Below are 60,948 nucleotides of genomic sequence, written 5' to 3' on the forward strand. Positions count from 1 at the left end.
CCCATGCCCCAGAAGTCTCTGATGTCCCCAGAATTGGAAAGCGGGTGGTTTGGGAAGGAGAGACCCTGCTGGTGGTCTGGGCACAGGTGGGACTTCCAAACCGCAAGCAGCCCCTGCTGCTGTCCCTGGGACGTCTCTGGCTCCCGCCACTACTACAGGGCACCTGTCTCAGGTGGGCTGCTGTCCTTGGCCACACAAGAACTCTGTACAGGGTCTTCACTCCTCGCTGTGGCCCCGTCCACTAGCAGGAGGGTCTGAGTGTGCAGAGTGGTCTGTGGAGAGGCCCCAGGGCAGGGACTGCGAGGGGCTCGTTGAAAGGCACCACTGTCCAGTCCCCAACAGTGAACACCGAGCAGGCAGACCAGCATGCCGTGCCCCCCTTGGCCCCATCCTCAGCCTGGCATGCTGGGCCCTGCCTGGCTGCCCCCACAGCTCAGCCAGCAGTGGAGCTCAGCCCTGGCCTTGCCAGGCACAGACATCCCCTGAAACAGACACCTGCCAGAAGGACTCTCGCCCCTGCATCTCTGGTTCTCTCTGCCCTTCCAGGTTCCCCTAAGCACCTCCTCTTCCGGGAAGTCTTCCCTAACTACCCCTGGCCCAGGTGGAAACACTTCCCTTCCTCTGAGTCCCCCGCACTTTCTCTGCCTCTCTCCTGGCCTAATCGTCTGCTAGACCTTCGTTCACCTGCTGGACCTTAGGTGACACCCTGGACTGTAGAAGCTCTTAAGAGCACAGTCTACACCTGACTTCCCTCCCTTAACACAGCCCTGACACAGCACGAGCTGACAGCTTGGGTCTAGGGAACTAAAGAAGAACTAGAAAATTCTGGTTTCACTGAACCCACCATGTGCTGGGCACCGGGGACCATCACACACACCACCCACTTCCCCCTCCAGGACGAGGGACAGCTCTCCCCACTGTACAGAAGAGGAAATCGCTGCCCAGCAAGCACAGAGTTGAAGGCCCAACCTAACCTCGCTGCTCCAGAGCCCTGGGTGGGCAGGTGCCCCGCCGTCCGGAACCCACGGCACCCAGCCAGGACCACGGAGAGACAGGCACCTGCTTCAGGATGCCACATCCACACTCCTGAGCTGAGGGGACTGCGGCATCTCGACTGTCCCTGCAGAAGCCGTTCCTCCACCCCCTCCCCTCTGCCCAGCCTGACCCCTCATGGCTCAGGGTGCACAGGCCACCTCGGTCAGAGGCCTTCCCAGCACTGAACTGTGCAAATATTTGTTTCTTTAAGAGAAAAGAAGACCCTCTGGTACCTCCAAGGGGAGCATAAATGAGGCCCCGGGAAACCCCACCAGGATATGGGGCTGGCTGATGCCCAGAAGCAGCTCAAAGCAAACCAGGTAATTACCAAAAAATCAGGCAAAAACCAAAAACAGACCAACCGGAGCAGGACCTGACTTCATGGTGAACAAATGCTCTCTGTGTTTTTAAGTGAATGCTGCATTTTAAGCCAATCCCTTCCCACTGCCCCCACCACTGCCATGCTCCCCCTGTGCCCAGCTCACCTGGACAGAGGCTCTTCCTGGACCAGCCCTGAGAGCTTGAGGGTCCCGGCCCTGCCACGGCACTGGGGCTGGGTGGAGGCACTGAGGGCGAGGAGGGAACCCAAGTTCATGCCCCAGTTCCGGAAGAGGATGAAACAGGGCCCCCGGGAGGGGTGCACAGGGGAGAACAAGTCTGAGAGATCTGGGGGGCGGAGGGACATGGGGCAGATACTAGAGAAACGATGGAACTGCAGATGTGGGACACAGGGATGGGGTGAAGCCCCAGGGCAGGGGCAGGTGGCCCAGGGAGAGTGCAGGGAGGAGGATAGGGCTGAGGGCCACAAAGGGACAGACCAAGGACACATCCACAGGGCGGGGGAGTGGCCGGGGTGGGGGCCAAGTGGGCACAGACGCCAAGAGAAGGGCACCGGGACTCTGCCCTTGAAGGCTGGGAGATCTCGCCCGGCAGAGGCCTCGGCGGTTAGGGAGGAGAGGGCTGAGCAGCCTTGGGAGAGGAGACCGCCCCAGCCTCGATTTCCCCAGGGGTGCACTGGGGTAGGTCCCTGGGAGTGGGCTGGGGTCTCCCACAAGGCCTCCCTGGGGGCAGGGGGCTCATTTGCGAGTCTGCTCACATACCTCTATGTTCACACCCCATATACTGACACCCGAAGCCACGATGCCTGTGCCTGGTGCGCTGCCGCTAGAAGCTCTCAAATGTGGCGGAGCCCCCTCCTCACCCAACTTACAGCAAAGGGACCAGGAGAGAGAGCGGGCCAGCCAGCCACGGGCAGGGGGCATCCCCGCCCCGCCTCAGCTCTGGGTGAGACCCTTGGGAGACAGAAGCAGGACAGCCCCCAAGAACTGGGCAGAAAGACGAGGGCAGAGGGCCCCGGGTAGCTGAGCCTGAGACTGGGGAGCTGCCTGGAGCAGGGAGCCAGGTACACACAGGGGGAAGGGCTGTCCCCAGATCAAGATCTGCCCACAGGCCCTCAGCGGGCACATCCCATGTGCCAGCCCGCCCAATGCCCAGCCCCTTCCTTTTTCCCCACCTCCAGCTCATTCCTTGCCCCCCAGAAGCCAGAGCCTGTCCCACCAACCCCACCATCCCATCTCAGCCACCACCCAACTGCTCCAGCTGGCCGGGCTGTGGGTGCTGAGCTGCTCTGAAGAGTGAGGGCTCCCGGCTCCTGGATGAGCCCTCAAGGCCAGCCAGTCTCGACAGCAGGGGCAGAGTCCATGCCGAGTGGGAGGGGACCCCTCTGCCCCTTTGTAGTGCCCCTCTGGCTCCACCAGGCTCAACCCAGGGGCAGATGCAACCCAGTGTGGCCCCAGGGTGGGTCTGGCCTTCCTTGTGGCTGCCCGTCCTCCTGCCCAGACCCAGGGCTCTGCTGCAAGGCGAGTCAGGGAGACGCCTGGCTCTCCTTCCTTCCCTGTCGGCCTTGCACAGGCTGGCCTGCCCTGGACCTGGCCTTCCTGGTCTGTAACACGGGGTGACACGGATACCTGCCCAAGCCTGGACATAGAGGGCCTCCGATAAATCCCCGTGGCAACGGCAGCAAATAGTCACTGCCCTAGAGAGGGCCAGGCATGGCTCCTGGTGCCCCCGCCCTGTGCCGCTGGCTCCACGCACTTTACAGACCTTTTTCTATTTCCCAGTCTCCATGTTGAGTCCACACAACTGGTGGGAGCAGAGCCTGGCCGTGGACCCGAGGGGAGGCTGCACTGTGCCCACATCATCCTACCCCTGTCCGTGCCATCCCCATCGGAGCCAAATCCATTGGCATTCCTTATGTGCCAAGCACCACTAAGCCGCATACCCCCGATCAAATCATCTAACTGAGCCCCAGTGAGGTAGGGGTGAATACGGATCTCCAGTTTCAGAGGAGCACAGAGAGGTTCAGTAGCACACCTGGGGTCACACAGCAGGTGGAATTTGCACTCAGATAGCCCAGCTGGTCTGGGCACTGAGGCCAGTCACTGCCCGACACTCTGTGTCTCTGTGACACTAGGTGAGCCCCACCCAGGAATGGGAGGCAGTAACTGGCAGGCCCTGGGCTGTGTGGTCCGTGCAGGTGGGTTCCTAGGCAGAGCTGCCTCTCGCTGCGCTGCTGCTCTGTGACGGACCCATCAGACCCAGGAGGTAGCCCCGATGGCCGCCTCAATCCGCAATTGCCGTTCAGCTGACAGAGCATGGATTTACGAGCAGCTCTACACCTTCCCACGGTGGCCGAGCCACCACGCCCACTCCAACCCGGGAGCAGTCCTCAGACCTCCGAGGGTCTTGGCCCACATGTCCTCTGTTCCCCTGAATGCAGGTGCAAGGGGAGGCCCCTGCCTGCATTCCTCACCTCTGCCTCTCAGCCACCAAAACTTCTTGCCCCAAAGCCTCTGCTCTCCCCATTCAGGGACCCATCCACCTCCACTGTTCAGGAAGCCCCAGGCCTCCAAGTTCCCATTTCCATAATGGGGAAACTGAGGCCCACGGGGCTGAGGACACAGGTCAGAGCTGGCCCCTGCAAGGCCAGGCTGTGGCTCTCTCCAGACCTTTCCAACCTCCACCCTTTAAGGTGCAAAGGTCAAAGGTCAGTGTCATTTCACCAGTGCGAGGCCGAGGGGCTTTCCTAGGTCACAGGGCGGTTTTTGATGCTGAGTCTGGGAGTACGGCCCCCCTCTGAAGCCCGGCTCACGGTGGGGAGCGGGGAGGAGGCACGGGATGGAGGCAACTGGGGTTCAGGACAGTGAGCCGCGGTCTGGCCAGCCCCACCCTCTGCCCCCAGGGCAGGAATCAGGAATGGAGACAGTTAGCCCGGACCCCTGGCCTCCCCAGCACTCCCACCTCAGCCTCTGCACCTGCCTTTCCCGCTCCCAGAGTCCCCTCTTCAGAACCAGCCACATAATTATGGGTGGGGCCCACAGCGTAACAGAAACCCTGGGCACCTTATCCAAGAGGCGTTATGAACTTCAAGGTGGCGATGACTGGGCATAACACAGTGTGGGTCCTTCTGAGTGTGGCCCCATTACTGCCCAGGTCTCAGCCCTGCCCCTTCCTTCCATCCTGTCTCCTCCACCCACATCCCACCCTCAGCAGCCCCCTTGCCCTCCCGCACACCCCCTTCCCTGGGCTCCGCAGATGCAGCCTACACCGGGAAGCCCATCTGTCCTGGGGGGACCCTCTGGGGGTCTGGGCCAGTCTACCAAGGCTCTGGCCTGGAAGTCACCAAGCACAGCTGGCCACAGGCCACCAGAGGCCACCTTCCCATGCATGTCCTGGCCGGGTACCAGTCTGAGACAATAGTGGCCCAATAGAAGCTTCTGGAAGAAAATACTGGTGCTCTACTCCAAAGCAGCCCTGGGCTCTGAGCTGAAGCTTCAATCCCCAAATTCACAGGTTCCCAGGTCCTCCCACCTCAGATCCTCAGACCCAGGACCCCCAGATCTCCAAACCCACAGCCCTGAACCCCCGACCCGGGAGCCCAGCCTCCCCCTCCCGGCAGCAGCTCGGAGGCCTCCTCTGCCCGCAAGAGCAGCCCCCGGTCTAGCACCTGAGCCCAGGTGTCCAGCAGAGTGGGCTTGGGTCCCCAGGCCACCCAACCTTTGCTGGGCAGATTTGCTCTTCATGCCTGTCTGTGGGAACCAAGGCCAAGCTCCTCCCCTCCCCACGGGCTTGCCAGGAAGAGCTGGAGGTGGGGACTAGTGGGGGAGCCCCCATGCCAGGGCTCCAAGAAGACAGACATAAGCGCAGGGCGTTGGGTCCCATGACTCCTGAGTGCACGTGTGTGCGTGCATGCGCCCATGTGCACATGTGTGTGTGTACATGTGTGACCCCAGGTGCCTGTGTGCCCATGTGCGCATGTGTGAATGTGTGTGTATATGTGTGTCCCTAGGTGCATGTGTGCCCGTGTGTGCATGTGTGTGTGCGGGTGTGCCCCTACGTGCATGTGTGCCCGTGTGTGCATGTGTGTATGTGTGTACATGTGTGTCCCTAGGTGCATGTGTGCCCGTGTGTGCATCTGTATGTGTGTGCCCCTAGGTGCATGTGCACCCATGTGTGCATGTGTGGGTACATGTGTGTCCCTAGGTGCATGTGCACCCATGTGCGTGCACGTGTGTCCCTGCGTGCGTGCCCATGTGTGCGTGTATGTGTGTGCTCATGTATGTGTGCACCTGCACATGTGTGCACACACCAAGTGATAAATCTGGCCACCTAGAGGAGGTGTTTTACTCTCCTCTGCGCCTTATTAACAAATTGCATGGCCTGACACACACAGCCGGGGACTGAATCTCCCAGGCAGATCAGCGTAACAGAAAGTAAACAAACAGCGGCCTGCACCAGCCACCTGCTCAGCCTGACCCGTGTCCTGCACCAGCCTCCAGGTCCCGCCTCGGACTAACTGAGCCTGGGCGTCCTCCTGCACCAGCGGCTCGGAGCCCTGGCCATGCTGCCAGCCCCGTGGCACTGTGAGGCTGTAGGGGGTCTGCTACCTGCCTCCTCACCCCCTGTACTGTCCCAGGGACCCTGGCTCCCCTCACACAGCAGCCAGCCCTGAGGAACTGCCCTCCCAGGCGCTCAGCCAGCCTGCTGGGTAAAGCTAATGGGAGCCTTCCGGGCTGCTGAGGAGGAAACAATCAACACAGGTGCAGGGGGGCCTCACTGGGGTCCCTCCTGAGACAGAGTGCATGGCCCCCTTGCTCTCCAGGCCCCCGACAGGCCAGCCAGGCCCCATCCCTGCCCATCCCAGGGAGCTTCTCCCGCAGCCCAGGTGGCAAGTGGCAGAGCTGGGGTTGGAACCCGGGCAATTTCCAGCGCCGATGCTTTGCAGGCTGTCTCAGAAGCAGACGTCCTCCTGGCTCACCCACCCTCCAGGCCAGAACGGACTGATCCCTCCTGCCTTGGCAGAGAGGTGTCACCTGCCCATGCCTCAGGAAGCCTGGGTTCCCTACGGGCAGGACCTGGGTCTCCCTCATCAGTCCCCTCTCAGCTCAGCCCGGCCCAGAGCCCAGCCCACGATGCTCGGGAAGTGCCCCCTGGACAGCTGTGTGCTGTGAAACCTCCTTCCTGCAGGTGAATTCCAAGGCTCCCGAAGCAGGAGCAACAGGAGGCAGACACCTGGCTGCCCTCAGCCTGGGCCAGAGCACCCCGCCCAGTGGGTGTGTGCGGCTGCTGGCAGGTGGGGGCCGCCCAGGCTGTAGATCACACCCAGCCTGCCCTGGCTCTTGGCGAGGCTCATCCTGCCTCATAAAGATGCCAGCGAGCCCTGCGCCAGCACAGGCAGGCCCACAAATCAGCCTGGGCGCAGGATTTAGAGCGTCACCCCTCTGCCAGGCAGATTAGCTTTGCGGGACAGCCGCTGAGGCTGTGAGAAATACGACCCGCCGCCCCTGGGGCTGGAGAAACGGCAGAGATTTATTCCAAATCAGCCAGCTCAGACGCAGCAGACGCCTGCTCCTGCTACAGGAGGGGAAATCAAGGCACAGAAAGGGGGCACCTGCCCAGGACCCGAAGTGCAGTGGCCGGCCAGGCCCCACCCCTGCACCCCTCAAGCCCCTGGTCCCTTCCTGCCCAGCTATGCAAGGTCCCTTCAGGGTTCCAGTGTCACCAACGGCCCTGCCTGGGAGTTTCCTCTGTGAGGCACATGGGCTTCCCCTTGAGGACAGCAGAGCCGTTTCCCGAACCTGGACCAAGTGTTTCCCCAACGGGCTGAGATAGCCAGAAGCCCACCGAGGAGACAGGCTGCCTTCCTCTGGGTCAGCAGTGGGAGCAAATGTTGACCCTGCCGCCCCCCAGGAATCGCAAGGAAGTGGCAGCAGTCTCAGCCCTCCCCACCCCCAGGCCATCCCCGCCAGGTCCATGGGATGCTTCAGAAAGCTGGCTGAAGCCCCGTATGGCAGGCAGGGCAGACTGGCCTGCACTGGCAGGGGGCCTGACACCCTGGGGGCAGCACGTCCATCTGACATCACACTCCCGTGACGGTGACGACAGTGTGAAGGCAGCTGTGCAGTGATGTCACCCTATGGGTTCTCAGGAATGTCGTTACCCCAGGGCCAGGCCGTGTCACAGTGGCAACTAGCCCAGCATCGCCCGCCCTGGCAGCCAGCAGTCGCCTCCCGCATGCCATTCATCCACTCCGGCCACCGAGTTCACCAGGGAGGCCCCAGCCTGGCACGGAGCTGCGACCCTGGACAGCACCCTCCTGGGGCGTCTCCAGGGGCCTCATCTCACCTCAGACCTCCGCAGGGGAGGGTCCTGGGCTGCTCAGGGGCCTGGGCGGGGGTGGGACCCCTCTTCCCAGGTACAGTTCCTCCCAGCAGGAGCTCCCGTCTGCTCACGGGGCCAGATACACTTCCTTCCACCTGGGTGATTGGAGACCTCGACCCCCCACCACGCCGGGGCCTCAGCCATTACATCCCCTCACTTCTGTGGCTTCAGAGGGGTGGAGACTCCCAGGCCCGTGGGCTCGGGGGCTGTCAAGCAGAGAGCTAAGGACTGTGCGAGGCAACTGGTGTGAAGTGTTATCCAAGGGCCAGGGCAATGGCTCATGCCTGTATTCTCAGCACTTTGGGAGGCCAAGGCAGGAGGATTGCTTGAGCCCAAGCGTTCCAGACCAGCCTGGGAAACAAAATGAGATCCCCTCTTTGCAAAAAAATACAAAACTAGCCAAGCACAGTGGCACACCTGTGGTCCCAGCTACACGGGAGGCTGAGGCTGGAGGATCACTTGAACCTGGGAGCTTGAGACTGCAGTGAGCTGTGATCACACCACTGCATTCCAGCCTGGAAGACAGTGAGGCCCTTTCTAATAATTTCTAATTTCTATATATATATAATCACACATCCTGGCAGGGACGTGGCAGCCACGCGTGTGGGGGGCGGGGGAAGGGGACGCACATGCCCACAGGCCTAGGAACCAGGCAGCACCAGCTCACGTCTGGGGGCCACGGGGGCCTGGGGGCAATGGTTGAGGAGTCAAAACCGATGCCAACCAGCTGAAAGGCTCCCAGTGGCCAGAGCTGGAAAAGCTTTAGTCACGAAACTAATAGTATTGAATATAACCCAAAGTACAAAACAAACATCTCTAAGTCCATGCTGCTCTGAGTATTTGAATAAATTAATAAATGAGAGAGAAGAGACAAATCTCCCAAGCAGAATTCCAAGTGCTTTTTGTCTCTGCCCCCAGAGGTGGAGCCCGGAAGGGGTAGCAGACAGGAACTCGGGCGACCTGAGTTGGGGCCGCCGCCACCACCTCACTGCATGCTCGTGGCGGGGGCACTGGAGCCTGCGGTTGGGTGTGGGAGCTCTGTGTGAGCCTCAGGGTTTTTCTGCAAGCCCAAAAGAGGGCTTAGTTTTAAAAGATGATGCTGAAACAAACAGCACCCCTGAAGGCCAAGGTCTGGTGCAGCTGGGCACAGGCAGACGGGGGAGGGCAGGGGGGACCCACATTTGGGACATGACACCTCCTGACGAGGCGGCCAGGAAGGTGTTTAGGGGGGACCTTCTGGCTGCCCCAGGCCCAGGCGTGGAGTGAGCACCTTTGGGGCCCCGCTCTGCTCCCAGCCCTCCTGGAAGCCTCTGCCCTGAAATCACAAACGTCCGGGCTCATGCGTCCCCTGTGCCGGCCACAAGGACTCTGCAGAGGGAGACACTGTGCCCCTCAGCCTTGGCCTGTCCGAAGGGGGACAGACCTGGACCTGGGCCTCCAGGTCCCAGTGACAACATGGGGACACAGAGACGTTCAAGGCTGCCACCAAATCCAGAGCTCTGAAGGGGGTTCCACCACAGCCACCCGGAGCCCCAGGAGCCTCCCTGGGCTTCTAGCTGCCTATCACCTGTACCCCCAACACCCACCCCACTCCACCCCACCCTCCGCACCCCCCAACCCACCCCTCCACCCCACCCCACCCCATCCTCCACACCCCCCAACCCACCCCTCCACCCCACCCCATCCCATCCCTCTACCCCACCCCACCGCATCCTCCACACCCACCCCACCCCATCCATCCCTTCACCTGTACCCCCAACACCCACCCTCACCCCATCCCTCTACCCCACCCCACCCCATCCCTCTACCCCACCCCATCCCTCTACCCCACCCCATCCCTCTACCCCACCCCCACCCATCCCCTACAACCACCCCCACCCCTACCCTCACTCCACCCTATCCCTCTACCCCACCCCATTCCTCTACTCATACCACCCACACCCACCCCACACCTCTACCCCCACTCCCACCTCTACCCCATCCCTAAACCCCAAACCCAAACCCACCCACCCCACACCTCTACCCCCACTCCCACCCCAACCGCATCCCTTATCCCACCCCCACTCTAACCATCTACCCCCACCTCCCACACCCACCCCACACCTCTACCCCCACTCCCACCTCTACCCATCCCTCAACCCCAAACCCACCCATCCTACACCTCTACCCCCACCTCACCCCACCCCCACCCCACACTGCCTGCCTGTCCCACAGGAAGCCGGAGCGTCTTGGCTGGCCCAGGGAATTCCTTCCCAGCCTCTTCCAGCCTCCTGGGTTTCCTGTGTGGAAACGGGCCTGGATCCCGCCTTGGTAAACACAATGTCAGGAGGGAGAAGTCACCCTGGGCTTCCTGTTTGCTGGGAGCACATCCCAGGCCCCCAGGCACCGTGGGGCGGGGCTCGTTCCCAGGAGAGGAGCAGACAGGGGGCCTCCACCCCAGGAATCACCCTCCCGCCAGGGCTGCAGACAGGCCCCGGGGCGTGGGGCGCAGTCACAGGGCAGGGGCCTCCTCGGATTCCCAGGGAACCAGGGCATGGGGGCCCGAGACTGGTCCCCTTCTGGAGAGCCCGGAGCACTGTCCATTCCACGGCAGCCGGGGGTGGCCCTGGGGAGGGGAAGCAGATGAGGACAGGTGCTGAGCCATGTTCACACACACAACCACACACGTGAACAGGAACCTCGGCAGAGGGGGAGACTGAGGCTCAAGACACAGGGGGACTGGCAGAGCCTCCCCTCCCAGCCCGGGACCCCAGGAGAACGTGGGCATCATCGGGCAATGACCCCGCTGCTGGTTATTTAGGGCCCCCATCTCGGGCACTCCAGGCGGTCCCCATTCCCCCCATTCAGCTGCTGGGGCTCAGGGCCCAGTGAGAACCCTGTGGAGGCTGCTGATGTGACCTCACTCCCAGTTCCCAGGGAAAAGTGGGCCAGGAAAGGACCAGGCTCAGGCCACGTCCTGCTGGCCTCACGAGGAACACACAGGCCCAAGGGCAGCGAAGCCACCAGCAGGCCAGGAGGGGCGAGTTGCTCCACTTGGGCTCCAGGACGCTGCCCCATCAGCCAGGCTGCTTGGATCCCTGCTGCCACCATCCCCAGTATTGCTGCTGCTCTGCCAATGGCCCCACCCCAGCCACCGCCACCAGCCTCCCTGCCACCAACACTCCTCCACCAGCAGTCCCCTAACCCCAAACCCGCCTCAGTCCTGGCCATCCGCCGTCAGCAGCTGCGTGGCTCCCCGTAGGCCGCCACTTCTCCCCACCTTGGCTGACACTGACCCTCCCCTGTGAGCCCCTCCCATCCTGCCCCTGCACGCTCCAAATCCGTCCCCTACTTCTCAAGGAACACCTGCTGGAGGCTCAAGCAGCCCTTGCCCTCTCGGGGCCTCAGTTTCCCCAAATGTCCCAGAAGCAGGAGGCGGAGGCTCCCTTGCCCTCTCAGGGCCTCAGTTTCCCCAAATGTCCCAGAAGCAGGAGGCGGAGGCTCCCTTGCCCTCTCGGGGCCTCAGTTTCCCCAAATGTCCCAGAAGCAGGAGGCGGAGGCTCCCTTGCCCTCTCAGGGCCTCAGTTTCCCCAAATGTCCCAGAAGCAGGAGGCGGAGGCTCCCTTGCCCTCTCGGGGCCTCAGTTTCCCCAAATGTCCCAGAAGCAGGAGGCGGAGGCTCCCTTGCCCTCTCGGGGCCTCAGTTTCCCCAAATGTCCCAGAAGCAGGAGGCGGAGGCTCCCTTGCCCTCTCAGGGCCTCAGTTTCCCCAAATATCCCGGAAGCGGGAGGTGGAGAGGCTCCCACAGGCTGCATTGGTGCCGCTGCCTTAGCTTCGGCTTCAGTCAAAGAGCTGGGTCCTGGGCAGCTGCCGCTTTCCCATCCATAAAATGGGTGACTCCTACTTGGGCCGCTCCCCAGGCAGCTTTCCAGCCCCTAATGACAGGGCTGAGGGCTTTGATGTCCCAGATGAAAGGCTGCCCCAGCTCCTGGGCTGGCCCCAGGACAGTGGATTCCACGTCCAGTAAAACAGGCACCACCCTCTGAGAGCCAGGCCTGAACTGTGGGAAATGGGCCCGGCCTGGCCTGCCCAAAGGCCACCATCCCCGAGGCCCCAGCCATGCCAGGCCCGGCAGGCAGCGAGGACCGGGGTCCAGACGGGGAGGACTGGGGTCCACGGCAGCTCCCCAGCAAGAAGCAGGCTCTGGACCCCTCCAATGACAGAGAGACAGGGAGGGGACAGGGGTGTGCTCTATGAAAGAAAAGGACCCACCCAGACATGCCTCAGCACCCACCCATCCCCTGCAGGTGAGCAGGTGCAGGGCAAGAAGGGAGCAAGAGCCCAGCACCCCACAGTGGTCCGGGCTCTGGGGCAGCTCCCCAGCCTCCCTCCTGAGACCAGCAACACCCCGGTCCCTGAGGATGAGCTACCCTGACCCACCCAACCCCACTCAGACCCCAGCACTGTCCTGGATCCCATGGACAGAGTGCCCGGCCAGCGCCTCTGCGCAGGTCAGGGGTCACAGCCAGCTGCACTGGGTTTCCAGGACACGGGCCGGGTGGGCTTCTCAGGCTTTCCTGAGAGCAGGGTTCTAAGAGGATCACCCCTCCCCACGCCAAGCTCCATCACACCCTGCCCCAACCCGACCCCTTTGCCAAGTTCTCCAAACCCAGCAGAGCCGGCACGCGTGGCCCTTGGCTTGTCGGGAACCCCCCTGCTCTCCACATTAGTCTGAGTTTCTGCTGGGACGCAGCACTGGCCTCGAACAAAAGCAGGGCTGGGGCTGGAGGATCAGGGGCCCCAGCGGCCTCCCGGGCTGGCCTGCGACCCCAATCCCAGAGGCTGGAGTCCCAAGGGCCACCTGCGATGGACACCAGGGGCCTGGGTGCAGGTGACCCTGTGGCCTGACCTGGGGGACCCTGTGGCCACACGAAGGACTGGGTCTGTGTGGGACCACAGTGCAGGGCTGGCCGGAGACTCTCTGCAGAGACAGCTCAGAGCTGTCCTGGACCTGCTTCCACCACGGCCAGAGCCTCTTTAATGGGATGCCGTCATTCACGTATTCACTCATTCCTTCTTCAGCCAGCGCCTCCCCAGCCCCGCTGGGCCTAGCCTTGTGCCCAGGATCCGGGAAGGTGATGACTCAGACCCCGCCAGGCATCAAGGCAGGGAGATAGGCAGAGACCACACAAGGTGTGACATGCCATAGCGGAGAGGCCTAGGGCGGCCACCAAGGAGGGGCCCCAGGATCCCCCACCTGGAGCCAGGGAAGGGCACCTAGCCGGGGACAGGGGGAGTCCCCAGGGGAGGGAGGGGCTGCATAGCCAGCCGCTGGGCAGGGGATCACAGCACGGGGGATGGTGTGGCCTCATGGCCAGGACCTCGGGTTGAACGTGGAGTGGAGCAGCTGGAAGCCAGTGCAAAGCCGCAGAAAGGGGCAGGTGCCCAGACACAACCTTCGCAGGCCAGGCAGGCGGGGGGTACTGGCATGGGGACAGAGTAACAGGCTTAAGGAAGCTAACTGGTTCAGCTGGGGACCTAGCACATGAGAAGCAGACAGGACTCCGAAGAGGCCAGGAGGCAACCAGAGAGCAATAGCTAAGGTGGCCCCAGAGGGCACATGTACAGGTCAGGTGAGGCCGTGAGCTCAGAGCATTCAAAGGGCTGGGGATCCCCCAAAGGGTCTGGGGCCTCTGACCACGGGAAAGCCCAGCAAACTGGGGTCAAGACAGACCCAGGCCTGAGTCCTCCAGGGAAGAGCCTCCATCCAGGCTGCCCCAGGAGGGGGCTCCTGCGGCTCGGGGGTCCTGAGCCCATGAGCAAACGCAGGCAGAGGGCAGAGGATGCAGGAAGACTCTAGGAAGGAAATGCTGCCACCGCTTCTGCCTCCACTTCCCCATATAGCATAACCCAGAGAGAAGGGAGCCAGGGGTCGCTTACACAGGGCTGTTTCCCGCCAGCCCAGCCCCCAAGCCTGGCTCCCTGCCCCAGCCTCAGGACCCTAAGTTCTCGGCAGTCAACAAGAAAGCAGGTCAGAGAGGAAGCGTGGGCTTGAATCCCAGTTCTGTCATGTTCCACCTTCTCTGAAGGGCCCTCATGGCACCGTGGGCCCCACAGGAGCTGCAAGGCAGGCCCTGGCACAGCACCCGAAGCCCTGGGTCCCCGTGGATGTGTCCTTCCCATGCTTACTGCCCCTCACCCCGGGGACCCTCAGAGGGCGGCACACCAGGGCGTGGGGAGTCTGCCGACACCCAGTGAACTCGGCAGCCGTGGGAACCATCGATGCATCTTTAATTCACAAATAAAAGCTGTAGCAAGATGTCATCTACACATTTGTACAAAGGTTCAGACGTCCTATACTACGCACGATCCTCAAAGTATGAGCCTGTCGTGCGGGGACGTCGCAAATGCTGGCAGGCTCACCCCTCGTCCGCATTTGGCAAGAAGCGCCTCCCAAGGCCCCCCCACCCTGCCCAGGGTGCCCCCCAGAGGGAGCAGGCCTCCCACAGCTGGAGAGAGCCTGGCCCCCAGGACACCTTCCCTAGAAAACCATAAAAACATAGATCATTTGTCTTCAAATTCCCACGGCAAATTCCGCATTTATGGGCAAAATGATATAAAAATATGAACCTAACAGAACCTTTACAAAACCCTACCTCCTATCTTTGTTGTTGGTCGTGGTGGTCTGTTTTTTTTTTTTTTTTTGCTTGTGGTTTTGGTAAAAATTCCTGCCGTGGAAGAGGCAACCTGTACGTGGGGCTCAGCCCTTGTTAGCTGCCCTCGGGACAGAGCAGGTGCTCGGGAAGGGAGGGGACTCGAGGTCAGCCATCCCCGCCCGGGAGATCCCGGGATGGATCTGCGTTGAGAACCCCACACAGATCCCCCACAGCCCGGGCTCTGCCGAGAGGAAACCATTGTAAAAGAAAAGTCATCCTGAATCCTGAAAGACCCCTGGGGCGCGCAGGTAAGACCCGTTCCACAAAAACTGCTCGGCTGCAAAGAAGGCAAGATGGACACACACACAACCGGTGCCAGCCCTGGCCCGGACAGGCGCAGCAGGGCCGGGCTGAACACAACTTCTGCTGGTGTCTCAAGTCTGTAGCACCAAATGCAAAAGGGAGACAAGTCCAAATCAAGGTCAAAGGCACTTGCGTTGCTGTTGGGTGGTGACGGTCTTCTGGTCACTCTGGCACCCTCACTGTCCACCGCGTGGCCGGCCCTCCCTCCCCCACACTCCGTCTCCTCTCTGAGACTCCCGTCCTGCACAGAAACCCCTACGCATCCTCCCCCCGAAGCCCCCACCACATCCTCGCTCCGTCCCACGTCCCGTCCTCCAGCCCCCTGCACGCCCCCTCCTCTTGTCCGGCGCCCAGCCTCAGACGTCCACCTCCTGCGGCCCCGGGACGGCAGCACTGGCTGCAACGCTGATGTCGAAGCAGGTGACCATCATGACGTGTGCCTTGCACAGGTTCACGCACTGCTCCAGGGCCGCCGTGGCTCGCTCCAGGGCTGCCAGGTACTCGGCCGACTCGGGCTCCAGCTCCGGGTCCACCTCAACTGGGGAGGGGAGGAGAGGGGAGGGGCACCTGGGTCAGGCCCGAGGCTTGGGGGCAGCCACCTGGCCCCCCAGAGGCCCCAGGAAAGGCATCTTGGCCCGGCCGACCCTGCCTTCCAGCCTTCCCATCACAAGGTACAGGAGAGCAACGGGGCTCGGGGAGAGGAGGGGAGGGCAGGCGTCAGGGCACCCGGAGGGCTGGGCTGGGTCCGTGGGCGGGCGGGACTCACACTGCTCCAGCCAGCGGCCAGGCTCCAGCATCAGCCGGCCCTGGGTCTCGGTCAGCTCCTCACACAGGTGCTCGTGCTTGGCCTGCACCTCCCGCAGCCGCTGCAGCCTGCGCTCCGCCAGCCGCAGCCTTGTACTGACGCACGCCAGACCCTGGGAGGCAGGGCGGGCGGGGGGCTCAGGCCTGGGACCCTCTCCCCAGGGACTCCCAGCAGCCTCGTACTGATGAACACTGGACCCTGGGAGGCAGGGCGGGCGGGGGGCTCAGGCCTGGGACCCTCTCCCCAGGGACCCCCAGCAGCCTCGTACTGACAAACACTGGACCCCGAGAGGCAGGGTGGGCGGGGGGCTCAGGCCTGGGACCCTCTCCCCAGAGACCCCCAGCAGCCTTGTACTGACGAACACTGGACCCTCAGAGGCAGGGTGCGGGTGGGGGGGGGAACAGGCCTGGGACCCTCTCCCCAGGGACCCCCAGCAGCCCTGCCGTGGCCCCCGCCTCCCTTCACCTGCCAGGCCTTGGCAGGCACACAGTGGGGCTCCAAGGGCGGGCAGGGAGCAGACCTGAGGCAGCCCACCCATGCCCATCTGGGTCCTGGCACGGCTCTAAGACCACCTCCCCACGACGGGAGAATGCCAGCGGACAGCAGCAGTGGCCTCAGGACCCCCCAGCTACCCACCCACTGCCCAAGCGAAGTGTCGGGGCTGCAACAGGCTTGGGCTGGGCAGGGCTGCCCCTACCTTTGCGTCCTGGGAGGAATGTGGACAGAAAGTGAGGTCAGGGGCTGCCCGGCCACACCCCCAGAGGCCTGACGAGCCCATCAAATGGCTCACTCTGCCATCCGCGGCAGGCTCCCCACCAGGGCTCATAGACCCCAGCCCACCAAAGGCCCTACCTGGGTGGGGGCCTCCCTCGGGGTGGGGCGGGGCCGCTGAAGGCGCTCCACGTCGTCGATCTCGTACACCTTGATCTCGAAGGGCTCCTTCAGGGAGCCAGCCAGGGGTGGGGGCAGGTCCACCCACTGCCCGGGGAGGCTGGGCTTACGGCCCAGGGCAGTGGTGTCGGGCAGTGGGGCGGGAATAAGGCGCCGCCGCTGCATACCTGGAACGGAGAGCCGGGCACAGGGGTGAACAGAGGTGGGGCCCAGCCCAGGCACTGCCCCTGCGGGGACGCTGAGGAGCCAGCCCGAGTCCTGACAGGGGTCTGGTCCAGGAATCCTCAGGCTGGCGCTCTGCCCAGGGCAGGGAGGAAGCCGACCCCAAGAGAGGCCCACAGCTCTCAAGGGCGCCCCCACCCCCACTAGGGCCTCCCACTTTCCCTGCCATGACCTGAGCAGTTGTCCCTTGGGGCAGCCCTGGCGGGGGCCTTCCAAGCAGCTGGACACTCGCCAGGGAGGCACCAGGCCCGGGACCCAAACCCAAGTCCAGCGCCCCAGCCTGGCGACCTGTGCAGGGCTGCCCTTGTGCTCACCCTGACACAGACCAGGATCAGCCCCCCAGGGCAGGGTGGGGCCAGAGAAGGGCAAGTACTGGGTGTTTATAAACTGCAGAGGGCTGTGCACATCCACACACAAAAAGCCCCAGGCGGGTCTGTAAACAGTCCAGGGCTGTGTGCGTCTGGGACCTTGAAGGCTGTGCCCATCTGTCCAGCATCTCATGGCCCTATAAACTGGAGAGGGCTGTGCACCTCTGCACCCACCTGTGGCCCTCTTCTTGGGGGACTTGAGGCTGCGAGTGCGGGCGCCTGGGGAGGCAGCCCCACTCTCGCTCATGGAGTCAGGGGCGGAGGAGGCGCTGCCGGTGGCCTCGCTGTCACGCCGCAGGCTCTCATAGCCGCTGCTGCCACCGCTGTGGTGGAAAAGGGCGGTGCGGCCCATGGCGGGCGGCAGCTCTCCACTCAGCACGCTGCTGTTGTCGCTGCCATGGCCGCTGCTGTAGCGCTGGGGCCGCCGCGGGGCGGTCACCTTGCTGTAGGGGGAGGGCAGAGCTGGGCCTGTGGGTGGCCGCTCCTCCCCCACATTCACACCACTGTCATGGCCGCTGTCTGAGTCCGCGGAGCCCCATGAGGAGCCACCTCGGCCCGGGGCTCCACTGGCTGACAGCTCATGGACGCGGCTGTGAGCAGCCCGGAGCGCCTGCTTTGTGCCCATGATGGTACCCCGGCCAGCCTTGGCCCCAACACTGGGCCCGGCCCGTGGGGCTGCTCTGGGACCGGCCACAGGGCCGCCAGGGCTCCTGCCCGCCACAGAGGCCGCAGACAGCTTCACCGAAGGCCCCAGAGCCCGCGACCCCCCAGCCACTAGGCTACGGCCCTTGCCTCCACCAGCAGGGGGCTTGGGGGCCCCCACAGCCTTGGTTGCGCCGCTCCTACAGGCGGGAGCTGGACCGTGTGTGGGGCTGGAGGGTGGCACACCCAGCTTGGGTACAGCCCGGGGAGGCCGCCCAGGGGCTTCCCGGCCCTTGCTGCTGCTGTGCGCCAGGCCTTCGTACCGCTCCAGAGACGCGTGGCCGGCAAGACGGTGTGCTGCTTCTACCTTGCTGGCCCGGGCCTTCAGGCTGGACGTGGCCCTGGGGACAGAGTGGTCAGCCCGGCTGCTGGGCCTGGGCTCCTCCTCCCCTCGAAGGATGGCAGCAGCCCCGGCACGCGCCAAGTTCACAGCATGTGGAGGGGCCGAGGCTGGGCTGCTCCTCTGCTCCAGGCTGGACTTTCGTGTGGGTGGGGCCGGGGGGGCCGCCCCGCTGGGCCTTGGGAGGAAGCCCCCCCTGGGAGCCAGACTCTTCTTGCTGGTGGGGGAGGCCTTCAGGCTGCCCGAGCAGGCCACCACCTCCGCGGGAGCATCCCCCCAGGACACAGCTGGCGTTGTCACACCCAGCGTGGTGGCACCCCTCCGCAGCGGTGGGATCCGAGCCACAGCCTCTGGCCTGCGGGCCGCCCTGGCTGCCACCTCACACCCGTCCACCACTCTCTGGGCACAGGCTAGCATCACCTGGGCCTCAGGCAGCCGCGGGGAGCCAAGTGTGGGGCTGGGGGCCCTGCCAGCAAAAGCTGCCTGGGCATCACACTCCCCTACCCGGAGCAGCCATGGGTCCTCGAACAGGCCTCCACGGCCAGGTGGGCTCTGGCCCGGGCGAGCACAGCCCACGCGGGTGGTGGCAGAGGCAGTCCTCGGTTTCCGGGGGAGGCTGGAGTGGATGGTCTGGGCTGCAGATGCCCCCCGCGAGGGCCCGGCCTGGGGCTCCCTGCCAGGTCGGGATGGGACCACTGCAGCCACTTCCCCAGGGCACGGACCCCAGGTTGGCCTGGGACTGTCAGGTCTGTCTGGCTCCAGGAACCCAGAGCTTCCGTCCCCCAAGGAACCATCCAGGGCAGGGGGGCCCCCAGGGTCAAGCCCTGCCAGCGAGTCGGGGCTGAAGCGGGGCTGCAGCGTGGGGCCACGGCTGTCGGCGGTACAGACACTGACCTCACTGAGCCAGGAGCTGATGGAGGAGCTGTGACTGCTGCCGGCCCAGGCCGCCCCCTCCAGGGGCCCCCCCTCAAGTGCCTGAGAGGTGTAGGCGTCAAACTCATCATTGATGCTGCTGATGATGCTGACCGGCCGGGACCCCGAGGCCAGGGCCTGCAGGGAGCAGTCACTGTCGAAGCTAGCCAGGCTGGTGGGCCGCCCAGCTCCAGCAAGCTCCCCCAGCGACAGCTCCTCCACCACCGTGAACACCAGCTCATCCTCGCCGTTGAGCTCCACTGGCCGCTGCAGGGTCACTGTGGTGGTGAGCAGGCCCCGCTCCGGACAGCGACTGCCAGCAGCCAGGCGGGGGCAGGTGGCCCCAGGAAGCATCGGGGACCCAGCCACCTGCCCACTCATGCCCACGGGAGGGGTCCGTGCCACTCCATCAGTGCCCCCTCCCCCCGGCTCTTCTGGGGCTCTGCAGGCTTCCAGCAACTGAGGGGGTGGGGGAGCCGGGCTGGGCAGTGGCCTCCTGCCTCCACCCACTGCAGCCTTTTCCGGGACCAGCAGCTCGGGGCAAGTGCCGCTGTCCTCTCTCTGGTCACCCCAGACGGGGGCCTTGCAGGGCTCAGGGGCACCCTGGTGGATGTCTGGGCCACAACTGCCTCGAGGGGTGCTGGCAGCCATCGGGGTGCCCACGGCCTTCCTGGGGGATGCAGCCTCTGGTGGCGAGGGCTTCCGGCCCCCTCGGGCGGGGCTGGCCTGAGCTCCGTCAGTGCCGCCTGGACCTCCTGAGGGACCCTCGCTGCCGTCCATGCATTCTAGCCGCTCTTGCAGCTCCGCGAAGGTGCTGCAGCGGAAGTGGTCTGCGTCTCGGGGGCCCTTGGAGGGCCGGTGGCGGCTCAGGGCAGGGATGATGGGCACGAAGTCGGGTGGACCTTCGTTGTCAGTGAGCTCCTGGTCTGACAGCGCCGCCCCACCGGGCCCCACGTAGATGACCGTGTCACAGGACTGCTCGCTGCTGGAGGAGTAATCGGGGTCACCAGGCAGGCAGGGGGGCATGCGGTCGGGGTCCAGGGCCACAGTGCGTGGGTGGAAGGGCCGCAGGTGCGGGGGCCGACGGGCCCGGCCTTCCTCACAGGAGCTCTCCCCGCCAGAGGAGCTGGAGGCGCACTGCGGGAAGAAAAGTGGAGCTGCTGAGCCCAGTCTCCCCTACGCTCCCCGCTTCCCCGACCCTCCCCAGAGCACATGGCCAACGCTGTGGTCACTGTGATGAAAACCACAGCAGCCACCACCAACTGTGTCCTGCCAAACGCGGGGAGCGGTACTGAGTCTCAGGGGAACCTAAGTGACCATTCTTAGCAACTTTACAAGGAAAACGGTGTCACCGGCACTGGGAGGGAACGGGAAGCTCAAAAGACGAGCATGCGTGCCCAGGCAGGACTCGGACCAAGGGCCATGTAACCCCAGAGTGCCCCAAACTCCACCCTCCAGCCGCAGAGAGGGGTCCCTAGGAAGTCCCTGCGGGGCTGGTGCAGCACCCCAGGGCCTGTGCGGGGGCAGCAGGCTGGAGTGAGGCCACCAAGAGCCGCATACAGCAAGCCCCGATTCTGCCCACTGTATCCAAGGACCTGAGACTGGGCTCCCCATCCCCCAGGGAGGGCCACATGGGCACAGCCTCATGACACCAGAACACACAGGACATCTACCCAGGCTCCAGGCCACCTGCTGACCCCCACCCCAAGCAGGCCAGCGGAGGCCTGCAGTGGACACAGGAGCCGGGAGGGCCCCGAGATGGGGCGGGCAGGAGGTGGGGGGCACCTTGGCCTTCTTCCTGCGCAGGCGGTGGATGCGGGCGGCGAGCTGCACGGTGCTAAGCGTCTCCGCGTGCTGGGCTGGCGCATCCGACACGTGGGCAATCATGGTGGTGCGGCAGCCGGCGGTGGCCAGGGACTCACGCAGCAGCATGGTGAGCCTGTGGTCCCTGGGGGTCGAGGCGGTTCAGATGCCAAGGGTTAGGGTTCGGGACAGGCTGGCCAAGGGCAACCCTGGGATCAGTCTGGTTCCCACCCAGCTCCGGCACCAGCCCAGCGTGGGGCCCCAGGCAGCCCACGGGCAGCGAGGCCTGTCAGGTGGTGGAGGAGCAAAGCCCTGAGGAGCTGGGGGCCGCAGCAGCGCTGGGCACACCAGACACGGATTCACCAGGTCACCAAGGGGCCACCACGGTCGGCACCTGCCCAGGCCCTACACTCACCGGTACGGCACGTGCTTGGCTCCGTTGACCAGGGCCAAGATGACGCTGCCCAGGGCCGACAGGGACAGACACAGGGGACCCCCAGCAGCCTCCCCGGCCCTGCCAGGCGCCGCCTCACAGCTGCCCAGGTCGATGAGGTGCAGGCGGCTACGGCCTCCGGACACTGGAACCACGAGGCAAGCAAATGACGGCGTAGCCAGCGGCCCCCAGACCCTGCTCCACACCCCACCCCAGGCCCAGGCAGGGGACACCCCCAGGAGCCACTGGATGACGGGCCCCTGTGCCTGGGTCTCGCCGACACGTATCCCACAGGGCCCGGGAGTGCGGGCATGGCACCTACTTCCTCCCCGGCCGCACTTCTCCACGCGGTACTGGTAGACGTGCAGCGTGAACAACATGTGGGAGCTGCGTCGGGCGTCCTCGCCACAGCCCGCTCGGCTGGTGCTGCGGGCCGCCAGGGCCGCATCCAGGTAGAAGGCCGCCTTCTCGGCCGTGGGTGCCCGCAGCTCGCTCTGGTTCTGGAGCTGCAGGAAAGGCAGAGGCTGCGGTGTCTTCAGCGGCTCAGGGCCAAGTGCAGCCCCCCTCCCCCAAGGTGGGACAGTAGGCAGGCGCACCTGCGCCCCACACACGGGGTCCTCCCGCAGGTACACTCCCGGAGACTGGGTGTCCTGGAGGCTGCCAGGGGCCACCTCGGCCAGCAGGTCCCGCAGGCTCTGGTCGCGCCCGCACACCTCCACGGCTGAGACCCGGACGGAGAAGCGGGTGCCCGTCCTCTCCCTGCGCTCCTCGATGAGGCTGAAGAGCCAGGAGATGGCGCAGGGCACGATGCCCAGGCTCTGGGGTGAGCTGTCCTTCCCGATCATGGTGTACGACTTGCCTGGGGGCCACGCAGGCGTCAGGCCCCACCACACACCACGCAAGGAGCCTTTATGGCTCCTGGGGTCCCCGAGGCCAACCAGGGGCACTGAGATCTTAGGGGCCTCTTTGGATCCATCCTAAGCCCTCTGCCTTTTAGTTCTGCAGGGGTTCAGCTTCCTCTCCACAAGACCCTCATCCCATATGCCCACCACGACCCACGTGTAGGACCAGCCTCCTTTCCCACCAGAAGCTGCCAGCAACCACCATGATGAGGATGGGAGGGGGTGGCCAGCAGGAGCCATCTAGGGTGGGGCAAGGGTGCTTACCCAGGCTCATGTGGCCAAAGGAAAAAATGCAGCCATCAGCCCCACTGACCACTGACTGGAGCACATCGGCCACGGTCCCCGAGCAGACTTCGGCCTGGGGGGAGCGGGGGACACAGAGAATCAGGCAGATGCCAGGGCCCAGGGGCTGTGGCCCCTTCCTTCTGCCACGTCTGTGGGCCTGAGGCCGGTCTGTCCTGGCACATGCAGGCAGTCGACCCACAAGGAGATTGGGCTGCACGCCCGGGATCCCATGTACACAAGGAAAGCACAGAACACACAAGAACAGGACCCAGGACACACGCAGGATGGACTGGCCAGACACGTGCAGACACACACGCGCAAAGCACAGAAGTCCAGCGCCAGGGGCAGGGGCAGACCACCACGCGCAGAGAGACGCACACGCAGCCACACGGTGCACAGCTCAGCATGAGCAGGGAGGACCGGACGCCCCCAGAGCCCAACAGCTGCTCAGAAAGCTTCCCGGAAGGGCGGGCTCCGGAAAACCAGGCCTTTCCCTGTGGACTTGGCTCAGAGCCTTGGCAGGGGCGGGTGGAGACACCCAAGGACGCCGGCCAGGCCGATGAGGGAGGTAAGCAGGCAGCGGGCCCCCTCGCTCACTCTTCCTCTGCGCCCTGCACGGAGAAGCAGGAGCAGATCTGACCCACGTGCTAAGCCAGCAGCCTGGCCCCGGGTCTCCGGGAGGACGCCCAGTCCGCCTGCCCGTACCTGCTCGGAGTCCTGGGGGAAGACGGCATCGAAGGCAAACATCTTGGGAACTGCAGCAGTGGCGGCTCGCCGGGGGCCTGCGCTGCCTGGGGGACCGGCGGCAGGATCGTAGAGGATCACCTGCTTCTTCCGAGGGTCCACCTTCAGGAAGGACATGGCCTCGGCCGAGCGCTGGGCCCCCTGTGCGGGCCAGATCCGCAGCATAACCTTCACCTGGGGCAGAGGTGGGCGGCACCTGAGAAGCTGCCTCCGCCCAGCTGGCCACTAATTACAGGGGAGGAGGGGCCCAACTCAGGTGGGGACAGCGGGCCAGGCCTCACACTGGCACCCCCACCGCAGGAATGTGGACACCGCGCCCCTGCTCCAGGCGAGAGCAGATCCCATATGAGGTCAGCAGAGCAGGCAGAAGGTGAGGGCCAGGGAGAGGCAAGGCCGGTGCACAGCCTGTCAGCACCGAATGTGCGGCACAGAGAATGAGGGGGCGGCGGGTTCCGGGCGCCGCGGTGAGAAGACAGAGGGACGCTCAGGTCCTGCAGAGCAGCTTAGTCCAGGAGGGCAGGATGGTGGAGCACAGCCCCCTGGCCCAGCCCCCGCAGGCTGCTCCCCAGGCTGAGGGGGAACACTTGCAAGATAAGGGAATGAACTGCCCCACAGAGGTGTGAGAGCCGCAGAGGGTGGCGCTGCCAGGGGAGCCATCCAGGGGCATGGCTGCCTCTGACCCCGGCCAGCTGAGGGAACCGAACCCTGGCACCCTGTGGCCTGCTGGACTAGAGTCAGCAGAAAGCAGGGGGAAGCCCATTCGAATGCAAACGGGGACAGGCAAGACAAGAAGGATCCCATCCAGGGGAAGAACAAATTCTGACGCCTCGGCCTCACCCGCCCCACTGAAGGCTTGGGGAGACTGAGGCTGGGGGGCAGGCTGAGGGTGGGGCTGGGCTTCCAGCCTGACCTCCCGAGCCAGCAGGGAACCAGGCAGCCCTGGTGCTGGGCAGAAGCAATGGTGTCTCCAAAGCACACACACAGATCCCAAACTGGACCACACACAGGCACCGGCCTCAGGAAGACCCTGACACCTGCCCCAGCACCCTGAGAGGGGGCAGACGCCGGGGAGGGGCAGGACCCAGGATGCCGGAGCACAGAGCAATCACTGCAAACACTCCGAAACGCACACACAGCAGGGACACCCCACACACGTGGGTCTGGTGCGTCGATGCCAGGAGGCGGCGGCTCTGACCCAGCAGAGGCTGCGCACACGAGGGCCACCCTGAACCAGGGCTCCAACGCAGAGCCAGAGACAGGCCCCATTTCCTGCTGGAGGACACCACAGTCCACTCTGCGCTGAAATCTTTGATTTCTCCACTACAGTGTAAATCAAATTACCAGAGACTCATTTCAGAGCCAATATTTTTCACGGATTTAATTGTAAGTGACAGATACATAACGCTGGCAAAATTGGTTTACCGTGGGTAGTTCACACCAGGTGGCACCTACTCCCCCTGGGCACGGGGCACATTGATATGCAAGCCGCTGGAGTCGAGATTGCCCGCTCTCCGGGGAGCAGCGTGAAGAAACACTTTTCTATTGTACTACTCAGAACCTGGGCTCCATTAGGCGAGAATCAATTCTTTTATTCCCCCGACGACGTGAACAAAACTATTTCATTTCCAGACGCTGCCGCAAAGCAGACGAAAACGTGCACTTCCCGGTAATTTTTGGCAATTTTTTTTCCAGCGTGAACTCCTCACCACTTCAGGAGCCAAATGGGCTCTGCAGATTTGAGAGAATTCCTAGCAGGAAGGAGTGTCGTGGAGAGGCCCACGGTTTGCCTCTCTACATCTGCCGGCCGCCCTTTCCACCAGCGGCATTAATCCCAGAGCAGGCTCACAACCAGGAGGAAGGGGGGTGCGGGCCTCCCCAGGGAGGGGATGGAGCAGCCCACAGTGGGGGCACCGGCCATCTAGCCTGCCCCACACTGCCCTGGTCCCAGCGCAGGCCATTGTCTGCCAAGAGAGAACCCTGTCATTACTGCAGGGAAATGACAGGGTCTTTGCAGGAGAAGGCACAGCAAGCCTCTCCCCTAAATGTTCAGATATTACAAAGCCCCACAGAATAGCTGCCTGGGAGGGAAAAAACACATTCTGCATTAAAAAAGGGCTTCCAGCTCTGAAGAGGTGGTCCAGGCAGGGAGGGGGAGGGGCGCTGCTCAGCACCACCCAGACAGGGATGTCTCTTTTAATACCACAATGTGATGAATTATCTTAAGTGGCACATTAATGTCAGAAATTGAACGTAATCTAACTTCTTTTCTGTGACAATATTAAACGCCTTTCAGGCAGCATTTCTGACTATGTGACATTAGTGCTAATAACACCGGGGAGCTGGGGGGTGTGGAGGGTGGAGGGGCTGGAAGGCTGGTGACCCAGAGCTCCTTGTTGCTGGGGAAGCACTGAGCGCCCCGGAGCAGGGTGGGGTGTGACTGCCATGGAGAGAAGGGAGAAGCCCGGCCAAGGCTGCCCCCAGGAGGAAGTGGGGCAGAAGCTGTCCCCTAAGAAACGCAGGGCCCTGGGAAAAGTGCTGCGGGCTCCTGAAGGAGCTGTTGACTCCTCTGCCCCCGCCCCAACCAGATGGCACAAACAGGCTGAGTGCCAGGCCCAGGCCAGAGCCAGGGCCCCGATCCCAGGCTGGGCGGGGAACCTGGATGCTGCCTGCCCACCACCACCCACACCTGACCTCGGCGTCCTCCTGAGCTCTCGGCCCAGCTCTGCAGCCCACGTGGCCAGGGCAGTGGCAGCCTGGCCCACAGCACCCACCTGCCCTATCTCGAGGGGACTGTTGAGGGTAGGGAGGACCCAGGGTGCCCCAGCCAGCCAGGCCTGGGCCCAAAACACAGGCTGACACCACCGGCCTCGCATCCCAGGGGACTGTGGAGAAACAGCCCGTGCTGGACACACGCACAGAGATCAGGAGCCCCCTTGTTCCCCGCAGACCCCCGGCAGTGCTAGGCATAGAGATTTCCAGGGAGGCAATGACCCCCGGCCTAGCCCCCCAACTCTGCTTCACCCACCGCCCCCGCCTCACCCCAGGCCCCGCCTTGCCCCAACCCGGCGGAGCAACGACAAGTCCCCGCTCCAGGCCACACAGCTTCCCCTGCCGCTGCTTCCCCTGCCGCCGCTTCCCCTGCCGCCGGGCCTCAGATGCAGAATGTCGCCTCTGGAGGACAGAGATGCCAGATGCCCGCCAAGCCCTCCTTACCACAAATGGAAACCAGTGCCCAGAGGGACAAGCGATCCATTCAAACCCCGGCAGCTGGTGGGGTGCTCGGGGTGGAGACCCAGAGTCAGGGAGATCGGGAGGCTCCTGGTGGTCTCACCACACACTCCCCTCTGGACACACAGGCAGCTCCAAGGTGCCAACCGCCTGATACCCCCACCGGGATCCGCCATGGCCTTGAAGTGGTAGGAGCTGTCAGGTCTGCCCCACAGGCCGCCCCAGAGCCCCTATGCCCCACAGTGGCCCTCCCTAGGGACCCACCGCTGCCCCAGACCAGTAGCCACCGTCAATTCAGGCCAGGGCTGGCCTGGAGAGGTTGGGGGGCTCCAGTCACTGAAATTAGCGTTCCAGGGGCTGCAAGTACAATGCTCACTACATCACTGGGCAGGCAGGGGGCACAGCCCCCAGCAACTGCACCGCTGAGGGTGGGGCCGGACACACAGTCACTTAAAGCCCTTCCCCGTAGCCAGCATGTTCGGAACCCTCCCACTAGCCTGACACCTCCCGAGCTCTAACAAAATCCCAAGGTGTGGGTGCCCAGGAGGCCCCTCCAGGACTACAGAGCTGTGAAGGTCAAGCAGGCTCTCACCAGGACTGCGGGGGGTGCTCCTGGCACCCTAGACCCAGTACAGCTAGGGCAGTGGGAGGGGCCTGTGGCAACCCCAGGCCCAGGGACAGGGGCCTTCTGCCAGGGGGGTCTCCAGCGTGGGCACAGCGTCCCCTCCAGACCGTCCCTGGAGAGCTGAACCCCTGGGAATCGTGGTCCGAGTCTAGAGAGGCACGGAGCCTCCAAGGCCTCCTCCGGGACTAGAGGCACCAGGCAGTGCTTTCGGGGTGCTGGGCGGGAGGGGGCTGGCTGCAGAGCAGGCCGAGGGGCAGGAAAAAGCCACCGGGGGCACACACAGAGCCGTGTGACTGGCTTCCCAGCCCTCCATGGGCACGAAGAGCCCACTTGACTCAATGGGCCCACGAACCAGGCACTGCCAGCTCCCAGCACAAGGCAGGGCCACCGTCCGGCCACGGCAGGTATTTCTCCAAGACTCAGATGGCACAACCAGCAAGCCACAGGCCCCAGGCTCAGAGCTCCAGGGGCAGCCAGGAGCCAGCCTGTCCCATCACTGATGGAGGCCCTGTGCCCTCCACAGGCCGCGGTCTTCCCATGTGGAGCACGGCGCCAGAATCAACCCATCACACGTCCCGCTTTCCCACAGCAGGGGCCCGCCTGTACACGGTGACACTGGAGAGCAGAGTCCCCTCCTGCCCCCAGCCCTCTCAGGGCTGTGTCTCAGTGGAGCCTACGCAATGGGCTTCCCTGGATCAAACCCGACCCTTAGTCCCTGGGAGCCCTGTGACCTGGCTGTCCCGCCCCACGCTGAACCTAGTACATGCCCCTGGGACCCCTAGGACACGCCACTCCCCTCCCATCCCCACAGTCCCAGCCGAGCACAGGCTCCCAGGCTCCCTGCTGCCACCTGGGCCTCAGTCTCCCCATGGCACCCCACTGACCACCCTTATTCAACCCAGAGAAGGAAGTGGCAGCCCCTCCACTCCCGCACCCCTCCTGCGTCTTCTCACACGCCTCTGGCCTCCCCACCCAGGGCCCCGAACTCGGGGTTGCGTCTACCTTCCCGATGCTGCCAGGGTTGTCCTTGGTCTTGGAGGCGGCCCTGAGCAGACAAGGGGGCGCCGGGGGCGGCCACAGCTGCAGGACCCCGCTGAAGTCGGTGGGGTAGGTGGAGGCGCCACGGGTGGCTGGAGGCGGTGGCGGGTGGGGCTTCTTCCGCTTGGAGGCCAGGCTGAGCTTCTGCACAGCCCTGGGGAGGAGAGGCAGAGGCAGGATCAGTGGTGGGTGACAGTAGCTGTTCCTGTCACCCGCCTGCGAGTCACCAGGCGGTCCCACCCTGGACTTCATCAGCCACCATCCCAGGAAACAGCCCAAAATGTGGCTGGGAGGCCTGCACTTCATTTCTGCAAGTGGACGGTTCAGGCTGGGGCCTCCGTGACGTCCCCACCTGGGGGGCTCTGCCCAGCATTCGGACCAAGCTTGTGACAGGGTCCAGACCCACACAGGCTGAGTGCCCCTCCCTGCGCTCTGCACTGAATGCCCTCCCCCCACCAAGGGGTGTGCCCTCATCCCCCACCTGCAGCTGCTGTGGGGGGGTCAGACAGTGAAAGCTGCTCCCACCTGATGCCCAGGCTGTGGGCAGCCGTGCACAGCTGTGACCTGGGCACGTCCACCTGGCCTGCCTGTGCCTTGCCGATCACCGAGGCCCTAGAGCCATCCTGGAGCCACTGCCCCGCTCCTGGGCCCCTGTGGCCCCTGCCACCCTTGCCACTCAGGGCTGCTGGGAAGTGCCCCCACTGCCACCCTGCCCCTCAGCCAGGGCGAGGGCCTCCCCACCCCAAAGCCCACCCTGAGGCTCAGCTTTGCCCCAGCACCGCCAGGGGTGGGGGATTCCTGCACCCATAGTGCCCCCAGGGAACTCCCAGAAGGTGCAGAGTCTCCCAAAGCCCCCAGACCACAGGACCTCCCGGAGAAGACACTGACACTTGGGTTTACCACACCCTCCAGGAGAGGCCAATGCATGCTTGGGAGCCACTGGGGTGGACTCCCAGGGGACCTCGACATGCACACCCTACAGAGACACACACAGACACACAGAGACACACACATGCATACAGAAACACACAGACACACATATGCATACAGAGACAGAGACACAGTCACACACATGCACACAGAAACACACACACACATATGCATAGAGACACAGTCACACACATGCATACAGAAACAGACACACACACACATGCATACAGAAACACACAGACACACACACACATGCATACAGAAACACCAGACACACACATACATACAGAGACACAAAGAGACACACACATGCACAGAGACACACAGTGACACATGCATAAACACAGAGACACACACACACATGCATACAGAGAAACACAGATACACACACATGCATACAGAGACACACAGACATACAGAGACACACACACGCATACAGAAACACAGAGACACAGACACATATGCATAGAGACACAGATACACATGCATACAGAGACACACAGACACATGCACACAGAGACACACAGACACACAGACACATGCATACAGAGACACACAGACACACACGTGCATGGAGACGCACAGACACGCAGAGACACACACACACATGCATGCAGAGACACATGCATAGAGACACAGAAACACACATGCATAGAGACACAAACACATGCAGAGACACACACATGCATAGACAGACACACATAGAGACACACAGACACATAGAAACACACGCATGCATACAGAAACACAGAGACACACAGACACATACGCATACAGAGACACACACAGAGACAGAGGCACACACAAAAATACATGCACACATACAGAAACCCACAGACACACAGAGACACATGCATGCATACAGAAACACAGAGAGACATAGAAACACACACACAGACAGACACATAAAGACATAGAGACACACATACAGAGAGACACAGGCACACAGACACTCAGAGACACATGCACATACTCAGACACTCACACAGACAAGGATACACAGAGAAAGACAGAGAAATGCAGACACATACGCAGAGATGCACAGACATGCACACACACAGACATGCACACGCACACACACAGAAACGCACACTCACAGAGACACACACAGACATGCACACACACACAGATGCACACACACACAGACATACACACGCAAACACGCACACACACACAGAGTACAGGCCCGCCGTGCCTCTGAGCCCTGGCTGTGCTAACCCCGCTGCTGGGGATGTGTCCCCAGGTCAGATCACTGGGCCACACCTACTCATTCCCTGGGGTGGCTTCTCTGTGGCCCACCCACCCCACCCCTGCAGGGCCCCACACCCTCCCAGCACATTTTCTGCTGCAGGCACCCAGAGCCCCTACCCCGGCTTGTGGACCCACCAGCACAGGGACACCAGGACGCCACAGGGGTGAACCAACACACACACTGGGTGTCACCACCTCCCAACAGGAGGCGCTCCCACGCGGGCCAGAGGCCAGGATGCCACCCGGCGAAGGGTGGTGAACACTGCCCACCGGCGATCTCCCGACCCACCCTGGGCTCCTGTGTCCCCTAACGTGCCCCACGCCCCCCACAGCCCTCGCCTCTCGAGTCTATCTTGACTCCCTAAAACTGACCCCAATGTGGAAGGACCCGCATCCCAGAGCCCCCAGCCTCTCGCTGCCCCACTGCGGCGGCTGCAGCGCTGGCGTTTTGCTTCACGTCTTTCATCTCGAATAGGAGCTGTCTTTTAAGAGACCCCAGGGACGGCTTTCCTCCTAGTGAGGTGTCATCGTGCAAAATAAAAGTAATCTACGACGCAGGGTGGAGTCCTTAATAGGGCAGTGGCGAGTGGTGCCTGCGGCCACCCAGGCAAGACGTGCAGCGGGGGGTGCCAGGAGGAAGAATCCCAGGAACCAAGCCCAGGGCTACCCAGGAGAAGCCCCGGGATTTCCAGGTGTAGGAAGCCCACCCGTCGCCTCGGGGACTTGGGTTCCTTGCCCACAGCTGGCATGGTATTGGGTAAAATGCTGGCAATGCCGGGTGAGGTCCAGGGGTCTCAGGCACACGGGCCTGGGCCCCAGGATACAGGTGTGAGTCAGAGCAGGGGTTGGGGCCCATGGCCGCCCCGTGCCACGCATGCTCGGGGTTCCGGCATCACTGGGGTCCTGGGTTCACAACCCTCTGGCGGCTGAGCCACACAGGGTGGGGCCCAACGCGGCAGGGAGGCCTGCGAGGGGAGGCAATGGCACCTGCATCCTGGGGCCCAGGCCTGTGTGCCTGAGACCCCTGGACCTCACCCGGCATCACCAGCATTTACCCAATACCGTGCCTAAGCCTCGTCTCTGTAAACCTCGCAACTGCCCTGCAACGAAGAGGCCCTTGTGCCCTCCTCGCCCAAAAATCACTCACACAGCAGATCAGGGACAGGATGGAGGCCGACACAGTCGCCCACTCTGTCTGTGTGTCTGTGCATCTGTGCGTCTGTCCACAGGGCAAGAAGCCCGGGCAGAGGGGAACACTGGGAAGTGCAGAGGGCAGAGTCACAACCCAAACCTCAACGTGAGCCCCCATAGGGGGCAGGGAGACTGGGTAGGGGCCTGGGCGAGGCCAGAGGCAGGCAGGCAGGGCTGCATCTGCCCATTTCGGGGCACAGGTGGGACGAGGCTTGGATTTCACCAGTGTCTGCTCTTGGGGTTCTTCCTGCCGACCCACCACCCCAGCCTCAGCCTCCTATTCCAGACCCCGCACCCCACGACCTTGGGTTACACCTCAGCTTCCCACCAGCTGCCCACAAGGGAAGAAGCTGCGGCCCTGCTTTGGAAAACATCCTCATCTAGCAGGCAGGACTGGGACAGGCTGCCCCACCCTGCTGCCTGACGCTGCTCCAAGGCTGGGACCCCAGGTTTCTCGGGGCGGGAGGGGGGAAGGGCAGGGCCCTGCAGGTGCAGGTGGGAAGCCCCCCAGCCTACCTGGACAGGCGGGGCTGAGGACAGTCCCCACGGTGGCCCCTATAAGGGACAGGGAGCCTCCCTGGACCCCTTTCCTCCTCTGGAAATGGATGTAGGGGGACGCCCAGCACAGGCCCTCGCTGGAGGGTGTTGGCTTGGCCTCAAGTGGATGGGGTGAGGTCACGCCCACCCAGAGCCAGCTCCTGGACCCTCCCCTGCAACCCCTCCCTAGGCTGGGCGGGGTCAGGGTACCAGCTCCGACCTGAGGCTGTGGGCAGTAGGGCATCAGCACCCACACCCCCAAGCTTCCAGGGGACACGGAGGCTGGGCAAGCACCGGAGACTGCAGCGGCACTTGGAGACGCCAGAGGGAGACTGAGGCTGGAGCCTTAGGTCTGCAGAGGCCAAAACCAGGCTGGCGCTTTGCCCTGTCGGCCACACAAAAGGACACAAGGGCTCTGCCCTCCAGTGACCCTCCCAGGAGCCAGCGTCTGCAGCACAGACCTCAGGTGTGCCTGGGCCACAGCGGACACACCCAGGGCCCAGGCCGCCTAGACAAAGGCTGGGACCCGGCGTCCTCTGTGGTTCCACTAGCCCTGGAAGTCTGGAAGGTTGTTTGCCCCACATCTCCACCCCACCATCTGACCTAACTTGAGGCGCCTCCTCCTCCTGGGGCCCATCGCCAACAGGCTGCACTCCAGCCTGCTGGGCCCTCCCAGTGCCTGCTTTTACGGGCTTACCTCACTGGCATGACTCAAAGGCCTGTCACTGCGTTAACGAGGCCCTAGAACGGGCACTTTCTCCTTTGATGAAATTCAGGCCCCCATGGAAACGCCCGTCAGACACAGCAGCCCCCACCTGGCTACCACGCTTGGGTTCAACAGCCCTTGATGGCCCTCGGCCCTGTGGAGGCACGAACTTACTTTCTGAGCAGTGGGGGTTGTCTCCCCCAGGCTACAGCAGACACTGCCCACACCCAACACTGCCAGGGAGCGGCGGCCCTCAGTGGGCAAGTCTGAGGGGTTTGACTTTGAAGGGAAGACTCAGAAAAGCAGGAACTTCACCTGCATAAACAGCCCCCATCCTCACAGGACACCTCCTCCAGGAAGCCTGCCCTGATGCCCTGAGATGGGTGTCCCCAGCCCCTTCGCCTCCTGCGCCTCCTGCTTCTATAGCAACTGCCCCCTGCCGTGAGACACCAGTTTACACAGCTGTGTCCATGCCAGCAGGGGGTCTGGGGGCAGATGCTCACAGAAGCTCAGAACATGCGTGAGAGAGGATGAACGAGACAGCGGGCACCTGAACGGCCCCCAGAGCCACCAGGTGTCTTGCTGCAATCCCACAGCCTTCCCTGGGTTCATTGGCCCGGCCGTCCATTCGTGTCAACAGAAAGGGAAATATTTTCCTTTTTACAGAGAAAAATCACCTCTTCCAAACAAGAGGGTAATTTCACAGGCAGTTGGCCTTGATGACGAGGGCCTTAATTACCCCAGGGAGACACGCGAGCCTGCTCTGTCTCGCGCAGGAATCGGTTATGGCCAACCCAGAGCTTCCACACTGGGCCGTGTGAGGCTGGTGGACGGAGCCCCACCCTCCCTACCCCCACCTCACCCCAGGGGCACCTGCCACCTGCCGGACCTCCCCCACCAAGGAACCAGGGCAGGCATCGGGGGACCCCAGCTGGGTCCTGCAGACCTGCGAAGGGGACCCTGGACCCCAGCTGCAGGCAGCTGGGGCCTGAGGCCAGGGACTGAGGCATCAGCCCCTCCGACTCCCAGCCCTGCTGTGGCCTGCACTTCCTGTGTCCTGGACTTTCACCCACGGGCCAGAAGACAGGTGGGGACACCTCTCCAGACAGTGCCTTCCATGCGGGTCCCCAGCTAAGACTCGGGGCAGTGCACCCCCCCCTGCCAGGTGCTGCACTTCTGCTGGGTACCAGCTTGACCATCCATGGGCCTGGGCACCCAGGCAGACACAGGGGGGCTCTGCTGAGGCCACAGTGGGGTGAGGAGTGGGGGGCCTGGGTACCTGCGAGTGACATGAGATGCCCCCCACCCAAGGGAAGCAACCTCCCTTAGCAGTTTTTTTGAAGACATTTGATTTGGGGTCTTGGAGGGGACCCCCATACTAGCATGGCAGCGAGCAGGTGAGAGTGCGATGGTGAAGTACCTCAGAGGAGGCACTGCAGAGGCTCCCAGCGTCGGCACAAACCAGCAGGGCCTCAGACAGTGTCACCAGAGTTGCCAGAGCCTTTGGGGAACTCCTAACTCCGGGAGCCACCCGGCCCACGCGCCCCACCTTTCCGAACACTTGCTGGGCCAGCATGCCAAGCTCTGTCACAGCTGCGCTGCCTCAGTCCCTGCAGCTCCCCCAGGCCCCACCCAGGGGGCGAGGGCACAGGGCTCAGCCCCTGCCCTATCTATGCCCCCGTTAGCATTAACGAAACCCCAGCACCCGGGCACCCATGGGATCACTCCACATCCCAGCTTCCCCGTGTGGAGATGAGGAGTCCAGAGGCCACTGGAAGGATCAGGGGGCGGCCTGAGGCTGGTGCCCTAGCCAGGGTAGGGGGTGCTTATGGGTAGCAGCAGAGCTGAGACTACCCAGGCCCACAAGATTCAAAAACCCAAACTCCTGACCTCCACCCCATTCTGTCTCCACTTGGCAATGCTGCCTGCCAGACTCCTACTCAACCCTCAAAGCCTGCTCCCTGAGAGGCCACTCTGCCCTGGCTGCTGCACGGGTCCCGTGCTGCCATCTAAGGCTGCCCCCACAGAGGTGCCCCTCGGTCCCTCCAGGCTGGAAACTTCCCAAGGGCAGAACAGGGGCTGGGGTCAGTGCCACCCCCTCCCGGGTCCTCTGCAAGGGTAGAGATGGGAGCACAGAAGGTACCCTCAGCACGTGCCCCAGACCCCGGGGCGGGGGCTAAAGCTCCACTGTCTCCTGGTGGACTCGTCCCCACTCACAGCCACAGCCCCACACCCACAAAACCCAGGAGTGGACACCCCCTCTGATCTCACCCCGAGGGTTCAGGGTACTGCAGCCCCACAGAGGAGGTCACCCACCACTGACCCTAGCCCACGTCAGACACCCACCGACAGGGCCCACCTGCCAGGATGTTCCCCGCCACAACCTGACCCACGACCTGCCACCTGCAGTGGCCTCACAGAGGCCGCTAAGACCCAGGGTGCCTAACAGGCTGGAAGTAATGGCAGCGGGCAGCACCCCCGCCTCGGGAGATCCGCCTCTGGGTCCCCAGCCTGATGCGCTGGTTTCTATGGTAACTTCCCAAGGTCAGCAGGCAGCGCGGCTGGGGAGCGGCACCGGCCTCGGCTCCCAAACAAAAGGCAGGCACGGCCGCTCTGCTGGGCTCCAGGTCACCAACGCGCCAGCCTGGGGGCCGACACCCTACCCTTACTTCCCAGTGTCAGGAACCCTCCTTGGCACCAGGGCGCTTAGCATCAGGGACGCGGGGAGCTCTGAGCACTGGAGCTGTTCTTTCTCTTCTGGAAGTCTCCACGTTTCAAATCCTCCTGCCAAACAGGACCCAAAGGAGCACGACCACAGGGCTGTGCCCAGACCAGCCGCACAGGCCCGGCAATTCAGGACTAGCCAGGTTGTGATGGGGTGGGCTGTCACACACACGGGGGACCCCAGGGCAGGCTGGGCAACACCCCCATCTGCTCCCACCAGGGTCCCAGCCAGCCGTGCTCTCGGCACCTAATTGGGGTGGCGCTGAGGCCACACTGGTCACGTGCGCGGCCTGGCTGTGCTCCAACGTGGTGGTGCGCTCATCAGCCCTCAGCCCGGCAACACGGCGTGCGACAATGCCCTAATCATATGCCCTGTCACTCTGCAATCAGACCACACAGTCCCCAGGGCCAGCGCTGATAAGACGCCCTCGTCTCTGGCCGCCGGGTGTGATGCATGTTCAAGCTTATCAGCACCCGTGCGGGGCTGCTAATGGGACACTGACCCGAGGCTGGGCCTGCCATTACCAGGCATTATGGCAATTACATCCTGTAATCCACATCCTTACACCAGCAGAATGAGAGGAGGCTCTGCCACGGGTCCCAGGACGAAAGGCCCTGCCGGGAAGGGCCCAGTGGAGGCTCCCACGCCACGCCCCTCCATGCCAACTCCCCCTCCCCACCTCTGGTCTCCTGTTCCCTCTGCCTGGCCCACCACATCCACACCACCAGTCGGTGGAGGACCTGGTGCCTGCAGGGCCTCAGGCTTGGCATTCTGGCAGTGGCGGGGGTCAGCGGGGGGCAGCGCAGAGAAACCAGGCACCCCGAGCTCGGGGCCTGGGAAAGGAACGAAGTGATGTCAGACATGGTCCCCCAATGTGGGATGCTCCTGGTGGAGCTGGACCTGCCAACCACAAGCCTGGCTGGCACCGTGGGCACCCGCTCAAGCCCTGCTGCCCCTCCCCTTGTGCTGCCTGAAGGCCAGCCTTGCCCTCTCCGTGGCCCCAGCCTGCGCCTGCCCTGGGCAGCCCCCGATGGCCACAGCTGAGCTGCGCCACTCCGGGTCACATTCTCCGGGCCTCACAGGCATTTTCTTGCTGCAGTCACAGTGACTCTATGAGGAAGAGCCCCGCTGACGGGAGGAAACCGAGGCACAGAGAGGTTAGTTGATTTGCCCAAGATTGCACAGCTCAGAAGAGGCAGGGACCAGGCTCCAACTCAGGCAGGGTCCTGGCCGCAGAGCCCTCCTTGGCAGTGCTCCCCCGAGGGTGAGATGCCCCCCAACATCGGGCACGGGGCCCGAGAGGCCGGCAGGCTGCGAGCAGCTCAGCAGCTGTGGTCTGAGCAGCTCCCCATCCACTCATCTCGGCAGCAAGCATGCCCGAGGTCCCCCAGGAACGGCCCACAGGTCCCCAGGGGCCCAGAGCCCGGGCCATGGGGCCCTGCCCACGAGGCTGCCCAAGAAGCCCCAGGACATACCTTATGAAGAAGGAGGCTGCAGCTGAGGGGCCTGTGGAGCCCCCCACCGAGCCCGGGGTAGGGGTGACCAGGGCTGATGTGCAGGCTCCACCACGGCCCCAGGCCTTCGACAAGCCATCAGGGCCAGCCACGGGGGGGCCTTCTCGGACTGTGTCTGCCACCGCCACGGCTGCCACCGCTGCCTCGGCCTGGAGGGAAGGAGAGAGCACGTATGAGGAACCCAAGGGCAGAGACACCACTGCCCCCCGGCACCCAGAGTGGGAGAGACAGGCCTGGGCACCCCAGAGCCCAGCATATTCCTGGATGCTCTGCACCCCCAGGGCCCAGCCTGTGAAGCCAGGAAGGCCCCAGAAATCAGGGCTGGGAGAGAGGCCAGTGGGGAAGGCCTGCCTGGGCCCTGAGGTCACATCCCCAGCTCGGGGTGTGTGGGTGGTCTGCCCCAGCAGGACTCCTTGGAGACAGAGAGGGAGGCAGATGGTGGCCCAGGAGCCAGACTTTCCGCCTCTCCTCATCAAACTCCAGAATCGCCGTGACCACACTGGTCAAGACCAATGGACACAGACCCCCCACCCACTCACCCCTGAGCCGCCTGGGAGCACCCAGCAGCATAATTAGAGAAGAAACCACAGTAACTATTTGGCAGAAACACTAACTGCCCCACGTATGGTGATGTATGGCGCTCCCTCATCTGAAATACTACCCTGGCATTTCCAGCTCATTAGCTCAAATAAATCCCAGAACGGGAGGCCGCCTCATAATGAAGCACAAACGTAATTAAACGCCCGGGACAGCCCAGCAAACGTGAGCTCCCCCTCCGCACGTCCCATTCCCAGACACGTGGGACCCTGAACCCTCAGGCCAAACCTGGCCCTGGGCGGCATGGGAGGATGCAACCCCAGGCAGGGCAGGGAAGGTAGCCTGCTTCAGCCTGGCCACCCCTCGCCCCGGCCCCCTTCCCCAAGGGCCCACTGCCCCAAGCTCTCCAAGGACCCCCTTGGGCGCCGTGGCCTGGTCAGGTCACGGTCACCCAGGTGCCAAGCGTCATTCGGCCCCAAGTGTCCAAGCAATAACCACTGCCCGAGGCGTCCTTTGTGCCGAGGCTAGCAGAGGACCGGGGTCCCCATGCTGAGGGGATGTGGGCTGGTCTGGAGGGCCCAGCATCCTCAGGGTGTCCCAAATGGCACAGGCCAGAGGCCAGGCACGGCACATCAGCAGAACAAGCCGCCCCGGGACCCAGGAGGGACACTCCAGACGGAGGCCCTGCCGTCCCAGACAGTCTCCCTCCTCACCACCATGGAGGGGCTCACCCTGCCCAACCCAAGGCCAGCACCAGCTTCCAGGCCCCTCCCGGGACCTGGAACAGAACGATGTCTGCAAAAGGAAGTTCACAGGGAGCCCCAAGACTTAGGCTGGATGGAAGCTGGGTGCCCCCTGGGCCCTAGGCACCAGCCACTCCTCCGGGGCTTCCAGAAGGACTGCCCAGTAGCAGAAAAGGGCGAACCTGGGACCTGGAACAGCTCACTGGACATTGCGCCAGCACACCACACCCTACCACCAGCCTGCAGGCCAGGAACTCCCATACATCCCTCTGAACCGGGCCCGGCCAGCCCTCTCCTTCTCCAAGCCACTCCCTCACCTCAAATGTGAATTCTATTTTATCGCTTAATGTATGTGCTCCCTATCAAAGGCCTAAACTCCTTTGCTGAGCAGACAGGAAACAGTTATCTTTAAAGTTACAACGTTAACAGCAGCTCCTGAGCCCCCAGAGCAGAGCCGGGTCTGGTTGAGCACCCCTGGGCGTGGCAGTCAGCACCCAGGGCCAGTTCTCCTGGGGGCCTGGGCCGTACCACCCACAGCCAGCGCGGCACCCACAGGTGGCTCGTCGCGATGGCACCACCGTGGGGCCATATTTGGCATCCTGGGCCAGGCCCAATCACAGTGTCCAGTGAGGCACCAGGACACCCTGCCTCCCCCACTGGACAGGGGCACCGAGGCTGGAGGGGCCACAACAGGGACAGAGCTGCTACACCACAGCCCACCCGGCCCCTCCACCCTCTTCCCACAGGGCCCGAGCCCTCCCCCATCTCAGGCCAGCCTCTCCACCTCCGGCCAGAAGGTTCCGGCCCCGCCCAGCAACGGTGAAGGCCTGCGGCCAGCTGGGCCTCCCCACACTGACCTGTCTCAGGAGTCCGGCACGCGCCTCGGCTCCACCGTCCCACGCGCTGCCAGGACACCGCCCCATCCGCCGGGACGGCCACTGCCAATTCCTGCCGGAAGCAGAGCCCGGGCATGCCAAAAGAAGCCGTCTGGCAAAGCGAGAGCCGGGGGCGGGGGAGGACGGCGAGAGGGAAGACCACAACACGGGGGCAGAAGAGAGGGGGGGCGGGCGGCCAAACAGAACATGTGATGGAGGCGCCACAGCAGCAACGGAAGGAAAGGCAGGAGAGAAGGCAGCGTGAGGCCGAGGGGCGCAGAGCCAGGGGCCCCAAGCATAGCTGCGCGGGACCCACCCCACGGGGAGCTTCCTAACCACAGCAGGCACCGGGCGGCCAGCAGAGAGCACCTGCGACCTTGGGGAACACCAGGGTTCCGTGAAGCACAGTTTAGGAAACGCCAAGCTAACCCTCTTCTTAGGAGCCCTCCAGGCCCAAAAGCATCTGTAAGGTTCTGGCCCGTGAAAGACACCAGCCCCCCAGATAAACGCCTCACTGGGTGCTATTTTGTGCTGAGAAGTCGGGGAGAAAGGGAGGAGGAGGGGCTGAGGAGCAGTCAGGGAGGCTCAGAGCCGAACTCTCAGCCGCCAGTGTGGATGTGCGCCACCCTACGGAGCCCCATGGGGCGGACTCACCCACCCACTCGAAGCTCCAGCCTCGTCACTCAAAGGGCCCTAGGGCCTGGACAGCCCTGAGTTCAAAGATCTGCCCCTGCCTGGCCCATCTCAGCCGTGAGGACCACGGGACACCCTCCACAGCCCCTGCAGCCCAGCACAGAGGTGGCAGGAGCCTCCAAGCTGGTGCCACCCAACCTCCATGTACGGAGGCACCCCAGCACCTCAGGGCCACCGCCAACACCTCCAGCACCCCGCATTGCCCACCGGGCCGCCCCTCTGTGGAGGTCCACGGTGCCACTTGCAACCCACTGTGGGCTCTGAAGGCCAGAGCCTGGGTCTCGCAGCTCAGTTCATAGCGTGAAATGGGTCACGGTTCGCAGCCTGTCCCAGACCATGGCAGCCTCTGGTGGTGCAGGCAGGGCACTGGGGTGGCCCCCATGACCACTGTCCAGAGCTCTCAGGGCAGGAGGGGTGGGGCACAGGCACAGGGCGAGGCTCCGTGGGCAGCTTCTGCCCTCTGCAATGGCAGTGCTGCCCCGACCCAACAGTCCGGAAAGAACCGCTGGCCAGCCCTGCCAGGCAGCTCCATAGCCCAGGAGTCTCTGGATGCTCAAGATGTGGGATGTTCCAGGCCCCACGTGTGGCTGCAGGGGGCCCTGGGAGCCCTGGGCCACCCACCACCCCTCCAAGGACCAGCCTTCTGGCCAGATCGAGCCACATTCAGCATCCCCTGCCAAGCCTCGGCCGAGGCCAAAGTGCCACAGCTGGGCCCTGCCCCTCCTCTTCACATCATGTAACAGAGGGGGCTGCAACACCCCCGTCCCACCGGCTGGCCCCAGATCAGTGTTCGCCTTGGAACAATCTCACTCGACCCAGGGGTGGTTGACTGTGGTGGAGATTTGCAGCGCGTCTCTCCATGAGTATTTAACTCTAGATTCTAACAGGCACCATTAACATTCCAGGGCCACGCTAATGATCGATGCCCTGGTTCAGGGGAAATTACCTCATCTGAATCCTAAAGTTCTATTTATGGTTCTAATAATCTCCCTATTGATTGCCTGGACTGTTGTCTAATTATAAATCCATTCCCACCCACCCTGGCCACGATCAATGTGCACATAACGCTGGGAGAGGGTGCCTAAATGCCTGCCGTTCATGGTGTGCCATCCACCAGCAGGGCTGCCCAGCAAGGGGCCTGCGATCTTCTCCACCCCCACCCGCTGGGACCCTCAGCCACAGGCAGGGTGCAGTGAGGCCGAGTGGCCCACGGAGACAAGAGCAGGAGACGGAGGCGCCTGTGCCCACCATCCTGGGTTTCAGGCCCAGCCCCTGACGCTTCCACACAGGCTCAGCTCAATGAGACCCCCAGGATGCTGCCCAGCTCACCTGCTGCAGCCCCCAGCACCATCCCCGCCCACCCCTCCCAGGATGCCCAGCTCTGGGGCCAGGAGGTACCTCATGGCAAGGGTGGGGTTCAGCTCTGGGGCCAGGAGGCACCTCATGGCAAGGGTGGGGCTCCCTCTTCTTGGCCTCACCACAGAGTTCATAGGTGGAAGGGTGTGGGTGCCGAGGCCACAGGGGAATCATCACACCAGCTGGGACCCAGGCGGTGTCCAGAAGTTCCTCCCGTGAGCCTCTACGCACCTCGACCCCTAGGGCAGCCCAGCAGCCTCAGAAGGACCAGCCCAGCAGCCACTGCCAGGGCAGCTAGTGCCAAGGCCAGCCCCCAGCTGGGGCAGGATCTTGATGTCCAGACAGGTTACCTCACCAGTCACAGGGAGGCCGAAAGCCCAGAAGGCAAGGGCAGGGTCTGCCTGGCCTCAGGATCAGTGGCCAATGTTGCCCCACAGACTATGGGGTCTCTGCACCTCTGTCTGCCCCTGGAAACACCACCAGGCCTGGAGACCAAGGGAGAAGGATGAGCTTGTGCTGGTCGCTGTGTGGTGACTAGACAGTGTACCAGGCAGAAACAGCTCTTCACAGCCACCCACACATCCCTCTGTCTCCCGGGGTGCCACAGGGGTGGGCGATGCAAGGAGGCCCACACATCCCTCTGCCCCTGGGGTGCCACAGGGGCGGGCGAAGCAGGGGGGCCCACACATCCCTCTGTCTCCCGGGGTGCCACAGGGGCGGGCGAAGCAGGGGGGCCCACACATCCCTCTGTCTCCCGGGGTGCCACAGGGGCGGGCGATGCAGGGGGGCCCACACATCCCTCTGCCCCCGGGGTGCCACAGGGGTGGGCGATGCAGGGGGGCCCACACATCCCTCTGCCCCCGGGGTGCCACAGGGGCGGGCGATGCAGGGAGGCGTCTCCAGCAATTGCAACTGCCGGTCCCCCACCCGACGTCCATGGATGCCTCGCACCCCCAGGCCTCCACACAGGCCCTCGCTCTGCCGCAAGGGTCCTCCTACTCCATCTGCCTGGTGAGCCCCGATCTACATATGGTGCACTGTGCATCGCAACGTCCTGTGCTGGGCACTGGTGGGCCTTCAGCCCCAGTCTCAAAAGACAGACAGGGAGGAGCACATGCTCCCAAAGAAAGTATTCCCTGAGTCAGGCAGGGACCTGAGAACAGCTGCTGTGCACCATCAAGGGTGCATCTGATGTGGGGCCCCAGGAGTGTCTGGGGAACCCCCATGCCCGCAGTCCCCTCCCTTCAGGGAAGCCTTACTGCAGGACACTCAGCGTGGACAGAGACCCCCGAAGGAAGCCCAGTTCTGACGAGGAGGCCAGCAGCCCCATCCGCTGAGCAAGACACTCACCAGGCACGCCGGCGGGAGGAAGCTGTTGACCCGCGAGACACTCCACATGCCCTCCAGGCACTGCTGGGCCTGGATGGTGACCGTGCTCAGCGCCCCTCCAAGACCTGCAGGTGCTACAGACACCTGGACACTGGGCCCGGGGGGCCAGGCCAGCCCCTTGGTCCTGTCTGGCCCGGCTCGGCCTGGCTGCCTCCCTGCAGGACCCGCTGGTCCTGGCGTGTCCCTTGAGCTGGTCGTGGTGCTGGAGGGTGTGAGGCTGGGGCCTCCATGGGAGGCGTCGAGGTCCTCGTGGCTGGCAGGGGCCTGCAGCAGGTGCATGGCCTCCCGTGTGAGCTGCTGCAGGTGTGTGGCGCAGACGTCACAGCGGCGCTCGGCCTCTGGGCGACAGGCTGGCAGGGCCCCAGGTGCTGGGAGCTTGTCGAGAAGCAGGGCAGAGAGGCAAGGATCCTGAGGACAGCAAGGGACAAAGGCAGGGTCAGTGCCTGGGGAGGGCGAGCCGGCACCCGGAGCCCACCAGCGCTCTCACCCTCCACGACGCCGCGAGCTCCCGCCTGGCCACCGCACCATCCGTAACAGATTAAAAAGCCCAAACAGTTTCATCCACACGAGCCCAGCAGGGAAATAATTATCGGGCTTCATCGTGAGGCTCGCGATGTCCTTGTTAACTGCTCACCTTCCCCAGCCACCATTAACCACCCCGGCCTGTGGATAGATAACAAGGCAGGTTTGAGGCTCCCGGACAACCGGACCACTGTCAGCTAAGGCCGCCTGGCAGGGGACACACAGGAGACTGGCGAGAAGCAGGGCCCCTTAAAAGCAATGTCTCTTCAGAGTCACGAGGGCCTCCCTCACCCACACTCACTCAACGCGGAGCCGGGGGCAGGAGACCCTCTCCCTTCCTCTTCAGGTCTCCAGCCCCGGTGGGGCAGGTGGAAAATCAAATCACTGCTGCTGTAAAGATGTCAACAGAAGCCCAGGCCGCCGCGAGACACTCCTAGAGGGCACATGAGCTCACCGCAGGGGCGCAAGGGCCGCAGGATGGGGTGCAGCCCAGGGCCCTGCCCCCCGCCGCACACTCCCCAACTCCCCCCAGGGTCTGAGCTGTACGCTGTGCTGCACGCTGTTTGGTGACTGCCCCCTTCCCTGAACTGGGGGGACACACAGGTTTCTCTGGCCATGAGACTGAGTTCTAGAAACGGCTAAAAACAAGAGCCAGGAGAACCCAGAGGAGGATGCTCCTCACCCAGCCTCAGAGTCAGGGAAGGCTTCCTGGAGGCAGTGACATCTTCCAAAAGGAGGAGGAGGAGCAAGAAGGAGACAAGCCACAGAGCAAAGTTCACTGGGAGAGAATGCACCAAGAGGCTCACTCCTCCCTAGGGCCCACCCATGTCCCTCGCCACCCCATCGGGCTCTGGCCTTGCCCCTCCCTGGGACCACTCTGCAACAGTCAGGGCCAGAGCCACGACCAGTGTCTGTCCTGCTCTCTGGGGAGGGGGCCAGGCCCTCTGCATCTGCACCCCCTCCCGAAGGGGTGTCTCAGCTATAGGGCACCAGCCTGGGCAGCCCTCAGGACAGCACCAGCCCAGCCCTGCTGTGGCTGTGACCACCCACGGCTTTCCGAACACCACCCGACAGGGGTCCTCCACCAGCCCCCAACTTCCCCACCACCCAAAACCTGGGCCTCCCCACCCACCTAGCCCCAGGCAGTCCCTGGCTCGATGGCTGGCCACATTGCCCCAAGGGATTCCAGGCAAGACCAGACTCCAATATAGCCACCCTGTTGGCCACGAAAGGCACCGCGGCCTTCTCAAACGTGCCCATTTCTCGGATGAGGAAGCTGAGGCCCATCATCCCGGGGAGCAGGTGTCTCATTCACCCCACCTACATTCCTTGAGCTGGCCCTTGGCTGGCTGGGCCCTTGTCCACAGACGCCCTGGAGGCTCACAGTGCTAACAGTTGTGGTCCAGGGTGGCCGGTGCCAGCCAAGCATGCGCGGCAATCATGTTCCCCCAGGACCACCTCGAACTCCCCACAGTCCCAGGCAGACCAGGTCACATGAAAGGGCGACCCCCACCAGGCCCAGCTGCCTGATTTATGGGCCACTCCGGGGGCCTGGATTTCCTCCAGCCCAGGGCCTGCAGAGCCTCTGAAGTGCCTGGCGCGTCTGGTCCCCATTAGCCAAAGCCCCTCCCTCCTGCTGCTTCGGGGATTCGCTGAGGTCAGCCACAAGGAGCCCTGCAGAGAGGAGGAGGGGGATGAGGAGGGGGATGAGGAGGGGGAGGAGGGAGGGGAAGGGGATGAGGAGGGGGAGGGGGATGAGGAGGGGGTGGGGGATGAGGACGAGGAGGGGGAGGGGGATGAGGACGGGGAGGGGGAAGAGGAGGGGAGCGCCCTACCAGAGCAGACGCTGCAGGAGCCCCGCTTAGCTCTGCTGATGAGGCCAGTGGGCACACAGGTCTACACGTGGAACCCAGAACCGGCTCCTGGCCTCAGTCTCCAGCCACAGGCTGAGGGCAGACAGGGCCTGTTTTCCAGTCAGGCTCAGATTATGCTGATTTTCCACTCAGCGGGAGGCTGCCCTGGTGGCCCGTGTGAAGGGGAAGGAAGTCCCCGCCTGCTGGAGCCATTAACCCAACCTGACAGGCAGCCCGGCCCCCAGCCCAGCCCCCAGCTCCCTGTTCTGGAGCCTCTGGCCAGGCCAGGCGGCCTCTGCCCGTCCAGCGACCTCAGGCCTTGGGAAGCCCACCCTGCCCTTCCCTTCAGGCCTGCACAGCAGGAGGCAGGAAGGAGAGCGGAGGGCAGAGGAGGGAGGAAGCCCTGATAGACCTGAGAATGCACCGCCCACCCCGGGCCGGCCAGGCAGAGGGGCAACAGGGAAGAGGGGACAGGAAGCCAGAGCAGCCCCCGCCCAAGCCCCCACCCAGCTTTGCCATCAGGAATTCAGACAGCAGCTGCCAGGGAGGCCCCAGCCCTATCCAGGCCTCGGAGCTCCGGGCATCCAAGTCCCAGGTGTTTGGGGGCCAGCGCTGGAGGGGGGTCCCATCAAGCTGAAGCCCCCACTGGGGACAAGCCAAGGCTGCTGGTCACCTGCTCAGCAACAGAGGCGGCCCAGGAATCTGGACCAGGGTACCTTCCCCCAGCAGCCCAGGTGCCAGCCAACATCCTGGAGGCCAGGCCCCACGGCAAAAGCCCACGAGTGGGCCACGCACCCCTCCCCAGGACGGGCCACCAGGCCCTCCTCTCAGGGACTCTCACTACCCAACCCTGACCCAGCAGGCTCCGTGGGGGGCACTGAGAGGCCCACCCAAGGCCCCAGGAATTCAAGGCACAGGGCAGGGGCCATCTCTTCAACCCTAGTCACACGGCAGACCAGCCTAGGGCAACACAGCAAGACGCTGAATGGGACCAGGCGCCATCACCCCCACCACTGAGCCCTCACACCAGCCAGGCCGCGTCAGGCTGGCACAGCATAGGGGCCAGGGCACAGACTGCTCGGGTAGAAACAGAACCACAGTACTGCTTGCCGGGGCCACTCAGAGCCACACAGCCCAGCCCAGGGGGACCCGAGACCTCCTATTTGCGGGACCAGCCTGGGGCCCAGCACACTGTCCAGCTAAGACAGGAGGAGAACTCGGCGCCCCACTCAGCACACGGGGCCAGCACTCAGGGCTCCAGGGAGGGGCTCGGGGAGGCCGCTGCTGACACGGGTGGCTCCCAGGGATGGGCAACTTGGGCCCCAGAAGGCGAAGGCAAGGGTCTCCCACACCACTGACTGCTCCGGCACAGCAGACCCCAGACGCAGCCCTCAGAGAGACAAAGGCCGCCCAGCCCTACAGCCCTGCCCCTCCCCCTCCCCGCCGCGCACAGCCCCCGCCGCCAACAACAACAAATCCTGCTCTGTGGCCACTTCCTGCACCTTCCAACCTCTGCACTAGGCTGGGCGGTGGGACCAGGCCTCCTCTCCCAGCCATCCCGGCAGCTCACGGGGTCCTCTGGCCCAAGCCCCCAACGGGTTACTGCCCCAATTTCTGGAATGTGAACTCCTCAAAGCCGCAGCCAGCAGGCCCACCTGTCACCCAGGCCTCCACAGCCTGGTGCCTTGAGGAAGACAGTAATTACTCCACTGCAAAATATGACTTTCAATTTTCTCTTTATGGTCTAATTACACAGATACTTTACTTGCATTTGGAAAATGTTTTTCTTCATTTGATTCAATTTAGCATCAAGCACAGCCCACCCATCGTGCGCCTGGGTTTTAGGGAGTCTCCCCCCTACTTATAAATCATGACTTTGTTCTTTATTTTGTTTCTGGGGTCTCCGACTTGCTTTAAGTAATCCTTCCATTTTCTCCTGCGTGTGACGCCTGGGGAACTTTACCGGGGACTCCCCGCTCCCCGTCACTGCAGGAGAGAAGTCTCCCCGCTCCAGCCAGCCAAGCCACTGCCCATGGGAAAGAACAGCTGATCAAACCTCCCCGCCAGGCAAGGCCACCGTGGGACAGCGACGGGGGTCCTGCTCCCAGTTCAGAGACGCCACGCCATCAGACCCCCGGACCTCAGCCATACGGGGCCCTCCCTGAGTCCCCATCACCCGTCTCCACAAAGGAGCTCTGGCACCCACTGGCAGGGCCGCTGGGAGGGCAACTAGGCCCCGAAGCCCCTCCCCGACCCACGCAGTGAGGCGTGCATGTGTGGGCAGCCCTTGTAAGGACCCCACGGGCCATGACCTCCAGATCTTGCCCTCCTTTTCCTTCCCAAACAAAGCGTGCTGGGCTGCAACCCCGAGCAGCCGCTGTTTCCGGAGCTGACAACAGGTCCAGGAAGGGACCCCCAGCCAGGCGGCAGCCCGCGCAGGTCCTGCTGTCCAGGACATTTCCACGTCTGGTGCAGCCCATCAGGGCGGGGGGTAAGGAGCGGGCTCGGTGCTCCAGTCTGGAAACTGGCTGGCCACACCTGGCTGCCCTGGTGCCCCTCCTGCCCAGCTGGGCACCTCTCTAAAGGCCCAGACCCTCCCTGGTCTGCCAGCCAGGGCTCCAGGGACCATTCCCATCCTATGGGTCTGCAGCTCTGAAGGCCTCCTACCCCCTTCCTCCTCTGCTGGGAGGGGAGGGAGCGGGGACACGGCCCAGTCCACCCGGCACTGGCCGGCACGCCATCCCCAAGGGCCTGTGCCAGGCGCCAGCCCAGCTGGGCAGCTCGGGGCACAGACAAGCTCATTGAGACCCTCATCCCCTCAATGGCCTCCCCTGTCTTCCACCGCATGCCATGACTGGGATCTGGGGCTATGGGTGGTTAAAGGCCAGACAGGCAAGGATGGCCCCGGCGAGGTGGGGTGGCAGAGGGGCAGGCTCATCAGGACCCCCAACGCTCAGAGGCGTGCTCAGTGCACTGCAGGGGCCTGAGAGTCACCTGCGCACTCAATCCAACTCCGTGCAGGCTGCAGTCACCGGGCGAAGCAAGGGGCCCCGTGGACTCGGTTTCAAATCAGGCCCCTGCTTCCCAGTGACCCCAGGCATCCCTGGGCCGAAACCCAGAAAGCTCTGCATGTGAGGGGCCACAGGACTGTCCACACCACCAGCCCCTCCTACGAGGCTGCCAAGAGTGCCCAGGATCCCAGGGCTGGAGCACAGCTCCACTCCAAACACAGCCCCCAGAGCGCCCGCCTCCTGTCACCTGGCCTGCCCCATGACGCTCTCCACGTGAGCTCCAGCCAGGCCCATCTCAGGGCTTTTCACATGCCCACCCCTTGGAGACCCTCACCCCGTCTCCTGGGTTTAACTCTGAGATCAAACACTGCCGCCCCAGGAGCCGTCCGGATGCCGGGACTGCACCTTCCCAGGGCCCTCCCCACGGTCACAGCACTTTGCTTATGGAAACATAGCGGTGAAGGAGAAGCCAGGAAGAGCCTGGCTCTGTGGCTGCCCCCACTTCTTCCCCACAACGTGGGGCAGCAGCGGGCACAGAGGGTCTGTGGTGGTTGCCACCCCCACATCCCCGCTGCCCGGCTCCTTAGGCCAGAGCCCTCCATGCTCTTCACACCACATGGTGGCACAGGGATGAGTTCAGACCTCCCGGCCGCCGCCTCAGGCCCCCCTCCTCACAGGCCTCTGGGGCATCTACAGAGGGCAGGGACCCCATGCCCCACAAGCTACAGCCCCTCCCACAACACCAAACGCAGCCAGGAAGCTGGGCAGGACCAGGACGAGCCTTCTCCCAATCACCCAGCAGACAGGCTGGGCCCCTGGCACCATCCCAACACCCAGACACACCCCTGTCAGGCACCCCAGGCCTCCCTGCACAGCCCTAGGAGCCACCTACCCCCAAAAACAACCATCCTGTTCACTGGTTACCATGAGTCTGTGACCCCTTTATAGACTGAGGCTCGGAGAGACTGAGACACCTGCCTCAGGCCACATCACCAAGGTCGCAGAGCTGGGTTCCAGCTCAGACCTGGGTGACTCCAGGGCACAGAGACGCACCCTTGCCACTGCCCTGCTGGCCCCTCTTGGGGAGCCTCTGGGCTGATGGGGGGGCCCCAGCTCCACCCTCAGGAGAGAAAGATGGAAAGCCAGGCGTGGAAGATAAAGCTTGCAGCCAGGTCGCCTGACACTTCTTCCTGGTGAAGGCCAATTTGCGGGGGTGGGGTAGGGGGGCCCTAGGGACAAAAGCAGGAGGGGCCTGTCAGCCTTGCTCAGAGCAGCCCCCACAGGCTAGGTCAAGCAGCTGGAGGACGAGGGCTTTGTGGAGGCCGTGTTGGCGGCAGGGGTGAGGGTTTTGGAGGCAGAGCTGGGCTACAGCCGTGAACCGAACCTATGAGCTGGGGAGGGAAAACAGGGACAGGACATTTAGGAGGAGCTCCCTGAGGGCACCAGGCAAGGGCCAGCATGCGGCACGCTCCACTAGAAACAGAGGCCAAAGCTCAGGCAACACCCATCACGTGGGGTCAGAGGCCAGCGCAGGAGGGACGCAAGCACGTCCATCCCAGGCCCAATGCAGCACGCTGAGCTGAGCTGCCTGGCGCTGGGCCAGGCGGGACTATATATTGCCATCAGCCCCGGGCACCAGGCTGGGCCACCCACCCCTCCCCAGCCCTACAGCCGAGGCCTGGGATGCTGCTGGGGTCGGGGACAGGTGGACTGGGGAGTCTCCACGGAGCACAGTGCAGCCCTGCGGAGGGCCTCAGGCCACCCCAGCCCACGGGGCCCGCCTAGAAGACTCCAGCCTGGAGAGGCAGCTGTGGCCCGGGCACGCCCATGAACAAAACAGAGACTGTGACACTGGAAGTATAAGTGACCCTGAGCGCCAAAAGAAGCAACAGTGACGACGCAGCCCAAGGCCTCTGTTCACAGGCGGGAAACTGAGGCCCTGCAGGACAAGGACACACCATGGTGGGTGTGGCAGCCTCCAGAGCCTGCCCTGAGAAAGTCTCATTAAGCAGAGTGTTCACCCCAGCAGGAAGGGAGCAGCGGGGGTGCAGAGCTCAGAGGCTGATGAGGGCTGCCCATTCCTGGGCCAAGACTTCCAGAGGCCAGAACACCCAGCCTGGCTGCCACCAGGAACCGGGGAAAGCCCAGCTGACAGCCACTCCCCCCAACAGCACAAGCTCCGCTTCCGTGGACCAGATGAACAGGCTGAGGCAGACACGACCAAGGCCCAGTCAGGCCACTTTTACTCTTATTTATTTACACATAGCCCACAATGTCTTGCACAAAGACTGTGCGGTGGCTCCCAGGAACTACAAAATACAAGCCAAAAACAAAACCATGCAACTACAGTCAGTCAAGTTGGAACAAAAAGAATGATCCGTTCCCATTAGAGACAGAAGAAAAGTCCCAAGCAGCCCAGAGCTGAGTAGCAGATTTGCTGTGAGCTTCCTAGCAGGCAAAGGAAGAGAAGAACTAGACTTTCTTTGTTACTTAAGGCAAAAACCAGCTCTTCTGATTCCCAAATAAGAGATCCTTCCAGAGTACTTAAGTGAGCTTTGGGAAGGCCCCAGTCCCATTCCCTTAGCCCACTCCAAACCCTCACAAGTCCCTCCAGCAGGACTCTGAGCAGCTGAAGGTTTGGGGGTGGCCCGCAGTCCCCCTCCTTCCCTGTCCTCTACCTGGCAGCAGAGAGGCGGTGAGGCCAGCCGCCACAATCCCATCCCCACCGAGCCCACGTGTGACCACGGCCAGACTCCCCGACAGCACGCCCCTGCCCCAACATAAAGCTTGTACCCCGGAAGCCGCTAGGGCTCCATCTCTGCTTCTGGCTGGTGTTCAGAGGACAATGGTTCACATCCCTCAAGCTCAAGTCCTCCCCCAAATGCCCATCCTCAATCCCTGGGACCCCAGAGCAGCAAAAGAGACAAGACAAGCACAGGGACGTGCCCTCCACCCATCACATGCTGAACCACAGGGAATCCCGGAGGCAGCACCATCCGTCCAGGGAAGAGAAAGCCCAGGTCCCACAGAGGCTGCACAGCAAGGCTGGGCCTGACCAGCCTTCCTCCTGGCCCTTCCCGGGCTCCATCTCCGAGCTCCATGGCCTCCCGAGCAGAGCCCTTCCTGGTAGAGTTAGCCAGTGCCCTGCCTGCCAGCCAGGGAACCGTGCCCCTCTCACACCTCCCCAGGCTGCCACCAAAGCCTGTGACACCCGGGCTCAGCTGGGAATGCTGCTGATGCCAGGCACCCCACCCTGCGGATCCCTGAGGCGGGTGCCACTGCCAGGCACAAAGGTGGCCCTGGCAGCAGTGGAAGCTGGGCCAGGCTCCAAGCAGCGAGGGAAGGCGGCAGCCCCAAGTCTGGGGGCCCAGGGGCTCTGACTACAAGTGGCAAGCAGCTCCCACCCTCCCAGGACCATTGCCTATTTGGGGGCAACAGACCCGGGACCCCCAAATCATAGGCCTGGGGGCTGTGGAGACAGAGATGCCCCCATCCATCCAGGGGGCAAAGAGGGCTTCCTCGGACAAGTGACAGAGGAGGAACGAAAAGCTGGCAGGAGTCACCTCCAGTCAAACCAGAGAGGCAACAGGAGAAGCAAACAGAGGCCCACGAGCAGCGTCCAAGGAGAAACAGGACTCGCCAAGCCACGCAGAGCGGTAGGAGGGCTCCCGGCCTCAGACCATGACAGCTGATTCCCTGTACACAGGGGCCACCCTGCAGCTTCGCTGGGAGGAAAACCCAGAGCCACAGCCTCGATGGGCAGCTTCCCTCACTGTTCAGCTTCGTGGCACCAGCAGGCAGCACCAACAGTGGTTCTGGAGCTCTTGGGGGCATAAGGACGAGGCCCCTGCCTGGATAAGCAAGAGACGCTCAGAAGCTAAATGAGAATTGATCATTTTCCCCATCAGGGGCAATAATCAATTCAGCACCGGTATTGACACTTCAAATGTCACGGGGTCTCAGGAGGAGTCCACACCTCACATGACGTTGTCTGTCTGCAGCTGGAATGGATCCCCAAGCAGGGACCCTCTCCTTGAAGCAGGGAACCATCCTTTGTGGGGGAGGGGGATCGTCATCCTCCATGGGAACTGTCATTTTGAGGGGCGGAGAGCCAGAATCCAGCCCCAGCAGTCCCGGGGGTGACCACCAGCAAGTGGGGTGTGGGAGGAAAAGCCTGGTCACTCAGTCATTCAACAAACACCTCCAGGTGACCCGGACCCCATGCCTGACCTGGCAGAGCTCCTGCTTGTGGTAGAAACCAGGACTGGGGTCGGGGGGAGGGAAGAGGTCTGCCAGAACCAGCTCATGGTGGTGGGTGAGCATGGGGAAGGGAGGGCGGCCTCAGATGTGGAGAAAGAGGGAGGCCCCAGCTTTGCCTGCTGAATGGGAGGCACCGGGCTGCGACCTCCCACAGGGACATCTCGGAGTTGGGGGCACCTGAGAAGGGGCCCCGGAGGCCAGAGCAGGGATACTGAAGGGCCACCAGCCCAGGGAGGCCAGGGGGTCTGGGGATGAGGACAGCATCTATGGCAGGGCAGACAGAGCAGCCCATTAGAGAAAGGGCCCTGGAGGCCACGGGAGGCCAGGCCACAGAGGGCCGCTCCCAGGCCATGGGGGTCCTGAAGTAGTCAGCCCGGAGACAAGGCCTGAGGACCCCGGTGAGAGCAGAGGGCACAGTGTGGGGGTGCAGTGGGGAGCAGGAGCCACGGCCAGGGGCCCATCATGGGGACTCCCCTCCACACCCAGGGCCAAGCACCCTTCTCAGATCAGGAAAGACAACCCCCTGGGGCTCCAACCTGGGCAGGAAGACAATGTCCCCCTCCCCTCCAGCCCCAGACGGGGCACCAGGGCTCAGAAAGGTGGGGAGGGCACAGTCTTATCCATGCCACGGGGATGAGGTCCCCGGATAGGGGACCATGGTCACCCTCACTGCCCAGACAAGGGAACTGAGACAGGCTCAGGCAGACGAGAGCACACAGCAGCAAGGGAGAGGTAGGCCTGGAACCGGGGCTCCAACAGCCCCAGGCACAATGACTCGGAGTCCCTAACTCAGCAAACAGCAGCAGCAGCCGCCGCCAAGGTGAAAGTGCATCCCTTCCGGGCACTGCTCTACATACCTGTGCAATGGGCACAAAGACCGTCCCATGTTGCAGAGGAGGAAACAGTGGCCAAGAACTCTCGGGAACCTGCTCAAGGGAACTGCCTCCTGGCAGGAGGGTGGGCAAGGGCCCAGCAGGGGATGAGCACGGGCAGGACCATGGGGGCATCGCGGGCTGGCTAAAGAGCAACACGTTCAAGGAGACCCTGGCAGGCTGGCCCTCGACCCTCTAAGCCTCCCTCTACAGCGGAGACAGGCAGGGAGCCCGGAGGCGAGGGCCTCTAACAGCCAGGCCAGGTCCCAGCAAGTCTCTCCACTTCTCTGGGATTCTGAAGATCCAAGCATGAGACAGATGGATGATCGTGAAGTTCTCTGTAAACGGCTATCCTCGAGGAAGCTCATCTCTCCCCTAAAACATACGAAATGGGCCCCTGGGGAAATCCTAGAACACCAACCCTAAATACCCCTTGCCACGTTGGCCTTAGAGAGCAGAGGCCAGGGCCCACTGGACAGTGCATCGGACTCGGACTCCGGGGAGCATACTGGGGTCCCCCTGGCCACCCCAGAGATTTCCCTCCCAACCCAAATACAGAAGCAGCCATGTCCACACATCTGGGCCCAGCAGGCCAGGCCAGGGCTGCAGGCTACAATTTTCCTGGGACTCTGGGGACAGCCCAGGCCCGCACAGGGGACAGGACAATGACACCCGTAAGGCCCCAGGATGGCAGGCGCAGCCCCCCATGCCCTGTGGAGAGACAGTGGAGGATAGGGCCTTCTCTCCCGGGGGCACAGCACCCTGCAGGCGGGACAGCACTTCACAACAGGCCCCAGGTGACAGAGAAGACCACAAAGCAGAAGAAGGGGGCCCAGAGCAGAACAAAGCCCTAGCTGAGACCAGCCCGGGACCCCGGTGTGCTGAGTGCCAGCACCAGCCAGGGAAGGGGGAGCCCCCAGCTGGCACTCAAGAGGAGTTTCCAGTGTCAAAGGCCAAGCTCAGGGGAGGCTGGAGGTGGGTGGTCTGGCGCTCCCCTAACGACCTGTCTGCCAGAAGAGACCAAGACACCCCCCTAGATGAGGAACCTCGAATCCACCAGGGACTAGTATGACCTGCAGCCCTCTCCACTAGGACCCCTGGCCTGCCCGTGACCAGGAGCCCCCTCCCCTCCACAAGTCCATGCCAGGACCATGGCCCCAGGGCCAGGCAGCATCAGCAGTCCAAGCCCACTCCAAGAATGGGGAGACCAGTTCAGTCCTAATGCCCCTCCTGTCACTGGCCTGTTTCCCCTAATGGGGCAGCAAGATGGGCCTTTAGCTCTGGCTGGCCCTCTCCAGGGGGCCCTCAAGGGTCTCCTGCTGCCTTTTAAACTAGATACAGGCCACTGGGGCACAGAGTATGGCCAAGGCTGCAGCCTGTCCAGAGCAGAGGACAGGGCGGGTCCAGCCCCACCCCAGGACAGGCCCACAGGCGCCTGGCCTGAGCCAGAGAGAGGCTGCGGCAACCCTATCCCTCGCCAAGACTCCAGAGCACCCGGAGAGGGTGCCCAGGGCAGAAACCAGACTGGTACCCTGCCCCACCCTGCCCTGCCCCAGACAGGGCAGTCAGGGTCTCAGCTCACTCCAACCCCCACAGCCCTCCTTAGAGAACTATATTTAGATTCAATGGGGATTATGTGGACTTCCCAGGAACTCTTTCATAAAGGCTGAAGGTCGGGCAGCGGGCTTCCTCTGGAGACCCCCACCCGCCCCCAGCCTTTGCAAACTTTCAGCATGCATTGTTCCTGGAACAATGGTCCCTGCTCCCTCCAGAGCCGGCAGGCCCACTGGCTGGAAATCCAGGAGAACCCCTCCCCCGCAAGCACCTGCCCCTGGGGCTGGAGCCTGAGGAACCCAGAGGGCCCAGACTCAATTCCCCATGGGCGGCCACTGCCTCAGTCTGTCCCAGGAGATGTGGGACAACAGTTCTTATCCTTGAGGCTGGGAGAGGAGTAGGCAGGGACCCCCCAGCGGCTGTGGCCCACCCTTCCACCTGCCAGGGCCCCCGGCCCCAGGTATGTAATTTCCAGACACCTGGCTGGGGGCCCAGGTGCCCCAAGGGCCACAGTGCACCAAATAACCTCTCCCTGCTGGCAGGGCAGGAGCTGTACCGCCCTGGGTGGAGTCCCTGCCATCCGCTCTCTCCCCTCCTCCTCCCACAAACACGTGCGGTCCAGCTGTGGGACATCTGGGCTGGGGGAGGAACGCCAGCCCAGGCCCCTCCCATCCGAGGCAGCAGGGCCCCTGGGGCTGAGCTCCCTAGCTCACACACGGTGTTACAGACCGGGAAATTGAGGCCCGCAGAAGGGAAGTCCTGGCTGATAACTCTCTGTGGAAACAGCAGCAGGGAAGGAGTGGAACCCTGCTTCCCTCCAAGCCCCAAGTTCTACCCAAGCTCGGCGTGGCCCTGCCAGGAGGGGTCGGCCTCAGGAAGTGTCACTTACCCGGAGGGTGGTCCCGGGCCCGCTGACCAGCTTCCACGCCTGTCGCTTGAGCTCCACGAGCTTCGTGTGGCAGTGGTGGCACCAGCCACCTCCGCCGGCCGAGTGGCCCTGCTCTGGGACGGCCCCGGCGCCCTCGGGCGCAGGGCGGCTGCCGCATGGGTCCTGGTCGGGCCCGGCGGGTAGCCTCTTTCGGGGGGACACCTCCAGCAGCGGCGGCGGCTCGCGGGCCGGGCCGCCCTCGGCCACCTGCAGGGTGTGGGGGCGGAAGCGGACAGTGAGCCTGGGACGTCCGTCGGCTCCAGACCCCTGAGCGCCCTGCCCCAGAGTGACGCTCTCGCCAAAGTTAGGAGCCCTGGGCACGACCCTGGCGCTCACCCACTCCCTCCATCCCCGGAGGTCCCGCCTGCGGGTCCGCTACCCTCAGCAGGAGGCCCGGCCCCCAGGGATCCAGCGCACACAGCGATTATCTTCGCCGTCCCGGGCCCCCGCCGCCCGCCTCCCTCTCCAAGCCGGGCCGCGCGTACCGCGGGCTGCGCAGCGCACAGAGGGACGCCGCGGCCGACCATGGCCCGGGCGCGGGAAGAGCCCGGCGGGCGCTCCCGGCCACGCTGGCTCTCCGGGGGCGCCGCGGCTACGTGATCCGGCCCCGAGGCGCCTCCATGGCCCGGCCCAGCCGCTCGGAAGTTCGCAGAGCCGGCGAGTGTCCTGGGGCGCGCGGTGGCTTCGGTGGGCGCGCTCCGGAGGCGAGGGCGGGGCCGGGGAGGGGCGGGGCTCGGGCTCCCGGGGCGGGCGGCGGGGGGCGGGAGCCCAGAGAGTGCCCCGCCCTTGCCCAGTGCTGGGCGGCGCGTGGGGGGTAGGGTCCTCGCTTCCCTGGGCGGCCCCGCGCACTCCAAGGACCCCAACCTGTTAGGTGAGTCCCTGCCCCGGGGAGGGGCGCTGGGGGCGGCGGCGAGGATCTAGTTGCGCGCGCGCATGCGCCTCCCGCCCCTCTCCCGGGACACCAGGGCTGCGCGTCTCCCAGGAGGCACCGACGCCCCTCCCTCTACAGGCGGGAAAACTGAGGCTGCGGAGGGGACGCTCTTGCCCAAGTTCCACGGCGAGGTGGGCCGAGAAAGGGGCGGGACCCCGGCCCCGAGACTCCCAGGCGCCTTTCCAGAAAGCCCAGCGTACTCTGCGTGTCGCGGGCCACTTTGGGTCTAACTGTCGCGCGTGGGTGAGTGTCGCCGCGGTGTGCGCCTCGAGCCGGGCAGCGACCGCGCCGGCGTATCTGTGCCTCGGCGCGTCTGCGAACGGCACGTGTCTTTACAGCCGCGCGTGTGCCCGCAAGTGGATGTGCGCGCCGTGCCGCCCGGGAAGCGGGAGGTCCTGCGGGCGTGCGCCGGACCTGTTGTCAGCAGGCCTGGCAGATGGGAACTCAGCTCCGGAATTAATTGCTTGTTTGTCTCCGGCTGGGAGTCCGCCCCCCCCCCCCGCCCTTCCCCGGCGACCAGTTGCTCTGTGCCTAGCCGGGCCCCAAATGTCGCCGGCATCCGCGGCCGCAGGCAGCTCCGGGGCCAGGCTCCGGGTCAGCCCCAAAGCCCGGGTCAAGCCAGGCGGGTGCGGCGGGCGGGCTCCCCGTGACGCGAGCGCCCCCTGCCGGCCGCTGCGCACACGGCTCCGAGACTGGGGAGACCCAGCGCCCCGCGTCCCAGGCCTGAGGCGCACTCGGAAACTCCGAATGTCGTGATCCCGGCGGAGACCAGGACACGCGGCTGCCGGCGAATACAGTGAGGCCTTCGCAGATACGCAATACGTCAAAGTGACCCTTTCCGTCTTGCCCACCCCCTTTTACTTGGATAAGCCTCCCCGCCCACGCACGCACTCCCCAGAAAGTGGGGTGGGTGATCCCCTCCCGGCTTTCCGGGTCGTTGATGACCTTAGGGGTTCGAAAACGCAAGGGGGTATGCAATAAAGTGGCAGGGGCTCTCCACTGTCTTTCTGAGATCCGTAAGCCTGCAGTCCCTTTCCACCCAGCCTGGGGGCCCGGAAGCGCTTCCCCTACCCATCTCATCGCAGCCTGGAGAAAGAAAACGGGCGTCAGCCCACATCCGGATCTGGGTACCCAGGACAACACCCAAACCCCACCCGCACTGCCGGCAGACAGCACTGCCTCCCGCCGCTCCACTGCTCCGGGACACACACTCTCTATATCCCGTCCCCCCACCCACACACGCAACCCAGAAGCACGCAGTGGTCGGGAGCCCAGCTCCTGCGCCCCTGGCCAGCCACACCCGCAACTTCAGCGCTTCTACCGCCGCGGCGCTTCGGGAAGCACAAGCTCACATCCCATATCCGCAGAACACGGGGTGCACGAGGGGGCTGGAGTCACCCCGGGGGCTCACGATCAGTCAGGGTCCACGACCCCCTACTTCGCCCATCCTAGCAAGGCGCAAGGTGAGCCAGAGAGTCCCTGCGCTGCGCTCTCCGCCCTAGCCACAGCCTCCGGGTGCGTCCGGTTGGGACACAGCCTTGAAGGGACAGGGAGACGAGGGCAACGCTAATGGGGGAAAGTGCGGCAGCGAGTCCCAGCCCGGGCTGCGGGACGCGGCTCCGGACCTGCCGTCTCCTTCCCGGCGCAGCACCCCCAGTCGCGCGAGCCGCGCGGCAAAGTCGCGGGACGGCGCCTACACCGCTCGCCCCTCCCGACAGCCCTCACCTTGCCTCGTCGCCGCAGGAGGTGGCTGGTGAAGCCTAGGATGATCTCCGAGTCCAGGCAGAGCGCCCCCATCTCCAGCAGGCTGGGAGCCTTGCGGGGCGCGCCGCGGGGCGGCTCGGGCGGCTGGGGCAGCGCCATGGAAGAGCGAAGCGCGGGGAGCGGCCCCTAGCGCCTCCCGCCACCGCCGCCCCGCCCGCGCGTTCACTGGCCGCGCGCCCGCCGCCGCCGCGCCCCGCACCGCGCAGGGCCGCCCGCCAAGCCCCCGGTCCTCCGCGGCCCGCGCCCCCGAACCCTGCGCTCGCTCCGCGCCGCGCGCCCCCGCGCTCCGGCCCCGCCCGCCCGCGCCGACAGCGCCCCCTCCGCCCCGGCGGCGAGCCAGACACCAGCCACGCGGACTGGAGGTGTGGGGCGACGGCCCCGCGCGCCACGGGGCGGAGGATGGAGGCCAGAATCGGGTCGCGGTCCGCACCCACCTGCCTCGCTCGCCCCTAGACGTCGGTGTCTACTGCCGGGTATCCGGCAGGGAGAGGGCAGCGCGGCTGCTGTAAAACCCTTCCAACTGGGGCCTAATCGCAGCCCCTTCCCCCTCCAATCTGTCCTGAGGACGCCGCGCGTTGGGGTCCTGGCCCATGGAAACGCTCAGAGCCCGGTGACCTGTGCACTCCAGCCCGCCCACGCTCCAGAGCGCCCATTCAACCTTGGCCTATGGACCTCCAAGGCCCACCCCAATCGGACCACGGAGCGTGCGCAGCGGGACACCCGGTCTGCGCCTCCACTCCAGGATCCCGATTCTGCCGCCACCCGTGGCCTTCCCTGCGCCGACCGCGACTCCCTGAGGGCTGGAAGATTCGGGCTGGCTGCCGGGCACGACGACTTTACTTTCAGGGTCCGGAGCTAGGGGCGGGGGTGGGCGCTCTGCCTGGGGTGCAAACTCAAGCCCGGGTCCCGCGCTCCTCTTGTGGCCTGCCCCAGCCTCGCGCACAAGTGGATGGGATGCCTGGCTTGAGGGAGGAAGCGGGAGGATCAAGCAGGCAGAGAGGTTCGCCTAAATGCGCTAGGCCCACGCGGAAGGTCTTTGGGAGTTAAGGAAGTGTCAGGGACCCTGCCCAGGGGACATTATGCGCCTTGAGCAGAACCTGGAAGGTGGACAGGCGAGGGAAGGAGAACGTTTTCAGCGGCGCCAGCGCGCACCTGTGGCCTGGCTGGGGTGCTAAGGCTGGGCTAGACTTTCTGTGCTCTCTGCCCCCTGCACTCCTCTAGTCTCCCCTGGGAAGGACCATGGCCACGCCCCACAACCCCACTGCCCCAGCGCCTGAAGACCGTCCTGCTCCCCCGGTCCTTCCCCTGACTCCCCCCAGTGGAGGCTGAAGGACGTTGTGTCAACCTGACTCTAACCCAGAGCCCAGCACTTCCGTTTGTCTCCAACAGAATCACCATAAACGCTGGATTTGCTGACCACATGGCCGATCCTGACCACCTGCTCTGTACTCACCCAGGCTTCTGGTCAGGAGAGAGGCGGGGAAGAGCTGCCCCCTCCCTGCGTCCACCATCACTCCTGGCCTGGGATCAGGGCAAGTTATAAAGGGGGCCAGAGTCCCCCCTTTCTCTCTGTCCCTCTCCAGGAGGACACTCTGGGGACCACCCACCCTCCTCCCTCCCCCACAGGAAGAGGACTGGGGAAGACTGTCCTCTTCCCCCATCCTGTCTCATCCAAGACCCTGAGCCTGGGGCGGGGGCGGGGGCTCCTCCCTTCAGCGGACCAAGGGCTTCTGGGAGGCCACCCGCCATGTCAGTGGATTGATTAAAGTCATTGTGGGGATTTTTGTTAACATTTAATTTACCAGGCACGCGGCGGCTGGTCAGAGCTGTCCCTAGGGAAATCTAGACCAAGGGAGGAAAACAGAAAAATCCCCCTGCCTTTCAGCAGGGCCCCTGTGATGAGATTAATTGCGGGAACTCAGCTTCCAATCAGACCACACGCTGCAATGTTTCAGGGAGGGAGGAGGACATGGGGCTTGAGTGCTCAGATTCCTAACCTGGGTGCTTGGAGCCCAGGGCCCTCCACACCGCCATCTCTCCCCAGCCTGCTGGTGCCGGTCAAGAGCCCAGCCCCCCCACCTCTCCGCACCTTCCTGTCTCCATGTGTGATGAGGTGGACGGTACCTGGAGGCAGACCGGTCCCTCCAGAGCTCACCCCACTCCCATCCATGTCCCTTCAGCCTGCAGGGTGAGAGCTGGGAGGCGCCCCAGACACGCTCCCACGGAAACTGAACACTTGCCAGAGGTGTCTGTAGTAGTGGAAACCGGCTGGGTAGGAATGGCCAATCTTCACTTCATCCTTGGCGACAGTGGATGGACGGCAGGTGGACCCGGGACAGGAACGGGCACGCAGTGTGCGGCACAGCCCCGTTGGCCTTTGCAGAGAAGGTTTATGCTTGTGAAGGCGGGGACCTTTCCTGGGACAGACACAAGCAACAGGTAACGATTGTTGCCTCTGGAGAGAGAGTAGGGGTGGGGTTCGGGAGAGGTTTCACTTCCATTTTACACTCCTCTGCATGGTTTTGACTTTTGTGGGGTTTTTAACCATCCTGTTTAGCATTTAATAAAGAGATAAGGAAGGGTTACAGAGCCTAAACTGTCCACCATAAAATGATCCAAGGCCCATGGCCCTAGGATCACACCTGGCATCAGACAGACCCTCATCCTCTCCAACAGTTGAGGGGGTGGAAAAACCCTTCTCCTCAAGGAGGCCTCGGGACACTCCCCACACTTTCCCAAGATCGACCAGCTCCCTG

At 63.8% G+C, this 60,948-nt stretch overlaps 1 protein-coding gene and 1 long non-coding RNA gene across 2 annotated transcripts; one reads left to right on the forward strand and one right to left on the reverse strand.

Moving 5' to 3' along the window:
• Nucleotides 1-14,007: 14,007 nt before the first annotated feature.
• On the reverse strand, nt 14,008-56,169 carry KIF26A (kinesin family member 26A). The gene is made up of 15 exons (XM_055287999.2): nt 55,983-56,169; nt 55,459-55,704; nt 42,459-42,905; nt 36,866-37,053; nt 28,015-28,204; nt 23,121-23,333; nt 22,395-22,488; nt 21,825-22,087; nt 21,551-21,734; nt 21,211-21,373; nt 20,778-20,940; nt 17,213-20,129; nt 16,410-16,615; nt 15,519-15,669; nt 14,008-15,290 (listed from the first exon to the last, which is right to left on the reverse strand). The coding sequence occupies exons 1-15, from the start codon at nt 56,022-56,024 to the stop codon at nt 15,109-15,111; spliced, it is 5,649 nt and encodes a 1,882-aa protein (XP_055143974.1). The 5' UTR covers nt 56,025-56,169; the 3' UTR covers nt 14,008-15,108.
• Nucleotides 56,118-59,972, forward strand: LOC129487394 (uncharacterized). Its single transcript, XR_008659304.1, has 3 exons — nt 56,118-57,224; nt 57,514-57,891; nt 59,582-59,972. It is a non-coding gene; the product is annotated as an uncharacterized lncRNA (long non-coding RNA).
• The last annotated feature ends 976 nt before the right edge of the window (nt 59,973-60,948 follow it).

Source organism: Symphalangus syndactylus, chromosome 8 (assembly GCF_028878055.3).
Source record: "Symphalangus syndactylus isolate Jambi chromosome 8, NHGRI_mSymSyn1-v2.1_pri, whole genome shotgun sequence".
NCBI classification, from domain to species: Eukaryota; Metazoa; Chordata; class Mammalia; order Primates; family Hylobatidae; genus Symphalangus; species Symphalangus syndactylus.

Coding starts and splice junctions, on each gene's coding strand:
- KIF26A (XM_055287999.2), bottom strand. CDS start 56,024: ATGGTCGGCCGCGGCGTCCCTCTGTGCGCTGCGCAGCCCGCG. Junction 22,489..23,120: donor TCCCCCAGGACTCCGAGCAG/GTACGGGCAGGC, acceptor CGCTCCCCCCAG/GCCGAAGTCTGCTCGGGGAC. Junction 15,670..16,409: donor CGAGGGAGGCCCCCACCCAG/GTAGGGCCTTTG, acceptor CCTGCCTCCCAG/GGTCTGGCGTGCGTCAGTAC.